Source organism: Gigantopelta aegis, chromosome 6 (genome assembly GCF_016097555.1).
Source record: "Gigantopelta aegis isolate Gae_Host chromosome 6, Gae_host_genome, whole genome shotgun sequence".
Lineage (NCBI taxonomy): Eukaryota > Metazoa > Mollusca > Gastropoda > Neomphalida > Peltospiridae > Gigantopelta > Gigantopelta aegis.
The window spans coordinates 74,196,631-74,268,719 of NC_054704.1; the positions used below are offsets into that span (position 1 = coordinate 74,196,631).

The 72,089-nt window shown below is 39.2% G+C and overlaps 3 protein-coding genes across 3 annotated transcripts; 2 read left to right on the forward strand and 1 right to left on the reverse strand.

The window, feature by feature from the left end:
* Window positions 1-21,840: 21,840 nt before the first annotated feature.
* On the reverse strand, window positions 21,841-41,674 carry LOC121375089 (BTB/POZ domain-containing protein 2-like). Its single transcript, XM_041502322.1, has 3 exons — window positions 41,587-41,674; window positions 28,189-28,476; window positions 21,841-23,067 (listed from the first exon to the last, which is right to left on the reverse strand). The coding sequence occupies exons 2-3, from the start codon at window positions 28,467-28,469 to the stop codon at window positions 22,692-22,694; spliced, it is 657 nt and encodes a 218-aa protein (XP_041358256.1). The 5' UTR covers window positions 28,470-28,476; window positions 41,587-41,674; the 3' UTR covers window positions 21,841-22,691.
* Window positions 41,675-51,781: 10,107 nt separating this feature from the next.
* On the forward strand, window positions 51,782-58,261 carry LOC121375088. The gene is made up of 4 exons (XM_041502321.1): window positions 51,782-51,862; window positions 53,524-53,584; window positions 54,117-55,396; window positions 57,013-58,261. The coding sequence occupies exons 2-4, from the start codon at window positions 53,527-53,529 to the stop codon at window positions 57,637-57,639; spliced, it is 1,965 nt and encodes a 654-aa protein (XP_041358255.1). The 5' UTR covers window positions 51,782-51,862; window positions 53,524-53,526; the 3' UTR covers window positions 57,640-58,261.
* A 6,124-nt stretch (window positions 58,262-64,385) lies between these two features.
* LOC121374718 (IgGFc-binding protein-like) lies at window positions 64,386-68,955 on the forward strand. The gene is made up of 3 exons (XM_041501826.1): window positions 64,386-65,624; window positions 66,505-66,812; window positions 68,904-68,955. The coding sequence occupies exons 1-3, from the start codon at window positions 64,386-64,388 to the stop codon at window positions 68,953-68,955; spliced, it is 1,599 nt and encodes a 532-aa protein (XP_041357760.1).
* The last annotated feature ends 3,134 nt before the right edge of the window (window positions 68,956-72,089 follow it).

A 72,089-nucleotide genomic window follows, 5' to 3' on the forward strand; every position in this document is an offset into this window, starting at 1 on the left:
GAAACCAAAAGCACCATCATATGTTTAATATGGTGGAAGTTATAGTGGAAGATATGAAATAGTGGCCATCATGGACGCCATATGGAAATTCTCACAACCTTCAATAATGACAGTGGTTTATCAGGCGGATTCTCAAAAGGAACACTACGGCTTACAAAATCAACGGGAAAATGTCCTTGTTCAGCTAGGATGCTATTAGACTAACAGTTGGAAGAATGTGACTAATTCCAGTTTCTCAAAATATCAAAACAGAATAACTGTTAAAATATAATAAGAATAATCTATGATATATACATGTTAGAAAGCTACCGAACACATATATTTTATAAATGGAAAAAGCTCATAACTCCCGAAATTAGAAACAAAAATCAGCTGGCTCGAGTAATAAATATAATTGCAATTCTGGCTTTACTCTGCTTCAGATATCAAAGACAATTTAGTGACTCAAAACAGCATACAAACTTTCAGTTACTTGACAAATTATATATACTCTTCAAAAGAAGAAACGCAAAACCACATTGTCGTAACATTTGGAGAATTGATATAATTATTGAATGGTGAGTCCGATAATTACCAAATGTTGCAGGATTGTTCACAATTCACTCTAGTCCATTGTGAGTAAGTGATAGGACACACCACCAAGGTCAAGGTCATCTGGAGTCAATACCGGGTGTGGCCTCCGCGTGTGTTGACAACTGCCTGGCACCGCCTGCCCATTGAAGCAACCAGAGTACGGATGACGTCCCGGGGGATGGTGGCCCACTCGGCCTGCAAGGCTGCTGCCAGCTCGGGCAGGGTCTGGGGCTGTGGTTGTCGCTGTCGGAGGCGTCGGTCCAACTCGTCCCATAGATCTCAATTGGGTTCAAATCCGGTGATATCGATGGCCAAGGAAGGACATTAATGTTGTTGTTCTGTAGGAAAGCCGTTGTGAGACGTGCTGTGTGAGGCCTGGCGTTGTCATGTTGGAACACTGCGTTGGCGTTGGCCATAACTGGAACGATGTGTGGCCGGAGGATCTGGTCAATCTAGCCCTGTGCATTCAGGTTGCCCTGCACGTGGACCAGGTCAGTTCTGCCAGTGTGTGAGATGGCTGCCCACACCATGACACTACCCCCGCCGAATCTGTCCACTTCCTGCACGCAGTTTGCCGCATAACGTTCACCACGACGCCTATACACGCGACATCTTCCATCATGACGTCGGAGCAGAAATCGGGACTCGTCACTGAACCACACCTGTCTCCATCGCAGTTGAGGCCATTGTGGATGAATCTGGCACCACTGCAGTCGGAGTCGACGGTGTTGTGGTGTTAAGATGACACCTCGAACTGGACGTCTAGCACGAATTCCTACCTCACGTAGGTGGTTCCGTACGGTCTGGTCGGATATCCTGCGCAAACCTGGTATTGCTGCGGCTGTGGAGGTGGCAGTAGTCAATCGTTCCCGAAGGTGGCGTACCCGGATGTAGCGGTCCTGCCCGGGGGTAGTGACCCGTGGTCGACCGGATCTAGGGAGGTCACGTGTTGATCCATGTTGCTGGTAACGGTCCCACAGTCTGGAGATGGTGCTTGGGGACACATGGAATGCCCTGGCAACGGCCGTTCTGGATTCGCCTGCGTCTAGTCGGCCGATGGCATTGTTTCTCTGCGGTTCACTGAGACGTGGCATGTCCTGGATTGTCAACTGTCGGCCAGATACAGAGGCCAGGCAAGCGAACACCCTTCACTTTTATACTGTCGGTGTTCATGTTGCACGTGCAGACAACGCACGTGCAGTGGTGACATGGTTTGCACGTGGCTGCGTTTTTGCGAATATTCACATTTTGGAACTTTATTGTACAGTAGCTGCGTTTTATCGAATGTAACCGTGGGAATGTGTTTGGGACATGCAATGACCTTATATTCACAAAGCATGAACCGGTAGGAAACATAAAATCGGAGTTATAACCCATTTGTACCCTTTTGCGTTTCTTTTTTTGAAGAGTATAACTTTGCATGACAAGGACCACAGAAAATTCAACAACTTGAAGTAGCATACTTTATCGCATAACAAGAGTACATCGTCATCAGAGAGTCAGGATGTTCGAGCATTGATTCTTATATAGACGTATGTGCAAATGTTCGTTCTTGCCTAACTGCACGTTAATTGGGAATCAGTGTTCAAACTTCCGACGTACACAAATCGACCCGACTCAAAGAGTGTTGACATTTCAAAGGGCAGAGCCGTCTCTACAGGGGAACCAAAGAAACATTTGAAATTAAAGCAGACACCTAGAAGGATTTAATACGAGTGCTTGGTAAATCTATTATGCTGTTGGTTATGTTATTGTGTTGTTCTACTACAATTACCACTCTGCTGAATTGATCTCATTGTTAAAATAGTGTATGTAAAAGTTTAAAGTTTGTTTTATTTAATGACACCATTAGGGCACATTAATTTGTTAATCATCGGCTACTGGATGTCAAACATTTGGTAATTCTGACATACCACGACCTTTGATATACCAGTCGTGGTGTATTGGCTTGAACGAGAAATAGCCCAATGGGCCCACCGGCAGGGATCGATCCTAGACCAAGCGCTTTAACACTGGGCTACGTCCAGTCTCGGTAGTGCACGTAATACGAATACTGGAAAAGGAAAGAAACAGAATAATTGTTAAACGATACTTCAAGGCACATTTTTAAATTACTGCTATTTCGTGCCTGGTATATGGTAATTACGGCTATTTCGTGCCTATCATATGGTAATTACGGCTATTTCGTGCCTGGTATATGGTAATTACGGCTATTTCGTGCCTGTCATATGGTAATTACGGCTATTTTGTGCCTGGCATTTTGTAATTACGGCTATTTCGTGCCTGGTATATGGTAATTACTGCTATTTCGTGCTTGTCATATGCTAATTTCGGCTATTGCGCGCCTGTCATGTGGTAATTATGGCTATTGCGTGTCTGTCATATGGTAATTTCGACATTTGGTATCCTGCTACTGCCAAATAGGCTACTCCTATCAAAAAAGCAAGCAAAACATATTTTATATGCACTTTCCCACAAACAGGACAGTACATACCACGACCTTTGAGGCCCCAGTCGTTTGACGCTGGTTGGGACTGGAAAAAGGGAGGACAATCGAACGAAGCTACAATCACTTGCACTTCATATGAGCCTTTTACCATCGAGTTACATCGCACTTGAACAGTGGAAAATGGCCAAACATAGAAAAACAAAGTCGAGTAATAAAATGCTCATGATTAAATGGCATCAAGAGTAACGTAAATCTGGGGCCTAATTCATAAAGGTCTCTTAGGCTTTGCTAGACAACAAAACATCCTCTTTGCAAGTCTTTTTGCATTGCACTGCGAGATCGCAAAGTTGCGAGAGTTTAGAGAATTAGGTCCCTGAACGTTAAAACAGTTACCATTTGCAAAAATCGTATCTCTGCTCAAAACTGAAAATTAATAATAATAATAATAATTGTATTTAAAGGCACTGTACTGAGTTTGCAGCCATTGTAAGATAGTTCAGACTGAGTCTTTCAGACAACTAAAATTACGTATTAAATACCAACAACAAGGTTTGTTTTGTTTAACGACACCACAAGAGCACATTCATTAATTAAATCGTCGACTACTGAATGTCAAACATTTGGTAATTCTGACTCGTACTTATTAGACGAAACCCGTTACATTTTTCCTAATGCAACAAGCGATCTTTTATATGCACTTTCCCACAGACAGGAACGCACATACCCGGGCCTTTGTCCAGTTATGGTGCACTGGTTGTAACGAGAAACAACCCAGTCAGTTGAATGGATCCACCGAGGTGGTTCCATCCTGCGACGCAAGCACCTCAGGCGAGCACTCAACCGACTGAGCTAAAATCCCGCCCCTATTAAATATTAATGTATATTCAATGTATTTGACGTCATGTGCTGTTTGTAGTAGTCACTTTTCATTTTATTTCGTCTTATATAGTTGGTGGAAATAGAAGGAAGGAAATATTTTATTTAAACGACGCGCTCAGCACATTTTATTTACGGTTATATGGCGTCAGACATATGGTTTAGGACCATAGAGATACTGAGAGAGGAAACCCGTTGTCGCCACTCCGTGGGCTACTCTTTTCGAATAGCAGAATGGGATCTTTTTTATGTACCTTCCCACAGACAGGATAGTACATACCACGGCCTTTGTCACACCAGTTGTGGAGCACTGGCTGGAACGAGAAATAGCCCAATGGGCCCGACATTAGGATGCGTTAGGCTTTGTAAATTCAGCCTTTGTTGTTTGTTTGTCTGTTTTTTGTTTTGTTTTTGTTTTGTTTGTTTTTGTTTGTTTTGTTTTTTTGTGTGTGTGTGTGTGTGTGTGTGTGTGTGTGTGTGTGTGTGTGTGTGTGTGTGTTATCTTTCTTTTCTCAACAACTTTTTCCTGTCTATTAACATTGATTTTTGTGTTTAAGAACAGTTCAAGAAGTCCATACGTATTGCCTATTCTGTATGCTCTCGATTAAACAAAAAATAAACATCTTAATAGGTTTGTAAGTATTTTGTTTTCCCAAAGACAACATCACTTGAACTCAACTTGAACTAAATTATGTAATCGGGACACGTAATATGAGGGTCCTTGTCTGTTTCGGCTTTAAATTCTAAACATTATTATAGCATTTACAAAACGACTACATGAAATTACTTTTGTTTAATAAGAATAGAAATCTTAAAGGTTGCTAGAGTCAGGTACTTGGATGTCTTTAATGTCGCTGTGAAACGACTCCTCTTTACTGATCATTCATTGGAAAGTGGATTAGTGTTTTGCATTAGAACTACTTAGTCTGGTATTTGAGAAAGGAACACTGTTATTTTCCAACATCTCCAAAAGCTATTCAAAGAGCTTATATAACAAATAATTTTAAAAGTTCAAGTTTATTTTGTTTAACGACACCACTAGAGCACAATTATGTATTAATCATTGGCTATTGGATATCAACCATCTGTGTAATTTTGACATAGTCTTAGAGAGGAAACCCGCTACATAATTTCATTAGTAGCAAAGGATTTTTTATGCACTATGCCACAGACAGGATAGCACATACCACTGGCTGGGACGAGAAATAGCCCAATGGGCTCAGAAACGTGGATCGATCCTAGACCGGCCGTCAGGCGAATGCTTTATTACTGGGCTACGTCCCGCTCTTGTACAGGAACGCGGGCCCTAGAGTTAATTCTGTTAGGCTGAACCACTTGTTATTTTCCAATATCTCCAAAAGCTGTTATCAAATGTTATTCAAAGAGCTTATACAACAAATATTTGCATTCAGTCGCATACTCATAAGGTGTTGCTCCTATTCGGTAAGATACCCGCTGACATAACAATCTGACGAGTGGTCAGCGATTCTGTCCTGTATGTGGTAACCAATCTGTTGAAGATGTAATTCTTGATTTATAAACTGTCCGTTATATGAGGATGCTCATTTTATTTTGTATCAACATGCTCAGTTATGTTGTAAAATGTTTGTCGTTGTAACCTGATTTAGAAACGCTGTGTGTTATAATGTCAGAAGCTGAAGCTGAAACTGTATTTACATGCTCACATACCACGAAGGTTTCAAACACATCCATCACGGGCTTAGCTTCTAACGTCGCCAGTGACTACGTCCGGGACAGGGAGAGGAGGTTAAGTTTCAGGTGGGCGGAATTTGGAATAAGAATTTAGTAGCTAGGTCAAAGACCTAAAGCCAGAATGGAGAGCTGAAACACATTCTACTCATGTCTGGGGAAAAAATTAAGTGAGTGATCGGCCGAAAAGGCTTACGGTGATTTCAGCAATTTAGACAGGGCTGTCAAAAGAAATTGAGTCTGACTATTTATAAACAAAATGGAGGTAGAGGTTGACGTTCTATGGCGATCCAGATGACGGCTTGAAGTTGTGGAGGTCCTTCGGCAAATCCGGAAAAGAATTCACAAAGTGTTGGTACTCGTTTTCCCTAAGCATAATACTTAGCATCTGGTGGATGGTGCGGTTTGTCATGGTGTTGGGAATTCATGCTTATCTGTAGACACCATCCTGCCGAGTCGTCATCAGGAATCCGCTTCATGCGGTTTCCTTACTGCGATAAGAATCCATGGTGTACTCTGCCCGCTTGAGTTCCTCAACGTTGTCGCAATCACCGAAGATGAATCGGTGATAGCGGAGCGAAAGTGTTGACTTGGTAACGTTCCAAGTCGGTGTTACCAGAGGGTGAGTCTTCACCAATGGATCCGCTGCCACAGGTCTCTGGCTTGATGTCGGCTCCTGTAGAAGGCCTCAGATTACAGTTATCTTCCCATTTGGTTGTCCAAAATCCAGAAATTTGACCGCGCAAGTAGTCTGCTGTTTGACTGTGATTATTTCATGGCAGACAGCTATGAAGTGGCAACTGTTTGACTGAAGTGACAGGGGATAGCATGTAGTTTGTAAACATGTGTAACTTGCTGACATTGAAGACTTGTTTGTGGTAATTCCGGCCCATGCAAAAGTAGTGCTTTTTGTGTAAAATGGGTGTACTCCGGCCTGGTTTAGAGGGTGTGTCTGTTTAAACCAATATGCTGGGAGAAAGAGCTGGACAACAGGGGTTGTCCTTTTCAGGGTATGTGTCTCCCATGCAGGCAAAGGTACATACAAAACTTCACGGGCCTGCTGATATTAATAAAAATGTTATAGCCACTAAGGCTATATAGAAACATATAGCGAAATTAATTGTGGTCTGAGGCCAGAAGAGGCGAGGTCACCTTCTTCTTGCGAGGAGTTGAGTTTGGCGATATCGAGGCTGTGGGGCTGGCCGGACGTTCCTCCATGGGCTCCACTAGGGGCGACTGAGTAGAAAGGACCGCCGCTGGCGGTTGAGCTGCCAGTTTTGGTCCCTCCCCTCTTAGTCGCCCCCGTAGGCGTGTCCGGTACCGGCGCAGCCCCTGTTGCCGCTCCTGACCAGTCGTCCCTTGCCGGGGGTGTCGACGCAAACAATATTATGATAGTTGGTACGGGCTTAAAACTTTATGATAAACTATATTACACGAGTGACCATTAGATACCATTTATCTTACAAGCTGTTTTATGAAGCATAAGCGATTTGGATACGTTTTTAAACGAGTTGTAAGATCATTTATGGTGTCTAACGCACACGAATGTAAGTATTCTGTTTGTTACATATCCATTCAAGAACCTGATATAAAACAAATTTAAATATATTTTCTAAGTAAAACTCATTTGGGGCGTTTGCGCTATGCGTCACAAAGTAACGAGTTTTAGGTTAACTTATACGTCACAAAATTATCAATTTGAAATTCCATTTGATTGAATGGTATGGTGCGACCGGATCATAACCTAGGAGTAGCCAATTATATGTCTTTCAGATCAATAATAAGAAATAGTGTTCGTCCGTCCGTCCATCCATCCAACCATAGATATGTATGTATTAGTCAAACCAGATAAACATTAAATATATAGATATTCATACCTCTAACGTGTGACCGCGTGGTTTGTAGGCCTAACGTATATCATCTGTCAACTAAACATTCTTTTTGGATTTGGTACCATAGGTTCGAGTCCCATCAACTGCATGAGAGACATTTTGTGAAGTAAAATTTGTTTTTATCCTGTGCATTAACATATATGAATGTACTAGAGTAGTGTCGAAAATAGAATAAAAATTATTGTCGTCGATTATTTCTTTCACATTAAACTGACAAGTAAATATTTTGTAAATATCTATTTGATGATACTCTACCTAATTTAGCATTTACTTGTTTAGGCTCTCACTGATGGATGTACAAGGTGATGTTTACTCTTGAAATTAAAAGAAAGATGTCGGTAAACAGGTTATGTGTGCACTTCATTGGAACAGACTATAACAAAGTTTGATCCACATAGGGTGGGGGTGGCATACAAGCGTTTTTGTTGTCTTTCTCTGCATAACAATTACGACTCAGTCTGATGAGACTTTTTCCAGTGGTTTGTTCTTCGATATTTTAATATTTGTAGAAGTTAAGTTTGTTTTGTTTAAGAACACCCTAGAGCACATTTATTTCTTTATTATCGACTATTGGATGTCAAACATTTGGTAATTTTTACATATAGTCTTAAAGAGGAAACTCGCTACAGTTTTCCATTAGTAACAAAGGATATTTTACAGGCTAGTACATACCACGGCCTTTGATATACCAATCGTGGTGCACTGGCTGGAATGAGAAATAGCCCAATGGGCCCACCGACGAGAATCGACCGACGGGAATCGACCCCAAACCTACTGCGCATCCAGCGAACGCTTCACCGCTCTATCTAGCAAAAGCGAGATGGATACGTTTCAAAACAACGAGGTGTACTGATACCAACTATCACGACGGAGTTGGCTAACTCAACGGTTACGACTTACGATGCGTGCGCTCAGATTAACAACTAATCAGTCGTAGGAGTTGTATACGACGAGAATCGAGTTGTAAGAGCTCTCAGACTAGCAAATGGACAGTCGTAGAAGTAAAGTTTGTTTTATTTAACGACGCCACTAGAGCACATTTATTTTTTAATCTTATCATCGGCTATTGGACGTCAAACACATGGTCATTCTGACAGTTTTTGTTTTTTAGAGGAAACCCGCTGTCGCCACAAAGGCTACTCTTTTACGACAGGCAGCAAGGGATCTTTTATTTGCGCTTCCCACAGGCAGGATAGCACAAACCATGGCCTTTGTTGAACCAGTTATGGATTACTGGTCGGTGCAAGTGGTTTACACCTACCCATTGAGCATTGCGGAGCATTCACTCAGGGTTTGGAGTCAGTATCTGGATTAAAGGATTTAAGTCACAGATTTAAGGACCGTATTTGTATAAAAATGGATAATAAATCAAAATTATATTAATTTTTGCAGACCAAATCTAGCTATTGCATCACTTTAACTATGCCATGCTGGAGTGAAATCCATGTCCACCTTCTCAGCATTGTTAGTTTTTGAATTATAGACCATTGCCATAATTCAATTATTTTTTACAAAATATCATTAATAAGTGGAGTATAGTGGTTGAATAAAATACATTTAGGGACAAATCAAATATATATATTTTCAGGTAATACTTTGCTAGGACATGTAATAGGTCAGTGGTCTGTGACAATATGCCTTTAAAAATCCCATGATCCGAACCCAGTACCCAGTACAGTCGTAGAAGTTGTGGAATCAGAGAGTTGGCCAACTACGCCTGTGCCTAGCATAAGGTAATTGGTATCTAACGGACACGAATATATCATTCTGCTTTTAACATATCCTTTAAAATAAAATAATTGTAAATGTTCTTTCCAACTAAAACTTATTTACGTCGCTTGCTTTTAACCCGCTACATTTTCCCATTGGTAGCAAAGGATATTCCACCATCCCACATACAGGATAGCACATACCATGGTCTTTGATATACCAGTCATGGTGCACTGGCTGGAACGAGAAATAGCCCAAAAGGGCCCACCGAAAGGGATCAAACGCCAAACGACTGCTTTACCATTGTGTTACGTCCCGCCCTTAAAGGGAGTGTAGGATGTGTTGTTCATAAACACCCGTTGGTGAAAACAAAATTCGTTATTTATAATAACACAGACTAGTAACACACTCTTGAGTACTATTATCGATTTAAAGATATACGACAGACTGCTCCTAGGTGACAACACGGTCGCTACAGACATGCCATCCAATGAAAACAGTACAATCAAAATCGATAGCTCTGTAGCATGTAAGGTAACCAAGAACTGATTATCCTACGACGCAATACGTTAGCTACATGCGCAAGGGATATAATGCGTTTTTGTTGGAAAAGATGTTTACTTTTTTCTTCTTCTTTTATTTTTTTATTTTCTTTTTGGGGAGGGGGGGGGGGTTAGGAGATGTAAGAAATAGAAAGAAAGAAAGAAGTGTTTTATTTAACGACGCACTCAACACATTTTATTTACGGTTATATGGCGTCAGACATATGGTTAAGGACCACACAGATTTGGAGAGGAAACCCGCTGTCGCCACTACATGGGCTACTCTTCCGATTAGCAGCAAGGGATCTTTTATTTGCGCTTCCCACAGGCAGGATAGCACAAACCATGGCCTTTGTTGAACCAGTTATGGATCACTGGTCGGTGCAAGTGGTTTACACCTACCCATTGAGCCTTGCGGAGCAATAAGAAATAGAATGCGCATGCGGGTTTGGGTGGGTTTTTTGTTGTTGTTGTTGTTGTTGTTGTTTGGGGGTTTTGGGGTTTTGTTTTGTTTTCTCTATATAATCAGACCTTTTCTATAGTTTTTTTCCTCCATATTATATACTCTTTAAAAAAAAGGTAGAGGAACTCGAATAAGAATTTACAATTGCCAAAATTGTAAGGTATATTAGCTGTGGGGAAATGGTTATATGATAATAGTGAATTAATTGGGCAAACATTACAACCGGTAGTTCAGTATTACAGTAGGTTTTATGATCACCAAAGATCGTGAAGGACGACTGGGATTAGAATTGAAATTTGAAAGTTGACGTTTTTTTATCAGTAAATTGCAAATTCAAACAATAAAAATTACTAAAAACAAAACAATAACAACTGTATGATCAACAGAATGAAAAAGATTGACAGAAATAATGTTCCACGGTGATTAATGGACCTTCCTGGAAATTTTCAAAATCGAGAATGACACCCCACGCACGTGTACGGGCAACTGCGTGATGCATGTGCAAAATATGGAATGTGTTTCGGTGTGTTGATAAACAGACCTGAACGTTCTTTACTAGGATGTCTGTGGTCAAAATGTATTTTCGGTCTAATAGTTGATATTAACATTAATATTTCAGGTTCCCCTACTCTTTTTGAAGAGTATATAAACGTTTTTGACAGCGGGATTGGACGGCGAGCGCTACAAGAGCTTGTTCTGGATGTCCCCGTAAAACCATACGACTGGGATTGGACCAGTCTTATGCTTGAAAATGTATTAACTATATTTAGGTCATCGTTTTCCAAATAAAATACTCCCATCCATTTACATTATAGGGGACAGTGTTATGTAACTTTATATGCCTGTACCTTTTAGAAATGTGAGGTTATATATTATAAACATAATGCATGCCTATTTTGATGATTTTGTTAAGTATACCCCCCTGTACATTAGCTCCGAAAGTTAATGGGGTGCGTTTTCACTAAGTTTTTAAGGTAAGTTTCCCACCCCACATTTGTTTCTTACTAAATACTTCATTATGAAGATATTATTAAGATGATTAATTATATAGGAAGAATATATTAAAACAATACGTCTGTTTTTAATTATTTCTATTTAATACCGTATGGTTTCAAAATAAAGCTCTATTTTTCGTCTTTATTTTGAAAGTTACAATTCACTCACCAATAAAAAGAAAAACACTTTCATCATCTCTAGTTGTAATTTTATCATTTGAAATCCCTATAGAGAGTTGAACATGTCTTGAAAAGTGGTTCCTTTTTTATTTTTATTTTGAGGTTTTACGGTATGGTCACTTCTGCACTAAAATAGTTTAAATCATTACACAATCAGAAATTGCTGAATATTTGTTTTGGCAGGTTTTATCATTTGTTTGCTGTAATCCCAGAAGCTAACATGTCGAGGGCAATATGAAAATCTTCCATTGTAGCACTTGCATTTGCTTGCACCTTATTAAGATAGACACACAGATTTGATACATAGTTTTGTATGGACAATGGCTTGTAGTTTTTCTTCAGTCGAAACAGATCACTTGACTTTGGCAGAGACAAGCAGCTATCACGACAGTGTCGAACTTCAAGGTAGAGTCTCCTGACTTGGTCATCATGTGATATTGATCTGTCCGCAATGTAAGTTTTAACATCACAGGAAGAGGTGAAAGGTCCCCCAAGGGATTTCAGCTTTTCTAAATCCACGTTTCATCTTATATCGATTTTGAGGTTTTCACACTCTTTTGCTGAACAGTTTTGTTTGACTAATTTATCCTGTTCATCTTTCCAAGCTTTAACAAACTGGTTGACCTTTTCTGCTGTTTTTCTGCAGTCTTGAAATGCACTTGCAGGTTTGAGTTCAATCAAATCAAAACTCTGCCCCTTTACAATTGATGAACTAGCAATGGGCAGTTCTTTTGATCCTCTTATTGACAACTCATAGTTAATCCTTCCAACCTGGCGCTCGGAGTCCATGTTACTGACTGGTGCCTTATTAAGTACGAACATGTTCTTCTTGGTACTGCAAGCTTCGGTAACATTAGACCAATTACTTGTGTCACTTCGGACCTGTGAGCAGAAATAGCAGTTTTCAATGAAACAATAATATCATTGTTCCATTTGCAAGATTCATACCTATCAGTGGATATGAATTTGAAAGCAGGTTTAGAGAGGTCAAGCAGAGTAGCTGGATCAGTTGTGGATAGATCTACATAAAGTTGTTGCATAGCAGGGATTAGTTTTTCATAGTTCACTGTACCATGGTATGTCAGACTCAAGAATGCTTCAATCAGTTGTTGACCAAGTATTGCCATGGCTAATATCATGACTTGGAGGCAATCAACTTCCTGGAATGCTCTTAAAATGCAAGCAAGAGAGTTGGTGACATGTTCATATTTATCAAGGAATTTGGTCAAATCTTCTCCATGGTGAATCACTATTGCACAAGCATACACAAATCTGTTAAAACGTTCTTTCTTCAGTTGTACAGCATAATTGTGTTTTGGAAAAATATGTTTGTCAAATTGGTCACTGTAATTCCATGTCTTATGGTCAAAGTCATGACTTATAAGACGCATTGCAACATCAATATATTGTTCACGTACTGTATCATGGCATGTAGTGAAAGTTATGAGAACTGCAGAATAAAGTTTGTCCTTTCCAATGCCATTTTCTATATCAGCACCTACGCCCACCGTCTCCTTATTAAACATAAGAGCAGGGTGGGTACTGCAAAGCAGTTCCTCCGGTATGTGATCCGGTAATTTTTAATTCAGTGCCAACTGTTTCCTTTAAGAGTTTGACAGAAAAAAACTAATATTTTTATTTTTAGTAGAAGTAACACTATGATAATTTATGTTTAAAAGAATTGTCTGATTGGTTTGCAGTGCATATGATATAAACAACTGTCTGGCTTTAAGAAAAGTATTGTTGTGACATGTGTCAAAACATCGTATTGTTGTGACTTGTGTCAAAACATGCAATGTACACAGTCAATCAATGTTGATTGTCATTAACCAAAACCCAAGGATATTGCAGCCTTTAAAAATATATTCAATAAAATAAAACTGCTTTAAAAATAAAATAAGCTACCATCATAATAAAGGTTTATTATGCTAAATATATTATAACAATCGATTCTACTTTGAATAGTAGAATTTGGTTGTGGTGGTGGTGGTGTGGGGTGGGATTGTATTTCCATAAACACCTATCTCCAATTATGGTTTTTGAAAAAGGCTTTTATCCTACATTTCTTAATACAGAATAAATCAACATGAAATTATCTTTGAAACAGGCTGATAATATTAACGTTTAGCAAATTCTGAATTTTTGGACACCAGGAGCCACTTGATATCTTTGGACCCCATGTACCGTTAGCATATAAAATATGGATAATTTTAAGTTGTTTCACAATTATAAAAGGTTACCCCATATTTTGAGATGGTACAGGCTATAAAAAGTATATTTTTTCATATTAACCCCTCCCCCTATTACAATCCTTAAAACCAACTTTTTGACATAAATTTCTGCACAGCACCAATACATGTGTAATACACACATCTCTAAAGTAGTATAACAGTGGCAAACATTTTTTTTGGGGGGGCGGGCCTTGCTTGCCACAACTAATGAATGTGCTATCACATAGTTGAGCAACGTGATGACAGTATTAAGAAGATGACTCGTAGTCATTTTCTTAATGCAGCAAGGGATCTATTATATCTATTATATATACAATTCCCACGGACATGAAAGCACCGGGCATTCAGTTGAATGGATCCACTGAGCTGGTTCGATCCTGCGAAGCAAGCACCTCAAGTGAGCACTCAACCGAAGGAGCTAAATCCCGACCCCTACTACATGAGTGGCCGTTAGATACTATTTATATTACACGAGTGGCCGTTAAATACTCTTATCTTACAAAGAGTTGTTTTAAAACATTTCTAATGGGGAGGGGGGAGGTTACAGTAATACCCTCATTGGCTGTTAGATACTATTTATATTACGAATCGTTTTAAAACGTATCTAACGGGGGGGGGGGGGGGGGGGTACAGTAATACAACTAGACGCATTTTAAATAGAATGAATGAATGAATGTTTAACGACACCCCAGCACGAAAAATACATTGGCTATTTGGGTGTCAAAATATTGTAATGCAAACAAATCCTTACTTGTTTGCATTACAATATTTTGACACCCAACTGCCGATGTATTTTTCGTGCTGGGGTGTTCAACATCAATATAAAAATTCAAGATTTAAATAAAAACAGTGTAAAGAACTGTGAAAAAATACAAATATCACATACAGATACTAATTTTTACTCAAAATTTCAATTTGTGCTGTATTGGCCATTTTCAAAGAGAATGTTACATCCTTGCACCACGGTGAGGTTACAGCACGCGCAGGGGCATTTTAAATAGAGAATACTACATGAGTGGCTGTTAGATCTTATTTATATTACAATAAGTTGTTTTAAAACATACCTAACGTGTGTGTCACTGTGCGCGCGTGTGTGTGTGTGTGTGTGTGTGTGTGTGTGTGTACAGTAATACTAGACACATTTTAAATAGTGGCCGTTAGATACTATTTATATTACACGAGTGGCCGTTAGATACTCTATTTTACAAAGAATTGTTTTAAAACCCTATTCCAACTAAAACCTATTTATAACCCTAGCGCTTGTGGTTAATGTATGCGTCAATTTCAGGTTAACGTGTTCTTCACAGAGTGATCGTTTTCGATCATGTTTTTTTACCATTGGATTGTATGGCATTGGTAATCTGACTATCACCTAGGTGCAGCCAGTCGAATGTTTTTAAATTTGTTTCACGTGTATTTGTTAATAGTATGTGCTATCACAAATAACAAACCAACGGCTGTATAATGAAGATGCCTTGTCACAAACTGATTAATATTATATTTGAACAGTCACACATCATCTGATCATTTAGTGTGAAAAGCAGAAATTGACGATCAAAAGAAAGTATACCAATTATGTTTTCAAAGTATTAAAAACAACACAAAACACAAGTTGATGCAAATGTTATATTTTGAAAGTATAATAATTTGGCGATAAATAAACACGAGTATACTCAATAAAACCCATAAAATTATAATATCACAGTGCACAACAGCACTAGGGGTGAAATGTGCGATTTCATAAAGGACCACTCATAACGAACGTGAATAAATTTGACCACAAAGAACATGTTTCAATAGCGTGTATGTCCACCATGTGCAAGTATGCAAGCATGGACCCGACGTCGGACAGAGTTTGTTAGCCGCCTAATGATGACATCAGGTATTGCCCTCCAATCTTGCCTCAGTGTCTGTACCAACTGATCCCTGTTCATTGGAGGGTTAGGACGATGTTGCACCACAGGAGCTGTGTGAGGTCTGGCATTGTCCTGTTGAAACAAGAGTCTAGGATGGTGTTGCAAGAACGGTAACAGGACGGGACGTAAAACCTGGTTGATGTAATGGTGTGCGTTAAGATTTCCGTCAATGACAATAAGGTTTGTCCGCTGTTGGCCACAAATACTGCCCCAAACCATCACAGATCCACCACCAAACGGTTCAGTCTCCTGAACACAGCACGGAGCTGTTCTCTCTCCTGCACGTCGGTATATCCGAGTCCTGCCATCAGCTCTGAATAAATGGAACCTGCTCTCATCAGAAAAGAGTACACGTTGCCAGTTCCGATGTTGCCAACGTTGAAACTGTCGTACTCAACGTAAACGTCGAAGTCGATGTTGCCTCGTCAATGTCATCCCTCTGAATGGTCGATAGGCCCTGATACCATGCTGTCATAGTCGACGACGTACAGTGTGACGACTGATGACATGTCCAAGGCCAGTCGCTGCAGATGACGTCACAGTGAGGAATCTGTTACGTAAGTGTAAGATGAGGAGATGGCGGTCCTCGTTGGCTGTTGTGACGCGGCGTCTTCCACTTCGTGGTCCGTCTGCAGTCCTGCCAGTCACCCTGTAACGCTGTATTAACCTGGTGATCGTCAATTTTGTGCAATTCAGGATTCTTGCCACATGGGCACAACTCGCACCCACCTGCACCATACCAATAGCTCTCTCTCTCTCTCTTTCTTCAGCAATTAGCCTTGCCATATTCTCTGGTGTTTTACTGTTGATTGAGGCATGTTCTGAGCAATGGCACTCTTTTTTATACCCTTATGTGCACGAGTATCGTTTCTCGTGCAGTATAAATTTGATGAATACTCTATTTTGCACGTTCGGCATCGCCCAAACGCAGCAATGTGCGACTATTCGTCATTGATTGCATTATAACGAACAATACTGGAACCTATCTAACCTTCCATGAACATGTATTGTGTTTATTTATAATAAAAATAATTGGTATACAGGGTTCTGACCAGGATTTCTTGAGTGGTGGCAAGTTTTTCCCCCAACTGGATTTGGCAGCAAAAGGCGGATGTGGCGGGGGTCTGGGTCAGGGGGCCAGGAACCTTTTTTAATGCAGACCCTCAGATGCGATCTGAGCAACACATAAGGCCCCTAATACAGTTTAAAATCTTGTGATTTTTTTCTGATTTTTGATGTAATTTTTTTTCTATTTTCCTCTGGTCCTTGTAATAACACCATATGTTATGATATATCAACCTGCTTATAAATAATATTTTGACGGAACATGCTCTTATCTTTTCGCCTGTGGCGATGTTAATTGTTTTAGAGGACCGTGGGCAGCTTGGTTACGTAATACCCCCGCGCGACGGTGATAGTCCTGCATTCCCAATATGCACCTAGGTCAGCTGTGGAGGCCATGTGGCCAGTAGTTACGTAATACCTCCGGGAGTTCTGTTTTACGACCGGGTATTGCTAGCGACCTGGCGACAGTATGTCTGGTCAACTAAGAAAAAATACCGTCTCTGGGAGTTGTGGCAATATCACATGATAGGTGAGGTACCGCGTTGTGCCCCCAGGCGATATTCGCTGTCTCTGAGATTTTGAATAAATAGGATTTTAGATATATCGGGCATTCCCGCTCCAGCTCTCAGCCGAAGATGTCCTTTGCCGCTAAGCAGCTCCAATTCGCGCCCTGCTCTGTCGATCTCCCTCCCCACTGTTGGGGTTGACGATCCAGAGTTTGGGCACGCTGAACTATAAGCTGTCACAGAAGAGCGGGAGGGCTTACGTTACACTAGTGTACGTAAGCCACCAACCCAAACCAGCGACCAGGAAGAGAAGACGCCAGCGACGGAAGAAGGTGACGCGCACGGAAGAAACGGTACAGGGGGGACCGAAGCCGGTGGCTACTCCGCCGGTAGAGGTTCCTTCGCCGCCGTTGACACCAAAGACGCCGTCACCGCCGCACCGCAGACCGATGAGACTACATCGGATCGAAGTGGACCCGCCGGCCAGCCCTGACGTCTGTACATCCCCGGTTCGACACCCCCCACCCGCCGGCCCTTTTAAGGGCCAATATTAAGGCGCCGCTGGAAGGGATCGAACCGGTGGTCGCACCAAACCGACCCAGCGCAGAGGGATACCGCCCAGCTGGAAAGCTGGGATCGGCCACATCCGCTGTTAGACGCTGGGTCAACCACATAGGGACGAAGCCGCTGGTCGTGTACGCCCCCAACACTGGAGCAGCTGCCTACAACACCGACCAGAGGAATATTCCCGCACCGGTACGACAGACAACGGGGCAGCTTCCACATCAACAGCGTGGAATCCCGCACCGGTGCACTGCGTACTATGCTGACGATGGAGCACGACAGCGTATACCAGCAGGCATACGTGGGGGAAGGCTCCACACACCGTCAGACACACGACATGCTGCCCAGGGTGTTCGCGCAGCACTACTGGGACATCGTCAGCAGGTACCAGATGGAGATGCATCACCTCCCCAACTTCCACAGTGACGCCTGAACACCGCACCAGCCCTCAAGGCTAACCTGATTCGTATAGGTCGGTACGTTTAGGCTTAAATTTCTAAAATCCGACACCCTTTAAATTTTTGGCCGAACCGTCTAAATTTGCGTTCAATCACCAGCAATATTTCGGACATAACGCAACAAATTACTTCAACTTTTTGGCTTTATTCTCCTGAGAAATTTCAAAATTATTACCGCCGCCTCTTCCGCCTCTGCCAGCCACAGCCGGTCTTCGGTGCTCCTTGTGCCAAGTCGTAAGCGAGAAGACAACCCCCCCCCCCCCCCCCCCCTCCGTCTTGGACGGAGAGCTTGCTTCGCAAGCACTTGCGCCCACGACAGGAGTGCGCTACAACTTGTTCTGAATGTGCACGTTAAACCCCATGACCTGACCTGACCTGATATATCGGGGAGAAACACTGGAAGGCTGCAGGGGAATGGACGTCGTCCACTGAACGACCTATATAAGTTCAGTCCGGACTTGGTAAATATATATTTCTGCTCTGTTGTATAACCTTGATGTGATTGATGTGACTTTAAATATTTTAATACTGTATTATACCAATATTATTTAGACAGTGTCTCCGGTAATCTGACGAAGTAAATTATAGGCTTCACTGTTCTAAAATATTAAAGCTTAGCCAGTCATCCTAGAGGACCTAGGTAAACTGTAGGTTATTGTCTTTATTTTGTTATGTACCAGTATTAATTCTGTATTATAAGGTTACTGAATGAGTAGTTAAGGGTTAATTAAAAATTAACCAGTTAGGAAGAGTTGTAATTCCTTTATTAATTAAGTTCCCCTGGCAGCGTTTCTCAATTATCACACGTGATATAATTTGTGATGCATTTGTTTATTTTGCTATAATAAGCCTATTGATAATCTATTCATAATTTCATTCCAAAGACAAGGGGACAATGTTGCAATGGCCAGCAAGGCAGGGAAATCACAATTCACAATGGATTTTCTGGATCCGCCACTGGTTAATATATATTTTAGCTGTCAATCCAGACACATAAAATTTTATTCAAAGTTTGAAACCATTAGTTAACTGTTTTATCAATCAAAAGTATTTAATGTAAGAATGATTCTGTTATTATGTAAATTATTTTTTCACCGGCATCGCCGTATTCTTTGCATGAAAACCTCCACCAATGTCTTTAAAGTACCGTAGCAAACGCGTTGATTAATTAAATTTACAAACTGCGCAATAACTCCTATTACGAGATATGCTCAACCAAATACATGTATTAAAACAATAAAGAAAAATAATTTTTAAAAAAACTAAAAAAAAACTAGATCTATAGATCGAACTAAAATCTCGTGGCTTGTTAACTATTATCTGATATTCGTATGCAGACCGCGGTTTCGACATTGTCGCGATGATCTAAATTTAGACAACAAACACGCTACATCAAACTGGTTTTTACACTAAGTTACATTAAACGTATTGATAAGGTTGGGAACCAGTTAAACCGCTTGGCTATTTTCGTTTTGAACTTTGTAATCGTTAGGTTTTTATGAATTAAAAAATTAATAATATAACATCGATTGACATCGGAAGTATTTTCCATCAACCATGACTCACAGATTTTATTTGGGAGTATTTTAGGTAAATATTGCGTCAAATACGCAGGATTCCTGTCATGTGGATGAAGCGCAGCAGTCGAGCAGACGACAGACGATAGGTCTCAATTCCAAGTAGGCCAGCTAGCTGTGAGATTTCAGCCTCATAAATTGAACAAAATGCCATTCATTTTAATCAAGAGACTACTTATATTCCCATGGGATTGTTCTCACCTAAAGAACTTGTCTAGCGGGCCTATGCCCGCTTGTTCATGAGATCGTTTCATGTCGTTTTATATCAGCTGGATCATGGCATGCGCATGGAATAGCAGGTGATTGCAGCGTCACTCGCAGCCGCCTGAGATACTATAGTAAATGTAACGCACGTGGCATAGCCGGTTATGACGCGTCTTTGTTTAAAGTTGCGGAAAGTACATCACAATTGTTTTAACTGTTTCATGGTGAAAATAAATAATTATTTAATGCCTGGTGATAAAACTAGTGGTGTTCGGAAAAAGCACTTCTTGAGCTTAGTGGTGGTATGGCATGTCCGAGTGCTGGCAAGGCCGACCAGTGTCGACCAGCGCGGGCAGAACGCTGGGTAGACTTTCTTTTGATAGTCTGTTTATATGTCAAGTTTGGTTGTGTCACGTGTTATGGTAGAACTTGTGATACAAACAGAATCAACATTTCTTTAAAATGTAGCTGGTGCAAATATACTAAAACGCAAAAGAAACGCAGGTTCTCATTAAATTGGATATAAAATATTTAAAAAACAAAACGAAATGAAGATTTCAACATTTATTTTGGAGCTACACCAATTCGGCACACATTGGTGTTGGAAATTTTTGATTGAATTCCTTTTTGGCTATTGTTTCATGTCATAAAGTAGGGTGGGGGTCCATGTTAAAAATGTGAAAGAGACGACCTGTAGCATTGTCAAAGTCAGTATCGCGTGTGACCACCCTGGGCATTCAAACAGGCAGTGCAACGTCTCCTCATTGAGTTGACAAGCCGTTGAAAGAATGCCTGAGGGAGTGAGTTCCATTCATGGACCAATGCTGCTTCCAGCGCCTGCATATTCTGAGGTTGTCCGCGAGCCTGAGGCGACGTCCGATTTCATCCCAGACGTGTTCGATAGGCGCCATGTCCGGTGATAAGGCTGGCCACGGCAACGTTGGGATGTTGTGCTGAGCCAGCAACGCCTGTGTTGCCCTGGCAGTGTGCGGCCTGGCATTGTCTTGCTGCAGCAAGCGCACACGTGGGTGAGCGGCAAAGAAGGGAACGACGTGATTGTTGATGACGTCATTTTGGTACACGGCGGCATTAACGCGTTGTCTGAACACATGAAGTTGTGTTCTGTGGTTGAATGAGAACCCACCCCACACCATCACACTACCCCCGCCCCATCGGTCGGCCTGCAGAACGCAGCAGTCGGAGTAACGTTCATGTCGACGTCGCCATACTCGGATTCGGCCATCAGCGTTGGAAACATTGTAACGGCTCTCATCAGTAAACAGAACTTGTTGCCACTGGCCACGTCGCCATCTTTGATGTTGTTGCGCCCACTGTTGACGTTGTTGGCGGTGCCGAGGGGTCAATATTGGTCCCACATAAGGACGGCGGTTACGGAGTCCTGCTGCCCTCAGACGGCGTCGGACGGTATCGGCGGACACTGGACCACGTGGACCACGCACCTGGTGAGCGGTGTTAGCTGCTGGCAGCATCCGATTCCTAAGGTGGGTCACCCGGATGTACCGGTCTAGGGCTGCGGTTGTCACCCTCGGGCGGCCGGTGCGTGGTCGATCGTTCAGATCCAGTGATTTGGTGACGTTGAGAAAGGCGTGCGATTGTCGAAACATGACATCCCAATTGTCTGGCTACAGCAGTACGGGTCTGTCCGGCTTGCAACATCCCGATGGCCATCCCTCGCTGGAGTTGCGTCAGTCGTGGCATTTTTAAAATGTGATTCTGTTGTCTGTCACTACTCAAATTGAATTTATGCGATTAAATCCAGGTGTGTAGGCTTTATAAGCATTTCAATGAGTGTGTTTGCACTGGATTCATGATACGGATGATCCAGCACGTGCAAACAACGTGTTTTGAGAATTCGTGACGTCACACAGGTAATGAAATTGACACGCAGGTGGGACTGCGGTGTGGGTGTGTGCCATGTCCTTTAACACAGTTGAGGTTCAATTCCACCAAAGATACTGCTTTACAAAGTGCAATTCTTTCGCATTTTCAGGACCTGCGTTTCTTTTGCGTTTTAGTATATTATGATGAGAGTAATCTCGGGGGTTTTGATATCAGAAATAATAAACCTGGAATCTGTCCTCCTTCAACATGTGTACGGCCGAGTCCTCTCTGTTTAGATTTGTGTGGGTTAAAAAACGAGCACGCAAAGGAGCCGTGTTGTACTGTAGATCTGCCTGACAACGCACATCGTGAGCCAGGTCCCTCAATGTTAACAACCAGATTGTATATCTCATATTTGGTCAGCTGTATGGGACGAGCAAACTCTACATCATATGGTGACGTCAAAACTACGACTGTCTTTGTTACTGATGACCCTTTGATTAGTTCACCTGTTGTCGCGTTGGTTAGGATGGCTCTGACGTCATATCTTGGAGGCGTACGGTTACTGACACCATATAGCTGAAATCCTCGCAGTGATGCGTTTTGGTTTACAAAGAACATGATTGCGTCGTCACGATCACCTGGACACGGCAAGGGGCACGACCCATACACTGTATTCTGTAATCTGTGTATTGTTACAGGTTGTGTGTGAATCTCTGTGGCTGTCTGTTCTCTCTGTATGACACCAGTCCGCGTGTTGGCGTTAAACGGGGAAACATTTTCATCTGGACACAGTGCATACCTTAAAATCTTATTTTGCTCACAACTGTTCAACAGTTTAGTAGCTACGACGTTTTTCACGAAATATTTCTGTTCCAGTAATGGATAGCGCATGTGTGTTATGACTTCTCCAAGTACTTCTCGTCTGGTTTCCGGACTTAAATCTTTGTTTTGTTTCCTGCACGCGCTCTCACTCCAGACCACAGCAGCTTCAAAGACGATTTTTCATCTGCTTTCAGGTTGTCCGCTTTTACGATCTGAACCAAGCATTCGTGGCAAAGAGAGGTAACTCCAGCTGACTTCAGAGCAGCATCACCATCTGATAAAATATAGTTGTACGCTTTCTGCATCAGGTGAATTTCGTTATAAAAATGGGCTTGCTCCATTACGGAGCAAGCGTTGTCTGCCGTCATTGATGACGACAAATACGTCAGACAGAGCTGTTCCAGGGTACTGATGTCATACTTCTTGGATACATACAGCAAACCGATTACATTGCCACCATTGATCATGATGGCATCTGTATACAGATACCTGTGAATTAAAAAACAGAACATAATATAATTTCTTTCAATAACTGACGTGTCTATTTAGTAACTATTAAGAATACAGTGGAAGAAGTATATAGTATACACAGTTGTCTTTTTGTTTCTGTTTTATTTTACAGTAAAATGGATTGAATTTAAAATGATACTGACAACATAACATTTAACATTATATAACAATAATGTAACATTTGACATTACATAACAATAACACTAACACTTAAGTTATTCTTCCAAACAAAACCGTATTTCACAATAAAAACATTGGATTTTTTTACATTTAACAAAAAACTACAAAATAAATAACATTGAGACAAATATTAAAATACTAGTACTAGAAAGATACCGACTAATATAGTAGTATTAGTATTAGTAGTAGTAGTAGTTGTAGTAAAAGTAGTAGTAGAAGTAGTAGTAGAAGTAGTAGTAGCAGTAGTGATGGTAATAGTAGAAGTAGGTGTAGCAGAAGTAGTGGTAGTAGATGTAGTAGTAGTAGTAGTAGTAGCGGTAGTGGTAGTAGTGGTAGTAATAGTAGAAGTAGTAGCGGTAGTGGTAGTAGTAGTAATAATAGCAGTAGTAGTAGTAGCATTAGTGGCTGTGGTATTAACAGTCATAGTAGTAGAAGTAGTGATAGTAGATGTAGTGGTAGTAGATGTAGTGGTAGTAGTAGTAGTGGTGGTGGTAGTATTAATAGATGTGGTAGTGGTGGTAGTAGTAGTAGTAGTAGTACTAGTAGAAGTAGTAGTAGAAGTATTAATAATAGTAGTATTAGTAGTAGTGGTAACAGCACAAGTAGTAGTAGTGGTGGTGGTAAAAGTAGTGGTAGTAGTAGTAGTGGTGGTAGTATTAATAGATGTGGTAGTGGTAGTAGTAGTAGAAGTAGTAGTGGTAGTTGTAGTGGTAATAGTGGTAGTAGTAGCCGTGCTAGTAATAATAATAATTGTAGTAGTAGTAGTAGTGGTAGTAGTAGAAGTAGTAGTAGATGCAGTGGTAGTCAGGGTTTCTGCCAGAGGGTAAAACGGGTATGGCGCCACACCCAAATGTTTTGGCATATTTTGTTTGTTGTTAACCTTTTGACAAAATCAATGACTCTTATTATTACTGTATGATTTTCTTAACCATAACCCTAAACGTTAGCCAGTTTCTTTCAGGGGGAGGCCCAACATACCCTCAGTTCACTGTGGTTGCATTCAATTCCATAGCGCCATACCCAAAAATGTCTTTCTGGCAGAAACACTGGTAGTGGTGGTAGTAGTAAGGGTATTGGTGGTGATAGTAGTAGTAATGACTAAGTCATTATAGTAGTAGTGGTGGTTGTAGTTGTAGTGGTGGTGGTAGTAGTAGTAGTAGTAGTAGTAGTTGTGGTGGTTGTAGTTGCAGTAGTAGTAGACTTGGTGGTAGTAATAGTAGTGGAGATGGTGGTAGTAGTAGTGGTGGTAGCAGTTGTAGTGGTGGTAGTAGTAGTGGTGGCAGTTGTTGTTGTAGTGGTGGTAGTAGTAGTAGTAGAAGTTGTAGTGGTAGTAGTAGTATAAATAGTAGTGGTATTAGTAGTAGTGGTAATAGTAGTAGTAGTAGTAGTAGTTGTAAAAGTAGTGGTAGTGGTAATAGTAGTAGTAGTAGTAGTAGAAGAAGTATTGGTGGTAGTAGAAGTAGTAGTGGTAGTTGTAGTGGTAGTAGTAGTAGAAAAGGCAGTAGTAGTAGATGTAAAAGTAGTGGTAGTAGTAGATGTAGTAGTAGTAGAAGAAGTATTGGTAGTAATAGTGGTGGTTGAAGTAGTAGTGGTAGTAGTAGTGGTGGTAGTAGTAGTAGTAGTAGTAAAAGTATTGGTGGCCATTGTAGTAGTGGTGGTAGTAGTAGTTGTAGTGGTAGTAGTAGTAGCTGTAGTGGTGGTGGTGATAGTAGTAGTAATAGTGGTGGTTGAAGTAGTAGTAGTGGTGGTGGTAGTAGTATTGATAATAGTAGTAGTGGTAGTTGTGGTAGTAGTAGTGATAATAGTAGTAGTGCTAGTTGTAGTAGTGGTGGTGGTGAAGGTAGTAGTAGTAGTAGTGGTGGTGGTGGTGGTGGTGGTGGTGGTGGTGGTGTTAGTAGTAGTTATATTAGTGGTAGTAGTAGTGGTGGTGGTGGTAGTAGTAGTAATAGTAGTAGCAATAATAGTAGTAGTGGTAGTAGTGGTGGTGGTGGTGGTGATGGTAGCAGTAGTAGTTGTGGTAGTAGTAGTGGTGTTAGTAGTAGTAGTAGTTATATTAGTGGTGGTAGCAGTAGTGGTTGTAGTAGTAGTAGTAGTAATAGTAATAGTAGTAGTGATAGTGGTAGTAGTATTAGTGGTGGCAGTAGTAGTAGTAGTTGTTGTTGTGGTAGCAGTAGTGATAATAGTAGTGCTAGTTGTAGTAGTGGTGGTGGTGAAGGTAGTAGTAGTAGTAGCTGTGGTAGTAGTAGCGATAATAGTAGTAGTGGTAGTAGTGGTGGTGGTGGTGATGGTAGCAGTAGTAGTTGTGGTAGTAGTAGTGGTGTTAGTAGTAGTAGTAGTTATATTAGTGGTGGTAGTAGTAGTGGTTGTAGTAGTTGTAGTAGTGATAGTAGTAGTAGTGATAGTAGTAGTAGTAGTGATTGTGGTAGTAGCATTAGTGGTGGTAGTAGTAGTAGTAGTAGTAGTAGTGATAGTAGTAGTGATTGTGGTAGTAGCATTAGTGGTGGTAGTAGTAGTAGTAGTAGTTGTTGTGGTAGCAATAGTGATAATAGTAGTAGTGGTAGTTGTAGTAGTGGTGGTGGTGAAGGTAGTAGTAGTAGTAGTAGTTGTGGTAGTAGTAGTGATAATAGTAGTGGTGCTAGTTGTAGTAGTGGTGGTGGTGAAGGCAGTAGTAGTAGTAGTAGTAGTAGTGGTGTTAGTAGTAGTAGTAGTTATATTAGTGGTGGTAGTAGTAGTGGTTGTAGTAGTAGTAGTGATAGTAGTAGTAGTAGTAGTAGTAGTGATTGTGGTAGTAGCATTAGTGGTGGTAGTAGTAGTAGTAGTGATAGTAGTAGTAGTAGTGATTGTGGTAGTAGCATTAGTGGTAGTAGTAGTAGTGATAGTAGTAGTAGTAGTAGTGATTGTGGTAGTAGCATTAGTGGTGGTAGTAGTAGTAGTAGTTGTTGTGGTAGCAGTAGTGATAATAGTAGTAGTGGTAGTTGTAGTAGTGGTGGTAGTAGTAGTGATAATAGTAGTGGTGCTATTTGTAGTAGTGGTGGTGGTGAAGGTAGTAGTAGTAGTAGTTGTGGTAGTAGTAGCGATAATAGTAGTAGTGGTAGTAGTAGTAGTAGTGGTGGTGATGGTAGCAGTAGTAGTTGTGGTAGTAGTAGTGGTGTTAGTAGTAGTAGTTATATTAGTGGTGGTAGTAGTAGTGATTGTAGTAGTAGTAGTAGTAGTAGTAGTAGTGATAGTAGTAGTAGTAGTAGTGATTGTGGTAGTAGTATTAGTGGTGGTAGTAGTAGTAGTAGTTGTTGTTGTGGTAGCAGTAGTGATAATAGTAGTAGTGGTAGTTGTAGTAGTAGTGGTGGTAGTAATAGTGATAGTGGTAGTAGTATTAGTGGTCGTAGTAGTTGTTGTTGTGGTGGTAGCAGTGGTGATAATAGTAGTAGTGGTAGTTGTAGTAGTGGTGGTGGTGATAGTAGCATTAGTAGTGGTGGTAGTTGCCGTGGTGGTGGTGGTGATGATAATAGTATTAGTACTGGTTCTAGTAGACGTGGTTGTAGTATTTTGGTTGAAATAGTAGTGGTGATAGTGGTAGTAGTGGTGGTAGTAGTAGTAGTATTGATAGTGGTAGTAGAATTAGTTGTGGTAGTAGTAGTAGTAGTAGTAGTGATAATAGTAGTAGTGGTAGTTGTGGTAGTGGTGGTGGTGAAGGTAGTAGTAGTAGTAGTTGAGGTTGTAGTAGTGATGGTCTTAGTAGCAGTAGTAGTTGTAGTAGCAGTAGTAGTAGTAGCAGTGATAGTGGTAGTAGTGGTAGTGATAATAGTAGTAGTGGTAGTTGTAGTAGTAGTGGTGTGGAAGGTAGTAGTAGTAGTAATTGTGGTAGTAGTAGTGGTGGTAGTAGTAGTAGTAGTAGTAGTAGTAGTAGTAGTAATGGTGGTAGTAGGAGTAGTGGTGGTAGTAGTAGTGGTGGTCATAGAATTAGTAGTGGTGGTAGTAGTAGTGGTGGTCATAGAATTAGTAGTAGTTGTAGTAGTAGTGGTAGTAGTAGTAGTAGTAGCAGCAACAACAGCAGAAGTATTAGTATTTTAGTAATAGTAGTAGTAGTAGTGGTAAAAGTAGTGGTAGAGGTAGCAGTGGTAGTAGTAGTTGTAGTAGTAGTAGAAGTAGTGGTAAAAGTAGTGGTAGTAGTAGTAGTAGTAGTAGTGAAGGTAATAGTAGTAGTAGTGGTGGTAATAGTGGTAGTAGTAGTAGTAGTCGTGCTAGTAGTAACAGTATTGGTGGTGATAGTAGTAGTGGTAATTTAGTAGTAATGACCAAGTCATTGTAGTAGTAGCAGTAGGTGTAGTGGTGGTGGTAGTAGTAGTGGTGGTAGTAGTAGTAATAGTAGTGGTGGTGGCTGTAGTAGTAGTTTTAGTAGTTGTAGTAGTGGCAGTAGTTGTAGTTGTGGTAGTAGCAGTAGTAGTATTAGTTGTGGTGGTAGTAGTTGTAGTGGTGGTAGTAGTGGTGCTATTAGTGGTAGTAATTATAGTAGTAGTAGTAGCTGTGGTGGTAGTAGTAGTCGTAGTAGTCATGGTAGTAGTAGTAGTGATATTAGTAGTTGTAGTGGTGATAACAGTAGTAGTAGTAGTAGTAGTAGTGGTGGTAGTAGTAGTAGTGGTGGTTCTAGTAGTGGTGGTAGTGGTGATAGTAGTAGTAGTGGTGGTTGTAGTAGTAGCGGTGGTGGTGGTATTAGTAGTAATTGTAGTATGGGTTTTTTCTGGTGACACACACACCCCATCCCCACCTTGTCCGTCCGATAATCTGTAGATTTTCTGTCAAGGACGGAAGAATTGATTGCTCCGAACGTGTACGTACCACCCATAAGTCAAGACATGGATTTTGTATTACTATTTCTTCTACAATCCATATAGTTGATGTTATATAAATTAACATTTTACTAACTTTAAAAACTCTTCAAATATCTCAGCTTCCACATCGGGTATGGCGATGTTATTTTGGTTAGCCATTGGTCCTTTCAGCATACTGTCAAAGACGCAGCTGCGCAGACTCAGTATGAGTGTGTGCGCCTGCACACTCTTTCGTGTCTGCCCCACTTGGAAAGTGACGTCAACGTGGACCTTTTGTTCAAATGAATGTTTCAGGCATTCGATGACTGACTTCCCTCTCTGCCAGTTATCTACGAAACCTGACTTAGTCTGGCGAGATGATGTCTTTGTGGCCATGTTGTCTCTGAAAATATACATTTTTATTTGTTTAGAATCTTTCAAATATGTCGAGAGTGTGTGTGTACGTGTGTATGTATGTGTGTGTGTGTGTATGTGTGTGTGTGAATGAGTGTGTGTGTGTGTGAATGAGTGTGTGTGTGTGTGTGTGTGTGAGTGTGTGCCATGTGTGTGTCTGTGTGTGTGTGAATGAGTGTCTGTGTGTGTGTGTGTGTGTGCCTGTGTGTGTCTGTGTGTCTGTGTGTGTCTGTGTGTGTGTGTCTGTGTGTGTGTGTGTGTGTGTCTGTGCATGTGAGTGTGTGTCTGTGCATGTGAGTGTGTGTCTGTGCATGTGTGTGTCTGTGTGTGTCTGTGTGTCTGTATGTGTGTGAATGAGTGTATGTGTGTGTGTGTATGAGTGTGCGTGTTTATGTATGTGTGTCTATATTTGTATGTTTGTGTGTGTGTGTGTGTGTGTGTGTGTGTGTATGTGTGAGTGTATGTGTGTGTGGTTTTTGTGTGTGGTTTTTGTGTGTGTGTGTGGTTTTTGTGTGTGTGTATGTGTTTTGTGTGTGCATGTTCGTGTGTGTGTGTATGTGTGCATGTATATGTGTCCATATTTGTGTGTGTGTTGTGTATGTGTGTGTTGTGTATGTGTGCGTGTTTATGTGTGTGTGCGTGTATGTGTGCATGTATGTGTCCATATTTGTGTGTGTGTGTGTGTGTGTGTGTGTGTGTGTGTGTTCGTGTAGATCCATGAATGAACAAGCATTTTGAAAGTACTGCTAAAGCTATACATGTCGCTAACAATTTTTTGTATCTTCTAAATTCAAGTGCCATAACTCAGCAAAGTGGGTAAATCACCATGAAAGTTAATCTTGATATTATGTAAAGGTATATACAAATGATAAAGGCTATATACAAATTTCATCTTGATATCTCCAGGAATTGCAAGACTGGAAAACTAATTTTCACACCTCCTAAGTTGAAGGGCCAGAACTCTTTTCAAAATGGGTAAATCGCCATGAAAATCATACTTGATTTGTAACAGTACATGATTAAGCTACACACAACATTTCTCAATATTCTGACGGACGGACAGACAAACGGAGATGAAACCTATTATAATCCCCTCTGGTTGGACCGGTAGGGGACTAATAAATACATAAACTCGCATCATGACCCACAACCGGCCTCAATGGTGCAGTTAAGCCATTGGACTACAGACTGGTAGGTACAGGGTTCGCAGCCCGGTACCGGCTCCAACCCAGAGCGAGTGTAAGGCCACTATACTCTTTACTCTCTCACTAACCACTAACCAACTAACCCACTGTCCTGGACAGATAGCTTAGGTGTGTGCCCAGGACAGCGTGTTTGAACCATTAATTGGATATAAGCACAAAAACACGTTGAAATGAATGAACGTGACCCACATACCCATGTTCGTTATCGGACTGTATTATACACAGTGCATATACTAGGTTCACAACAACCGAGGGAGGGTAGGGGGGACACATACCCATGTTCGTTATCAGGCTGTATTATATGTTTCTGACTAATAAAATATTTCTACGATTAAACTTACATATTAAATATTGTTTCTTGTTTCGAATATCAGTGTCTGTATATTCAATGTGTTTCTGGTCGTCTTAATATTTGTAAGAAGCCCAAACTGGATTTTGTCTTCAATAATTTTTTACGTACGAAAAAATGTACTTTAGGATATAAAATCAAATTTAACCATCTGAGTACTGCAGGCGAGATATCTCGCCCGACGTCACGTCAGTCGATATACTGTACACTGTATACAGTGCATTCCCCAATTCATATTTCCCGCCATTTTGCACACGACACTCACCGGAAACAGAAATATAATTAAAGAAGAAAGTTTTTTTTTCAAAATGGTGGCTTTTGTTTTGATTTTTTCAATTGAAAATACCTTGAAATTTTGAGTTCAAAAAGTGGTTTTCGGCAAGTATTTTCGCTTGACAACAATGGCGGCACATAGCGGTCATTTTCAGGGATCGATAGCTGATTGTGACAGCTAATTTGATAATAAATTTGATCATTTTACCAACAACGAAAATTACCGAATATTGCAATATGAATCGTAGTTCGGGTTTAAAAAAACATTCTGGTCAGAAAAGCACTGTTATCGGGAATAATGGACATAAATACTGGACAGCTGGCCACAAATGCCCATAAGTAAACGCAACTTTTCGATTTTTTGCCTAATTTTAATCACCATTAGCCGATCTAAAATAATAAAAATTACAAAAAAAAGACACGAAAATAATACTTACCGATTCATATATGAACTTTATTTCATGTATTTATAAAACATTCTAGTGAATATATGTGAGTAAAAATTATAAACTTGTACCCACTCAACATGGTTTTTGTTAAAAATTAATCCAGTAGTCTAAGGTTTCGAACACTCCTATCCCAAGTCTGGCTTCCGATAAGATCGGGGCTCTGACTCGGGACAGGAAGCACCTAACTAAGGGGCCAATTTATAAATTTTGAAACTTATAGCAAAAAATTAAAAAATTAAAAAATAAGCTCACAGAAAAGCTGATAATAGATTTTAATAAATAGAATTAGAAAATTTGTTTCTAATTTTCATTATTATTCATACTTACCTAGTGCTAGCACAACAAATATGCTATTCAACCTGAGTCATACCTACACACTGCAGAATTCTCTCCCTTGCCGGATATGCGCAATGCTATCCTTGCACGGGCTACCTGTAACTTCATTCTCGGTTCAAAGTCCACCCACCGAGGGAAAGCCTCATAGGGGTGGGTGGGAGGTATAGTTTGTTGTGCTAGCACTAGGTAAGTATGAATAATAATGAAAATTAGAAACAAATTTTCTAATAGTCTTATTCAACTTACTGTGCTAGCACAACAAATATGCTATAACGGACGTGCAATGACACCGTTAGAGCACGTGAATTCAACATTAATGGGAGGAGGTAAGAAAATAGAGGACTTACCCGTACCCAAAAAGCTCCTTTGAAGTAATGACATGGAGATAGGACGAACCACGACATACGGTAACAAGGAGTCAAAAAACTTTTGGGAATAAAAAGGGGCTTCCCAAAAGAAAAACTCATCCCCATGAAAAGGAGGAAAAAACATCTCCCCAGGAGAGGAAAACGGTAGACAACACTACAAAAAAAACCCATCCCTCAGAAAAGAGTGGAGTGTTAAACATGTCCGAAGTGTGAAACGATGGCAGTCGGACGGAAAAGAGGTCGACCCCTTTCCATTGCCCTGCGCACAGACACGACGTGTTGAGCCGCAATGACTGTCTGGATCCTACGCGTACCGTCAGGACCAACCGCCATATCCCGGAAATAGAAACGGTCAAAAGTGTGCCGTCCTTTCCAAACCCCTGCATTCATGACCTTTATAATATCTAAAGAGTCATGAAAATTCAGGGAAGCAGAAATGGCTCGGATCTCATGTGGTTTAACAGAGAAATTCCGTAACACATGATCACCCGCCATCTCATATGCTAGCTTGATGGTAGCTGCTATCCATCGAGACAAAGCATTTTTTGTGACATCACCCGGCCTAATGGTATAAGAAATAAAACAATCTCTTTTTACCCTGCCGCCGGTTTTTCGTACGCTGCAAATAATACTTCAATGCTCTCACCGGGCAAAGAAGTCTATCCGAGTTATCAGATGACAGTGTACGAGATAAACTGTGAATGACAGTAGGTGGAAACTCTTCCCCTGGAGACTGGTTTTTAGCAACAAAGATAGGGTCGGTACGTAAAGTGACAGACCCGTCCGAATTGTAATCAACCAAGTCATGCAAAAAAGCATGTATCTCACTGATCCGACGACAAGCTGCCAGTGAAACCAGAAACAGAGTCTTCCACGTCAAGGCACGAAGACTAGCAAACCTCAACGGCTCATAAGGCGCACCCTTAAGAGCATGCAACACCAGAAAGACATTCCATTTCGGAATAATGGAAGGTCGTTCAACCGTGGATTGTAATGATTTAAGTAAATCATGCAACACCAAGTTGGTAGAAAAGTCAGGACATCCACACTGTTTAAGAGTAGTGAAAATCGCAGCTCTGTGACTTTTCACTGTCATGACTAAGTTTCCTTTCTTGGACCAACGCCAGAAAGTACTCCGCTAAATCGTTGACAGTAGGCGATAAGGGATCGAAATCCCGTGCGTTCGCCCAACGAACCCACATACGCCAGTGACACTGATAAACCGACTCGGTAGATTTGCGCTTTGCTGAAGAGACGAGATGCGCAATTCTTGTGGAAAAACCTCTGCGTCGCAAGGAAGCCCTGATAACCTCCACGCGTGAAACCGGAAGACCTCCGGCTTCGGATGCCACACCGTCTGACTCAGTCGCTGGCTGAGTAGATCGGACAACACTGGTAATCGGAACGGGACTGCCACTAACAGTGACAGGAGCTGTGGAAACCAGGGCTGCGCCACCCACAGAGGAGCTATCAACGTCACGTGACAAGGTTCCTGGACCACTTTGGTCAACACCTTGCCGAGTAAGACAGGAGGAGGGAAGGCATAAAAATCCAGTCCCGTCCAATCCATACTTAACGCGTCGTACTCCAACGCCAAGTGCGGAACGGTCGGAGTTTGCGGCCACAGAGTACCCCCAACCGAGGGGTATCTGCGCGAACCTCGTCCTCTATCGAGTAAAGTCGAAGAGGTAGGGACCAAAGACGGTGCAAACTGTGAGGAGATGTCCGTTGCTACCGAAGTCACCGGACCCTTGGGGTAAACATATGCAAACGGAGGACCCAAACGGGATGAGTCCTCCACCCAACGGTAAACATCGGTCGGGATGCCATCAGAGACGGATCCCGGCATCGGAACAACTGGCTCAGTTCGAAGCAAACTGGCAGAACTCTCCTCGGGCCTTGAGAATGCTGAGGTGCCGAAGCGACTGTCAGCAATCGAAGGCAAAGTCGGGGCCACCTGCTCTGCGGACGAAGCAGTGGACCTATGCACAACGGAGTGCATGTGCTCGGTAACCGATGAAGTCGTCAAAACCGGTGCCGCGACGACTCCACCCTGCCCCCCTTCTGTTTGTAAAGGTAACCGTAACGACGATGGCGACGCCCGCGACGAAGCCACACAAACAGAGGAAGGCGCCGTCACTAACGAAGACGGCTCACGTACCACGGTCACAATAGGAGCCCGGGGGGGCGCTCCCGAAGTATCTGTAACTGTACTCGTAACACGGACCGAAGAAGAAACACCCTTGTGTTTCCCCCCTTTCCGGACACTTTTCGAAGTGTCTACAGACTTATGGGACCTACCCACTAAGTCCGACTTGCCGACTACTGCCGAAGCAGACGACAAGATTTTGCTGGTACCCGAAACCTGAGTCTGCGAACCGAACCGAACCCACTGGTCAGGAGACCACGTGGCGCAGATCTCACACTGACGGTCTTGAGAACAAGACCGACAGTCCGGACACAACACGTGTGTGTCTTTACGTCGTAAAAGAAATGGACAACCATCTCGCGCACAAACTTTCCGTGCGCTAGCTGTCAACGAACTCGCGTCGGACATGGTAAATTCAACACAGAATTCCCAACTACCAACCGTATGTCAAGTTCAACCAAAAAAACAAACACAAAATTACAAGTAAAGAAAACTTTTTGCCAAAGCTTAACAGGTGTTAACAGGTGGACTGCAGAATTGAGAATGAAGTTACAGGTAGCCCGTGCAAGGATAGCATTGCGCATATCCGGCAAGGGAGAGAATTCTGCAGTGTGTAGGTATGACTCAGGTTGAATAGCATATTTGTTGTGCTAGCACAGTAAGTTGAATAAGACTAATTACCAATCATATTTCGAAACATTGGTGTGACCCAATGGGGGCAGGGGGAGAGGGGAGGCCAGAACCTATACAAAATCCTAAGGCCAAACCACCTACGCCCTATGGCCCCAAAGAAACCCTATCCACTCTGTCCTACTGCAACTCGATCCAGTTATGGCAATTAATTTTTGAAAGATTATTAAGAGGTTAAGATATTTGTGTCACTAGAAGAGTGACACCTAAGGTAGGTATTTAGAAGCCCCGCCCGCCATAAAGAGCGAAACGCATCCTCCGACATACGAAGAAAGACCCAAGCCGGCCCCTCGGTCGACCCCTAAAACATCAAGATTGAACCAGTTGAAAACCATAAATAAAAAATAACTTTCCGATCTCTTACAAACATTAGCTATTTGCATTTTGATACATAATACAATATGCGGCATTTTTTTGGTCGCCAAGCAGGCGACCGTAAAGTGCACACCCTGATATAATAGGCTCGCAACAACCGAGGGGGGTTTGGGGGGGGGGGGGGGGGGGGGGGGGCGGCGACGACGACACACATATCCATGTTCGTTATCGGGCTGTATTATACACAGTGCATATACTAGGTTCACAACAACCGAGAGAGAGAGAAATAAAGCACGTTTTACCTGCCCTTATTAATACACGCCCTAGTTTCTACCACAAATGTCCACAATCAATAATCGCCAGGTGTAATAATCGAATCAAATCGAGTATCTATTTGTGTTTTGTATACCGTGCTGTTCTGTCGACATAGACCTACCTTTCTGTTTATCAAAATGAGACCAAAGTCCATTTTGGAAAGACTTCCAACCATAAACCCTAACCCTAACACTGAATCAGACCCTAAATTTGTAAGAACGATGGGTGGGCAACGGTTGGATATTTTACGCACTATACCTCAGCCTAAAACTGATCGTAACCTTAACCGTAGTAAAAACTGGTCCAAAAATATTTTTTTATTTATTTAATTGACAGATCCCAACACCAGCGCATGCACAAATTTGATAGAAAATAGATGGTGGTGTATAAAAAGGCAGTTACCAAGAACCCATACCCGAAGAGACAACTTTGATCTACACCTAGCGGAATACATGTATTGTTGCCTTCGAGGAAGCGAAAACTTGTTTGAGACCTTCTTGGCTGACTGTTCGCGCCTATACCAAGCTTAAGTAAAATAAAAGGTGAATGCTTAGATAGAAATATACTCTGTCAAAAAAGAAACGCACAGGCGAAATATTCATGGAATTATCTCTTTAATACAAAGTGGCATAATTTTGTTATTTATGATCGTATCACAATCAAATTTGGCATGAGTATGTGACAATGTTCTTACTATGGACCAACGGCAGTGGAGGCGTTTTCGTCACCAAACAGCGTCGCACAAGGGTGTTGAAATCAGTACCTTGTGTGGCCACCAGCAGCAGCAATCACTGCACGACATCTCCTTGGCATAGACTGAATGAGTCTTTGAATCCGGGCACGTGGAATCCTAGCCCATTCTTCCTGCAGTGCATATATGACAGTTTCGGAAGCGTCTGAGGCTCCAGGTCATGCTGGCGTACACGTCTGTCCAGTTCGTCCCATAGATGTTCAGTGGGGTTGAGATCTGGCGATCTTGATGGCCATGGCAGCACATTAATGTTCTCATTCTGTAGGAAATCCATTGTTACACGTGCCGTATGCGGCCTGGCATTGGCCTGCTGAAAGAGTTATCTCCGTCGATCCATAATGGGAAGCATGTGACGGCGAAGAATGTCATCCCGGTAGCGTATAGCTGTCAGGTTGCCGGTCTTCAGCTGATTGAAACTGCTGATACCTGTCCCAGAGACGTGAAATGGTGCTCTGATGGATGTTATGTGGCGTGTGCGACTGCTGGCTGCGATTCACCTAACTGGAGGCGGCCTATTGCAATGTTTCGATTCGGCAGGCTTAGTCTTGGCATCTTGTAACTCGTCTACGTCGAAATGGAAATGAGGCATCATTGCGAACATTGCAGCTTTAAATACCCATCACTACCCCAATCTTTTTCCAGTTTCACGTGCATTCGTCAAAATCTTACCATTTCACGCCGATTTCCTGCAATTGTCGCACAACGTGTGTTAAATTTGTTTTAGGGGACATTTGGGCATGCTGTCTCATTCCAGGAACATTAACATTTCTTTTTTGACTGAGTATATTTGTTATCACTTCCTCACTTCGGTGACCCCATGTTGTCACTTTGTTTACATTTATTCCCTGTATGTTACAGGGTACAACATTTCGAAATCTGAGGTAACCGGAAGTCGGTTCACGTGGTTTTTACCTAGGTAACCAATTGTTCGGTTACATGAATTATATTTGTGTAACCTGTGGATTACCTGATCGGTTACCTCAAAGTTACGTTGAAATTATGTTTTAAATACATACTTTTTAGCTCAAACATAAAGTTAAAATAAAATACAACAGAAAACGTTTTATAAAAGAGTTTCTTTAATGCTTGCAAATCGAAAGAAGTGACTTGTAGATGTTTCTTTTGTTTTCGTATGATCGTAGCGTTGTAGATTTATTATTGTTATTGTTATTATTATTAATAATTTATTGTTGTTATTGTTATTGTTATTATTATTATTCACCACTTGCCGTCGGGATCGCAAAAAGTAATTTTTAGTTGCACCGAATCTAAAAAAAAACACTGTCCTCGGGCATTGGGCCGCCGTATTCTAGAACCTCTGTACAGCTTGCTGTAGTTACTAGTAACACTATTAGCCCAGTACTGAAACAAAATAGATACATTTGGAGGAAAAATGTCCATTCCCTGGTTCCTCTGAAGTATAATGCAAAACACTCAGTTACTCACTGGTGCATGATTAGACTAATATTTTTTTAATATAAATAACAAATAAAGGCTAACATTTGTCACTAATAATATGTAAAATGTAGTAGGCCCTATACAGCAGATTTTAAAACCCCCCACCAAAAACCCAAACAACAAATGTCCAGTTCCTCTGAACTATAAAACAGGCTACTCACTGGTGCATGATTAATTTAATAAAAATAAATCTTATAATAACATAAAAAGAAAGACCACAATTTAACACTGATATTTTGCTGTGGCGATGCTATATTCACTTAGTCGCTGGTACTTCTATACTACTACAGTGACGTTCCAAATGTTTGTTATTTAAAGCGCATTATGCGATGTTAGTATTTTTTGCAACTTTTGTGACATTTTTGCATTTTTGTTTACGTTAAAACCGTTTTCAACCTTTGTAAAATTATAGGCAATCCAATATTTGTCTACATATATTCCTTTAGAAATAGAATAGCAGCAGATAATTTAGGCGCCTTAGCGGTCCGTGCACATTTCTTTAAAACTTTTGGCTTGACTCTATACTGAGCCTTCGGTCGCAAGTTACAACAGTTGCAATATACTGTTGTCTACTGATTTGCCGTGCATCAAGTACTAAAAATCAGTCTAAAACATTTGCCGGAATACTAGTAGTATGTCTGCATGAATACATTTCCTGTAATCGTGAGGTTTGCTAGTTTTAATTTCTGAACATCTACAGGTTATGGCGTAACCTATTTGCGGTTCGCGTAAATTTAATTTTGCGTAACCGACACGCAAACAGAACGGCAGTTCGCGTGAAATATTGTGCCCTGATGTTACAAACAAATACTGGATTATTTACATCTTCATGGAACATTTATTACATACCTGAATGTTACAAAACATATATTATTAAAACATAAGATATTGAACTTGAAAACAAATCGATATTAAAAGTGGAATGTTATCCCAATTTATATATCATGAATAATCAATGAGAATTCATGAATATTAATGATGCTGGAACGGTCAGAAGTTTTGCCTCCATTTTAATCAGGGGGGAAGGTAGCCAGAGTACTCTGACTGTAAGAGAGCTAGACGGACATTTGGACATAAATACGCTCTCATTACAGTCAGAGACCAAGCTATGTAAGTCAGCCTTATTGATATTAAGAATGTTAAAACCAGTCTAAAAACACCTTTCCGGCATTTTTAAAATTATAGTAAACGGTATTAAAAAAAAAATTGGTTATTTTTATTTAAAGGTACACACCCTAGTTACGGCTATTTGTTAACCATTATGGCATTGTTTTTCGCTATTAAACCCCATTTTTCACAATTAAAATTGCACTTTACTTACATTTTATTATTTAGATTACACATTTCCATTCACCTGAAGCGCTTTTTGGTAATCCTGATGTTTGTAAAACCATGAAATGCATTTTTTGCATTTTTTCACAAGACATGCTGTCGAGAAAAAACCGTCAAGCAAGTGAGGTCCAATCTATTTTTAGAGGGAATCTTCCTATGTAAACATCACAGATGTTGGTATACCACGTGACCACTATCATTTTGGTTCGGTTTGTATTCTCGTGCACGGTTCGCGCAATCAACATCCGATTTGTTGTTGTTCATTTGTGAGATTTTTCTTCACAGTTCGTGAACATTTTGAGTAATAATAAAGTTCAGACAAGTAAGTATCTCAATACAAAACGTTACAAACCCTTAAAACCAATAATTTTGCTAAGTCCTACGATATCTGGAGAGGGGATACAACCAGGACAGAACAGTTGGAACATGTCCAGGAGAGGTGAAAAGAACGCACCCCAAGTCTGTGAAATTTGTCGTGAAGTTGGCATTGTTGTGCTTCGAGCGACATCTACCGGTGACATCAGAATACAAACTTTCAAAATTATTTCAAGCAATTGGGACATGGGGATTCCCATGGTATTTATCGATATAAAACCTGCTTTTTCACTCCATTTGATAAAAACGTGATCTAAGTGTGTTACAGGTTTGTAGATTAACCAAATTATAATTTATTTTCGCTGGATGGAACTAGGGTGTGCGGCTTTAAACTGAAACGGAAAACACAGACAAATGCAAAGTAAACAAAACTTTTACACCTTAATTGGCAGTCATTCCAGTTCACAACTGTCACATTGTTATAAAAAAATAAAAGCGAAATAAGATCCACGTGTGTGCACAATCTACCCGAAAAAATCCATGAAGGCATTTTATTCTTAGCCATGCATGATAATGAACATGTAGGCCTATGCATCCGCAGTACTGTGCCATTCAAGAAAACGATTCCGAAACTATCACGAGATGGCTCATGTGTGTTTGTTCGTTTTCATAGTAATATTTTTAACAAGACAAAACAAGAGTACTAAAATAATTCTGGGACAATAGTGTAGCGTTTATGGGCTAAAAGTGAGGTTATGAGCGGTTTATAAATAGCGGGGTCAACGATCCACATCTACTGAGCCGAATCACCGGACATGCAAATCGTTTTGGATACAAATAACAAGGGGGTGTCTACATTTATGCACAATTTTAATAAAATGTTTATTTACTACACTGACATAAAACAATTTGTAGTGTATCTTAGATTATGCATTGCTTCATTGCCATTGGTAAGAGACACATTTTATTTAAGTATTTCACAGTGTTCACATAGAAAATGATTTTTGAATCCTTAGGTGCGCCGATACACCGGACAGCACTATTAATAATGTATATATACTACTCAAAAGAATTTAAGGGTCAAAAATTTATAACCAAATAAGTTTCAGAGTGTATTAGATTGATGATGTAAACTATACCAAATTTTTTATTTATTGTTCCATATTTACAAAAAAACCACAAATAAACGTCACTGTATACAAGAAAGTCACATGACATGCTGTCAAAGTTGAAGGTTGTCAAACATGGATTTTACACATTAGAACATTCGTTTAATAGTGTGTGAATCCACCCCTGGCGCGAATACACTCGACACATCGTTGCCTCATGCTGTTGATCAGACGTCTGAAGAACTCTTGGGGAATGGCCTGCCACTCTGCCATAAGAAGTTGACCCAGATCATGAAGGTTGGCCGGAGGGGCATGGTTATCCCAAACTCTCCTGCCTAATTCGTCCCAGGCGTGCTCTATTGGGGCCAAGTCAGGCGAATATGCTGGCCAATCCATCCTGGCGATACCTTGTTGTCTGAGAAAGTCCGTTACCACCCTGGCGCGGTGGGGTCTTGCATTGTCATCCTGCAGAACTGCCCCGCCGCCAATCTGCTGAAGGCCTGGGAGAACCAACGGCCGGATAATCTCATTCAGATAGCGGATTCCATTCAGATTGCCATCCACCACATAGAGGGGGATCCTGTGGTGGATAGAGATGCCGCCCGACACCATGATGCTGGCACCACCGAACCGGTGACGTTGTCTAACATTAACGTCAGCGAAGCACTCCCCAGGACGTCTGTAGACACGAACCCGACTGTCGTTGAACTGGAGACTAAACCTGGACTCATCAGTGAACATCACTCGACCCCACTGAACACGTTGCCACCGCAGATGAAGCGTGCACCAGTGACGTCTGGCCGTTCTGTGACGTGGTAGGAGTGGTGGTCGAACAGCCTGGCAATGGCAGCGTAGATTATTAGCTCTCAGACGATTGCGTATGGTTTGATCAGACACTCGAGTTCCAGTCGCAGTCTGCAGATTGTCATGTAATCAGCGTGCAGTGGTTGTGCGTTGACGTAGAGCCATATTGGTGATGTAGCGGTCCTTTGTAGTGCTTCGGGGTCTTCCCGAACGTGGACGATTTCGAACAGAATTCGTTGCTTGGTACCGTTGCCACAGTCGGCCAACGACACTCTGACTGACACCAAGTCTCAGAGCAACATTTCTTTGCGTATTGCCATCCTGAAGCCAAGCAATAGCCCTTCCTCGATCTTCGATAGTCAGATGACGTCGTACCATTGTCGAATTTGGAGTGTTCACCGTACACAAACGCAAGCTCCAATTATACGGAAATTCAGCATTGGGAACATGGAATACACATGCAAAGCGTGAAAATGATGCGCTTTGTGAAAAAGCAAGTTATGGGCACTTAGCAGACCTTTCGCTTTCGCCCTAATTTACGTGCAAATGTAAGCATGTTTTCGCCATTAGAACTAGTCGACAGTGTCAATGACAGTGGATTATAATTCATTTATGGGTTGCTTAGACCCACTTTCGTCAAAATGGAACAATACCATTCGTGACATTATGGTCTAGCTAATATAATTGACATTCAGAAAATAATGTCGAAAATTTCGTCTGACCCTTAAATTCTTTTGAGTAGTATACTATAATTCTCTGGCATTTGTCACGAAGCATTTTAGAATGCAGGAAATTACATTGCATGCTATCAATTTTTTTTAACATTTCCGATGGCGCACTACCCTTTAGTTGTATGTAAGAAAAATTTCGATGTCACCTACCTTCGATTTTATAACTACCTTGAAGGTTTCGTGTCTCCAAACAACAAAATGTCTGACCTTCTTGGTATGTGAGGCGTTTCGTTTCTTGGAAGAGAGAACTGATCAAAGAAAGACAACTCCATTTTAGTGTGTCGCCACCATCAGGTTCCAATGTACGAAATCAATTCGTAATTCCGATAAAGTTAACTAATAAAACTGCTGTAGGCAGCGTATCAACTCACCCAATAAAAAAGGGTCGATCCTCATATTTAATCTACCTGCAAGGCAAAAGGGTCGGGGTGAGGTTTTGGGATGGGCACATACTATTATAGGAATTTGATAAACTTTGGGGTGTTTTTTTTTAAATATTAACAAGTCTTATTTTTCTGAAAATCGAAGTTTCATTTTGAGGGATACCCTGCACTGGTTTCAACCGTTTGTCTATACTGCATAACAACTGTATAACAACAAAAAGGGTATTTATTTTTTGACAATCAATAACAGTAATTGTACAAATAATCAATGTCAGATATTACTACTATTCTTTACTCCGTAAATATGTTTATGGAATATTGACGCAGAACTTTCAAAGTGTGATGACATCAGATTATTTTGCAGGCCTGTAGGAACTAGGGGAGGGCGGGGGCCTGGGTTTTTTTTTTTTTTTACATATTAATGTTTGCCATTGTAACCAAAATCTGATATAGAGTTTGTACCCGATTCGTCAGTGCAAACTTCACGAGATGAGATAGAGATCATATTTGACAAAAAAAAAACCCATGAAATTTTCTATTTATTATATAATTTTCGGCAATTTACCTTTATTTTTAAAAAATGCTAGCAGCAAAATAGTTCCGTCTTTTTATAGTGAAGATAACACTTTCTACAGTAACGATAACACATTTTAGAGTGAAATAGTGAAATTTTTACTCTAAAATGTGTTATCGTCAATGAGTTACTGATAATACTTTTATTTCACTAATATTTTAAGATAGGTCACTAAATGTTACATAATAATAATATATATATATATATATATATATATATATATATATATATATATATATGTGTGTGTGTGTGTGTGTGTGTGTGTGTGTGTGTGTGTGTGTGCATATATATGTATGTATGTATATGTATGTATATGTCTATATGTGTATATATGTATATGTGTGTGTATATATATATATATATACATATCCTCCCATAATATGTTTTCGAACAGATAAGCAAATATTGCAAATTTCTGTAATGAATTCTGAATTAAAAGCTAAATATACTTTCTTATCTGTTCATTAGAATATAATCCACGAAACAGACAGAATTATAGATGTTAAACACAATACTGGTTGCAGCAGAAATGTTTTTCCGACATCGTGTCTGGATATACTGTGAGGAAATTACGTCATATGTTTTCGAACACGTGATAGTTTCTATAAATAAACCTTGTTCCGTAGCGGCACAACAAGGTGTATGTATGGTATGCCAATTTGAACACAGTCAACAGACGACAGATAACTTTCCAAAATCTCCGAACTTGAAATTTTTTTAAAACTAGTTAATTTCAACATAAACATATTTACAGGTGGTAACACAACGTTGTAAATTCATTTTTCATAACTGTCGTGACATGGGCACCAAAATTCAGCATGTGTTCGAACAACCTTCACAGGTGTGCAGTATTTTAAGTGAACCCAGTGCTGACATTGTGGATGTGTACACTGAGCCCAGGATACAAAGACCAATGATACACAGTTCCTGACTTCATCTGGGGTGAATACATGACACTGACAACATACTTCGTTGTCATTATCACTCTCTGAATCGGACTCGTTATTAGCAGTGACAGTGAGTCGTTTGGAAATGCCAGATGTGCTTGGCACAACACTGGATGTTCAGGCAGTTGTGGCTACAATGACTTTTTTTAAATGGGGTGTGTGATGTTTCATGGATCTTCATGTTTTCAAGAACATCATCATCTGTGATGGCTCGACCAGCTACTATAGTACTCATCATTTTCCTCTTCTTTGTTGATTTTGGATCACAAAAAATCCTGTCATCAATTTTTGAAAAGAAAGAGGATATATTTGCTGTTGGTGATATAGCAGACGAATCTGCTTCGGCACCCTTGTCACATGACCTCTTGCAAACCTGGGCTGGGGTAAACTTCACCACGTCAACAACATTTCTGTCAAATGGGTAAACGCCACATTTCCTAAAAGCAGACTGAAGATTTGCAGGTGTTAGAGCCGCTGCATATGCACGACAACCCAGGCGGCAAATGGAATGTCGGTCTACTCCTCGTGTAGCATGTTCGCGAATATATTTGTGTCGCATGTTGCAATAAATCTTTTCAAACGGCCCAAAACAAGCAACATCCATCGGCTGTAGGAAGTGAGAGGTGTGTGCTGGTAGCACAAACAAAATGATATGTCTCTCTTTTGCCCATTGTCCAAGAGATACAGACACGTGTGATTTGTGACCGTCGTACATAATCAGAATAGGTTTCTCAGCAGTGGGATTGATGCAGTACTTGACAAAGTGCTCTGAGAGGTACTTCTTAAAAATGGCACTGTTTGCACTGACGGTCCCAGCAGTACCGGGTAAACAACCCTCCAATAACTCTTCTCGCATACGTTGGCTCTTGAAAATGAAATACGGTTGGATGGTGTTACAGATAGCATTGTCGCATCCTATCACAGTCGTGGTACTGGATCTAGACAGCGTAACAGCAACTGGGACTTAACCAGTAGAGCCAACAACACAAGGTGATGTGTAGTTTTCCAGAGACCCTTTTCATCAAGGTTGTAAATTCGTTCTGGGCTGTTCTTCAAATTATACTGGTCCAATATTGCTTCTAGACGACTGTAGTAATTGGTGACAGTTTTTTCAGATGTAGCTTTGGCTCTCATAATGTCAAGTGACCGTGGTTTGTAAATTTTAATGCTGGCCATCTCTTCAAAAAACTGTAAAACCATTGAAGGGAAAATGGCTTATCATTTACCGATTTCTTTCCAAGATAACTTGCAAGATCGGTAGCAATGGTTGTAACATCCTCTCTTGTGTAGCCATATCCATATGCAGCCATGCCTTGGATGTGAGCAACAAGTTTAGCTTCTTCATCCTTAGATAACAAAGTTTGAGGTCCAGATGTGTTACATGACACGTCAATCCTCCCTCTACAGCGGTCATACAGAGTTGTAACCGGGACTGAAAACCTCTTGGCAGCCTTACGTATGTCTATTCGATCGTCTATTACAGTAGAATATGCCTTAGCCATATTTTCTAGGGTGTATTGCCGGTATCTGGATCTCTCAGTGCGAGAAGTAGTCTAAAAAAAAGAAAAAGGAACCCTTACCTTCAGAAAAGGAACATAGTAAAGTCTCGCAGACGTTAATAAGAATTGGTCTAAACAGGCTTCCATATTTTTCTAAAAGAATCAGATTTATTTCCCTTTACAATGAATGACGTTTTCAGTATGGATATAAACAAAGCAGACGGCACATCGAGTGCAGATATAGACGATGCAGTAAAGTGCTACGTTTGTATTTACATGATGGTATGTACCCAAAACTTGGACAGTGATTCATTAACATTATTTTTTAATAAATTAATTGCCATACTTACACAAGGAAGTTTATGCGCAACATTTTTGTGGTGAACGATGCACAACCTCTTCTTGTTAATCTGCGATGTTTGTTGACGTCACGCCTTCAGTATGCACGTGGAAAATCGCGTATAAATGAGCTGTTCGAAAACATATGATGTTCGAATTTATATGACGGTACGATATATATATATATATATATATATATATATATATCATATCATATCATATCATATCATATCTTACGTGTTCAGTGCAATCAAAGTATGTGATATTTTTCAGATCACATACTTTAAGAATTTGATAACTTTGCAAATTAGATGTAAATTAATCGAGGTCACGGCACTAGATTTATTGACATTTAAGCAAACGCACTAGGGTGACACTCCATTACTGACGTATGCATTCATAGTCATCAAATAAAAACATTTCAATAGGAAGTTTACACTGAAAGCTGTCCAGCGTTCAGAAAAAAAAGCCAACAACAAAAAAACCGTTAAGCATTCGAGTTTGACGTCATTTCCATTCAAAAAGACACCTTAAATCAAAATAAACTAGTGTATAACGTGTTTTTGTTTTCTGAACGCTGGACAGCTTTCAGTGTAAAATTGCTAGTGAAATGGGTTTTTATTATTATTTGATGACTATGAATGCATACGTCAATTATTACACCTTGAATAACGCACCCGTGTTTTACACTTTTTATATTTATGCTGTGAGAAAACAAAACGTTATTGCTTAAAACTCGTGTATTTTGGTTATAAGATAAGAGGGATCACTTAGCTAATAGTTGTAAAAAATTGCATGTCATTAGACTTTGTGTATACCGATCACAATTTCACATTTCTTCTTCTTTTTTTTGGTTCTTTTTTTTGGGGCTGTTTTATAATTTAGTGATTTCTTGAAAACGATTATAGTGACATGATTGACGGTTTGGCACATAGTTTACAGCAATAGTGGTTCTTTTACAGAACACCAAGATTTGTCCCTGGTTAAAGCAACTGGCGGTCATTTTGGATCTGATTGTTTTTCACGTAAAGCGTTTTTTCTCGAAATCTAATGTGCCGCCACGGTGACTTTTTAAGGGAAATATAACAGCGCTGTCGTGCCAAATAAAAAGTCAGCATGAGTGGTGTAGTCTTCTAAAAAAAGAAAAAAACAACAACATTGTCACACGTCTTTTTTAAATTAAGACGTCATAAATTTCAAAGTTCTTCAATTTTACTTATTTGTTCTGCTCATCAAGAATATGTGTTTCACATTAACAAGTGAAATTAAAATTCCAAATTTCAAATTTGTAAGTTCTGTTTTTCAAACGTAAAGCTAGTTTAGATATATTTCAGAAATCATTTTAAAATGTCCTCCCATATTTGAAGGCCTTTAATTCTGCTTCTGTTCAGGGTATGACGTTTGAAAAATTATTAATAAATTGCACAGTATATTGGGCATAAAACTTTGCATGCGGATATTTTTATTTTGTACCGAACTCAAGAATTTTTATTTTTTTGTCCACACCACATATTATATAAACAATTTTAGATTGTTTTTCTCCGTTTTTGAGGTCCGTCATTTATTGTTCTGTTGTACGTTACACGCTATACTGGACATAACACTCTGTATACCAATATTTTGTATTTTGCACCAATGTTAAGAAACAATCATTTGATTTTGCCTTCCCGCACCTCATATTATTTAAACTATTTTTAGATTTTCAGATCGCTTTCCCCCATCTTTGAGGGCTCTTGATTCTGCCTCTGTTCAGTATAATATACTGAACAGAGGCAGAATCAAGAGCCCTCAAAGATGGGGGAAAGCGATCTGAAAAGCGGTATATTATACCGGCCTCGGTGGCGTCGTGGTTAGGCCATCGGTCTACAGGCTGGTAGGTACTGGGTTCGGATCCCAGTCGAGGCATGGGATTTTTAATTCAGATACCGACTCCAAACCCTGAGTAGGGGCTCCGCAAGACTTAATGGGTCTGTGGGATGATGCAATAACAGATCCCTTGCTACTAATGAAAAAATCTACCGAATTTCCTCTCTATATATTAAAATTACCAAATAGTTTACATTCCCCGAAAAGTTTGTTTTGTTTAACGACACCACTAGAGCACATTGATTTATAAATCATCGGCTAATGGATGTCAAACATTTGGTAATAATTTATATGCACATTCCCACACAGGAAAGCACATACCACGACCTTTGACCAGTTGTGGGGCACTGGTTGAAACGAGGAAAAAAAACAATCAGAGAGAGAGAGAGAGAGAGAGAGAGAGAGAGAGAGAGAGAGAGAGAGAGAGAGAGAGAGAGAGAGAGAGAGAGAGAGAGAGAGAGAGAGAGAGAGAGAGACACACACACACACACACACACAGAGAGAGACACACACGCTTGTACCTTGTATAACAAAAGACAGAATAAAACGTGTCTTTATTCTGTAGATATACAGCATGCTTTGTCCAGACCCCCTCCCAGGTTTGATAAAAAAAAACCCACCTTCTTATCACGTGTTCATGTTGCCCATGAGGGTACACAAGTTTCCTACGTTTCGCCGGCATCCAGCTGTCTTCATCAGGGTACTGTAATTATGTTATATTAATTTTCCTAAACAAATGCGACAATTTTAATAAACATGCACGTTTTCGTTATCAGGTATTATCGTCAGCTGCCTTCGTGCAATATACCCCTGCGTGTGCTGTAACCTCACCGTTGTGCAGGGGTGTAACATTCTCTTTGAGAATGGCCAATACAGCACAAAATTTAAGTTTTTAGTAAAATTCAGTATCCGTAAAATTCTGTGATATTTGTGTTTTTGCACAGTTCTTTACACTGTTTTTGTTTAAGTCTTGAATTTTTATATTGATCTTGATCATCACTTTATTTATTTGCATTACCATAGTTTGACACCCAATAGCCGATGTATTTATAGTGCTGGGGTGTCGTTAAACATTCATTCATTCATTCATTCATTCATTCGTGCAATATATTGGGGGCTGCAGTACTCGCCTGAGTAGAAACCAAAAATAGTGCTATAAGTTTGTGCCTTGATTTAGTGTGGAGTGTTATTTTAGAAATGAAATTATGAAATGACCTTTCTATGCTGTAAAAATCATTCGATTTATCAAAGTCCTAATAGGTTTGGGATAACTGTATTCTTTAACGAATTGCATGCATCTGTAAAACTTAAATGCACTTGTACAACTTAAAATCACTGTAGAATATTTATACATGTATATGTAAACCATTCCCGATAATATCATAAGCGTACGAGATGGGGGAGGAATGTGGGGAAGTGTGTGTGTGGGGGGGGGGGGGGGGGGCAACTGCCTTCCTAATGTTTGAGAAAATCTTCAAATTCGGACAAAAATTACAGAGATATTCGAGAAAAAATTAGCTGGCCTGAAACCGTTTCACCGTACATTTCCATCATTCTACCCACAATATTAATTGTAACCTATGTAAAAAAAAAAAAAAAAAAACGTAGTGCTTTGTTTGCAACCCCATATAGATGTTTGACAATAATGCTAATATGAATAAATGTTGTTAAATCCAGATTCGGGAATTTTCGTTTAATTCTAGGAAATATGAGCCTGCACCCTACAAAAACTGAATCACTACGTACGTCTATGCTTGAACCTGCATTGGACGTAAGCATGTCTTAGTTGTTGAGACCATGGTGATGTGGGTTCGAATCCCGCTAAATGAAACTTTGTATTTTTAAATATCACTAGGCTTAATCAAACCTGTTCAAGAGAATAGGGTTTCTTCTTTTCTTCTAGACCGTGTCGGAATTACCAGGCATGGGCAAAACAATGTGCTGAGGTGTCGTTAAACATTCCTTTACAGAGTATATAAAATGACTTTTCTAAATGTGTGATTGATTAAAGTTTAGTTTGTTTAACGACACCACTTGGGCACATTGATTTATTATTCTTAGAGAAGAAACAGTCTTAGAGAAGAAACCCGTAAGTTTTTCCTTTCGTAGCAAGGAATCTTTTATATATATACATGATCCCACAGACAGGATAGCACATACCACCACCTTTAATATATCAGTCGTGGTACACTGCCTGGGTCGAGAAATAGCTAATAAATGGGTCCACCGATGGGGATCGATCCTAAACCGACTAGACTGTCAATTGAAGCCATTTCTAGGGGCTTACTCCCGTTTGGTCGAATTCCCAATTGGTCGAACTGCTAAAACAAAAATAGATATGGTTCAGTGGTCTTACTGACATGCATGTTGTTACCTCAGTCATTATAATGAACTGTTCCAGATTATTTGGAAACTGATTATTATTGTATAGATGGTATAGATATCGCTTAACGCATAAAGTATGCAAATATGACAACTATCGAAATAATCCATGTATTGAATGTAGTGAATGTCTGTAATTAATTTTAAAAGGTCTCGATCTAAAAATGTTTATTTCACAAAAAGCAAAAACAATTTTCAACATTTTAAAATATTCATATTTATTCACAAGAGGCCATGGAGAAACTATGAAAAACTGGAGAAAATATGTTCATGTACGGCAGCCCGTTTATGTACATTGGTAAATAAACCATTGTCCGTCTTTAATCAAAACTTGTACTAACACGAAGAGGCCATGTTCATTACATACACAGGTAATCAGGTAGTGGTTATATAACAGACGAGTACTTATTTTTCGACCAATTGGGAATTTGACCAAATGGGACGATACCCGCCCAGGTACTGCAGGGGTGTCTTGGTTCTGTCAGTGAGTTGCTGCTTGAGGCGACGGACTCTGTTATCGAGATCCCGTAGACTCTCTTCCTCGGTGGTGGTACAGCTCCAGCATTCGAGATCCCGGTAGACTCTCTTCCTCGGTGGGGGTGCATCTCCAGCATTCGAGATCCCGTAGATCTCTCTTCCTTGGTGGGGGTGCAGCTCCAGCTTTCAACTGCACCAGCTTTGCTCTTTCACATTTCTCTATCCCCTTGACCATGTTCATTACATACACAGGTAATCAGGTAGTTGTTATATAGCAGACGAGTACTTATCTTTCGACCAATTGGCATTTCGACCAATTGGGAATTCGAACAAATGGGACAACACCCCCTTCAGGAAGGAAGGAAATGTTTTATTTAACGACGCACTCAACACATCTATAATTACGGTTATATGGCGTCGGACATATGGTTAAGGACCGCACAGATATAGAAAGAGAAAACCCGCTGTCGCCACTTCATGGGCTACTCTTTTTGATTAGCAGCAAGGGATCTTTTATATGCACCATCCCACAGACAGGATAACACATACCACGGCCTTTGATATACCAGTCGTGGTGCACTGGCTGAAGCGAGAAATGGCCATATGGGCCCACTGACGGGGATCGATCCCAAACGGACCGCGCATCAAGCGAACGCTTTATCATTGGGCTACGTCCCGCCCACGCACTTTTCAGAGAAAACCTGGGACATATTTCAATTAGCAGCTGCAAGGGATCGTTTATATGTACTTTCGCATATATAGGCAATACAGCTCATACCACAAATTCTTGATATACTAGTCGTGAATCACTGGTTTGGACAGCAGGGGAGGGGGAGAAACTATGGATCTGCCGATAAGGTTCAACCCTATGACCTAAGTGAGCGCCTGGTCCCCTTGTGTAAAACAGGTCCAGAAGAAAGAAGGTTTTAAATGAAGAAACAGCGTGGCTACCCAGCAGGACACTAGTATAAAAACTGGCCTTTTTGAGCCGATAATTGGTTTCTACTATTCTGTCTTTAAAGGGACATTCCTGAGTTTGCTCCATTGTAAGACGTTTCCGACTAATAAACTATTTCTACGATTAAACTTACATATTAAATATATTTTCTTGTTTAGAATATCAGTGTCTGTATATTCAATGTGTTTCTGGTTGTCTTAATATTTGTAAGAAGCCCAAACTGGATTTTGCACGAATTTTTTTAACCCAATACAGATATTAGAACGATCAGAAACATATTCAATATACAGCCACTAATATTTTATGCAGAAAAATATACTTGATATGTAATTACAAACGTTGAAATGTCTCTGTTAATCGATAACATCTTTAAAATTGCAGAAAACTCAGAAATGTCCCTTTAACTGAAGAAAGTGGAATCTGTTGTGATTCATTTTCGATATAATGGGATGTTGTTGCAACACTGTTTTAAGTGTCGCACAACATTGTAGTACTCAGTGTTACAGGTAACCCCCTTCTCCCTCCCTCCCTCTCTCCCTCCCTCTCCCCCCCCCCCCCCCTCTCTCTCTCTCTCTCTCTCTCTCTCTCTCTCTCTCTCTCTCTCTCTCTCTCTCTCTCTCTCTCTCTCTCTCTCTCTCTCTCTCTTTTAAATGAGGTCCTCCCAAATCAATTTGGGAATCAATGAATCAAATGACATTCCCTGACATATTCGCCATGCACATTGTCTCAGTAACCAGGTATTCATTAAAACTCACTTTGCCGATTGCAGATTAATGAATGCGTTGTGCCGTCGGCGCCTGTCTGTAAATGGTTCCCTCTATTTGTTCTTGTAATTGGCACTTTTTCACGTTTATGGATCACTTGACAGAATCACTAAACTCAATACAAGATCCCAGTCCCTCATTTGTCAGACTCCAGGCTTTGTGTCAAGGTATCTGTAGAGGTATTCGTTAAACGGTTTTCAGTTGGTGTTCGTGTTCTGGGGTAGTACAGAGATAGAGGTAAGGCTTCTTTGTAGTGCGATAAAGTTAACATTGAAAATGTAGCATTTCTATAAATTATTGGGGGGTTTTCGGAATATTTAAAAAATAAAGCCGGTAATTTTGTTAACTTAAAGCCTTCTCTAAAAACTGGTTAATATTTGATCTTTTTTCCCCATAATTTAATGTTAGAATGTTATATTTGATTTTAGAGCATTTGTTCAATTTGTTCAATTTATTCTAGCTATGTTGTAGTGGGTATTTAAAAACGTATATATAATATTTAGAGTGTTCTTCGAAATATACACTAAAGTATTACTTATACGATTAAAAATATGTTGTTTCGTATACAATAATATAATATAAAAAATATTTTAATGTTCATTTGCATTTATTAAAGGCACAGTGAATTGAGAATCATATATGTGTGTATATATATATATATATATATATATATATATATGTGTGTGTGTGTGTGTGTGTGTTGTGTGTGTGTGTGTGTGTGTGCGTGTGTGTATATATGTGTATATATCTATATATATACATATATATATATATATATATATATATATATATATATATGTGTGTGTGTGTGTGTGTGTGTGTATGTGTGTGTGTTTGACCGATATGAGTTAATTATGCAAAACAATGTCGATTAATTTGTAATTACTTATCACAAATAAATTTGAAAACCCTCAGCGAAATATGACAATTGTAACTTTGAGAACGCACCTTTAAGCGGGGCGAACACCTACGTGAACACACCTATCGACAAGTCCGTCGCTTTAGGAATATGTATATGTGCTGGCAAGAAACCCGCGTCTAATTCTATTAGACACAAATTCTGTTTGTCCGTAATCCGTGTGCGTATTACGAAATCCACAATGCGTACAGTGATCTGATACGCACACGCGTAAGGAGGACGCGTAAAATGGAATCTACTCAACACGTTTACAAAGGTAGTAATTGATGCAGATTACGAATTACTGAATACGTATATGCATGTGGATTACGGATAAATGTAATTTGCGATTTAGAGCTTGCGTAACGCCAACAAGACTGTCGCGTCAGATGGTTGTCGACTTGACAGTTGAATCGGCGTTTAATCGGCAGGTGTGTGCTAAGCTTAACAACCTTAGTGAGCCAGTAATGGAAGGAAGGAAGGACATTTTTTATTTAACGACGCATTCAACACATTTTAATTACGGTTATATGGCGTCGGACATATGGTTAAGGACCATACAGATATTGAGAGAGGAAACCTGCTGTCGCCACTTCTTGGGCTACTCTTTTCGATTAGCAGCAAGGGATCTGTTATATGCACCATCCCAAAGACAGGATAGCACATACCACGGCCTTTGATGTACCAGTCGTGGTGCACTGGCTGGAGCGAGAAATATCGCAATGGGCCCACCGACGGGGATCGATCCCAAACCGACCGCGCATCAAGCGAGCGCTTTACTACTGGGCTACGCCTCGCCCATAAAGAGCCAGTAATGAGACAGTTTATAGGTTTTCTCGGAGGATAGCTGCACATTTTTTAATATTGAATGCAAAATGTTTAGCTCTCTGGTCAAGCAAATATGTCACTTCTTTTGGTTCTGCGTTATAATTTTGTTTCTTGTATTCCATTAAAGGTTTTGCATATTATATTGTAAAACATTGTTTATTTTTTGTTTCAGGCAATGGCATTTACGTCTCTAATATTTATTTTATGTGTCCTGAAGACGAGTTACATCGCTGGTATGTACAAAAACAAAAAAGAACAAACAGCAACAAACAAACAAACAAAACTATAATAATGATAATGATAATAATAATAATAATAATAATAATAAATATTAATAATAATAATAATAATAATAATAATAATAATATGTTGATGCACTGGCTCACAAAGCAGAACTGGCCATTTTCAAGGTCGTGTCGTTTAGAACAACCAGTTTTAACATTTTTTAAAAAAACCTGAAAAGAAGTGATTTTATTTATTCAAATTATATTGCTTTGTATCACTCTTATTACACGGTTTACTAATACTAAATATATAAATGTAATATTTTAATTGAGAACCTCCTTTTTGCCTATCACCGACGCTAAAACAAAATCATTAAATGGGGTGGTTGGAAAGATGGTTACCTTTTCTGTCTTGAGAGAGGAAAAACAGTAATCAAGCATCCGTTTTCTTGAATAATAGTTTACTAATGAGTAATAGTTTGCGTCTGTGTAATGGTCCAAAAATCAAGTTTAATGTGTTTCCATTCCTTTGTTGCTTCAGCTGCGTCAACAAACGTTGGAAGAGAATACATCATTGTTTTCATGGAGCATATTGTTAATTCTAGCCAACTCACCGTTTATATCACAACACGTCATCAGACAGCAGTGGAAGTCCAACTATCAGCACCTCTGGCTCCATCTTCTCAATATCCACTGAACATAACGGTAACTAACAGTGTTGTGTCTCGTGTCACGCTGAACAAAGACCTCGCTCTAAAGTTTACTGGACGATTTGACAATGGAGTTTTGATTTCTAGCGATGGCGATATCACTGTCCAGTGCTTTAGTTCCAGTATATCTGCAAAGTACCCATATAGTATTGGTGGATATCTCGCTTTACCGACAAATGTTCTGGGAACGGAGTACATGATAGCTACGTTCCGCGAACGAAACAGCTGCCTGTTCGCAGTTGTTGGTATAGCAGATGATACTCTCGTGGTCATATCTTTCAAACTACCACCGATGAAACAGGTGATGTTCGAAGACAAGACGTACAGAAATGGAGACACCGTCAACATCACCATCAACAGATATGAAGCTGTACATATGTCGTCACTGGGTTCCCTGACCGGCACCTTTATAAGAGCCACTGCAAAGGTTGCTGTGTTTGTCGGTGCAGACTACACATCCGCTAATGGACTCTCCATGGATCACATGGTGGAACAACTCCCTCCATTAGACTCGTGGGGAATGGATTACATGCTGATTCCTTTTCCAGATCGATCGTCATTTGACTTGGTCGTGGTTGTGGCCCAGTTTGAGCGAACAACTGTTGTGTATGACAACGCTAAGTACGTCATAGATGGAGCTGGAGAGAACATCACATTAAAGCTTATGTCTGACACACCAACAAGACTCTGGTCAGACAAAAGAATTGAAGTGATGCAGGTTTCCACTAGTTTCAATACTTACGCAGTCTACACCGACCCAGCAATGCTTCTTATTCCTCCAGTGGAACAGTGGGTTTCGACATATCTCTTTGCGTCTCCGAATATAGAACGCCGAGCTAAGCCTGTTGTACTAGCTCTTGCTGCAGATAGCAACTGTACTCGTCTGTTTAAATTGATGGCAGGAGCAACGCAGGTTTCTCTGACGTGGACTAAAATAGCTGGAACCAAAAGCAGCGTGTCATATACAACCCTTGCTCGAGAAGGCCCTTATACAGTGGACAGTCTGAACGATCCAAGCACGTGCTCAGCATTCGGTGGCTACCTCTACGGACCAGGATTTCACTCGGCCTGGGCAATGCCAATCGGACAGTCTGTAAAATCATTACCAGATGTAAGTGTTTCACCTTTTTCATATTCTTTTTAACATACATGTAGTTTATACGCACAATGGCCTCAGCAGTGAAATTGTGTGAGATGCATAACTTATTCAGAGAAACCATAGAGCTGGACGTTTTCAAAATGTATTATAGATTATGTGTCATTAAATAACAGTAATCGTGAGTTAAGTATTTTTGTATCACATTAAAGTGACGCTATTGAATCAAAAAGGAATCTTAATTAGAAGGGCTATGTCGTCACTGAAATATCATGAACAAATTCCAACTGGTTTATGGTATAAACATTTACACATTGTAATCTTCTACAGATAGGAAAATCGAAGTCGAAATTCAATTTACTTTTACAAAACAAATTTTAGAAAAAAAAGTTCACAAACAACCAATTGTACTGAAAGCTAATTATTCCTTTTCAGGAATATTATATTCAAATGAAACAGTGGTTTGAATTACAGGGTGTATACCACCAAATTAAATAAAATAGACGATCATATTAGCATGTGTTTCAATCAACATACACATCATGAATATAAGTACCACTACCCCTCACCCTTAAAGTGGCATTCCTGAGTTTGCTACATTGTAAGATGTTTCCGACTAATAAAATATTTCTATGATTAAGTTTACATATTAAATATATTTTTTTGTTTAGAATTCAATGTCTGTATATTCAATGTGTTTATGGTCGTCTTAATATTTGTAAGAAGCCCAAACTGGATTTTCTCTTCAAATAATTTCGTACGTAAGAAAAACATTATTTTAGGAAATAAAATGAAATTTAACCTAGTATAAATATTAGAACGCTTAAACACGATTAAACACGATTAAACACGTTTAATATACAGCCACTAATATATTATGCAGAAAAAAATATTTGATATGTACTTACAATCGTTAATAAGTCTCTGTTAGTCGATAACATCTTAAAAATTGTAGCAAACTCAGAAATGTCCCTTTAAAGTAACTACTACCCTAGTTTCACACAAAAACTGCTATCCTATGTCTAGTAGGACCCCACATATGTTTCTAGCACAATTGTTGCTACTTCAAATTATATTACAGGGAATTATTAGCTAGTTGAAATAACATTTTATTACAACAAACCCTGTCACAATTATCGCCAATGATAGCGTTAACTATGGAATCAAACGTTAGAACCACCTAAACTTTTGACCCGCTTAGATACTATTTCATTTCATTTCACTTCATTTCAACTTATTTTAGTGTTTATATCCAATTAAGGTTCAAGCACACTGTCCTGGGTACGCATCTCGGCTATCTGGGCTGTCTGGCCAGGACAGTGGGTTAGTTGTTAGTTGGTTAGTGGTTAGTGAGAGAGAAGAGCCTTAGACCTACCCATTGAGCACTTAAAAACTCGCTCTGGGTTGGAGCCGGTACCGGACTGCGAACCCTGTACCTACCAGCCTGTAGTCCGATGGCCTAACCACGACACCACCGAGGCCGGTTAGATGTCATTTGGTGTACTGCTACCTAAACACATTGATTATGCTTTGTCATTTATGCTAACATTACTAATGACTTTGGGGGACAAAAAAAAAAGAGTAAACAACGGTTATGATTCTTGATTCATATTTGGTTCATTTGATTTCAGAAAAGGGACGAGGTGGTATCAAGTTCTGCAGAATTGGGCGAATCGTCTTCCTTACAAATCATGTCTTCTTCTCCTCAAATAGAAGCCAGTACCCGGTTCGAATCGCCGTCACTTGAATCATCATCAGATGAATCATCATCACCGGTTATAAGACCATCGTCAACGTACTTGTCTTTGACGACCACTTACGAAGAGTCGAGTGTAAATGCAGAAATTTCTGAACATAGTATCTGCAGCAGCAATGACGCATTAGAGGTGTCTCTCACGACATCAACGAGTATGGAAAAGAGTTCGTCATTGCAGCCTTCGACCACCAGTATCAGCTCTACTCGTCCGCCATTGTGCACGTGCTCGTGCAAGGTCACAAGAACAGTGACTGACGTCAGCTCGAAGATTGTCGAAATGCAGAAGAATCTGACAGTAGAGAAGAAGAATCTGTCGTCCACAAGACGAAAACAGCAGAGTGCAGTTGACCCCAGGTCATCGTCGCTTACCATCGGTCTGTTTGGGATAGCATTTGTATCTCTGACTCTCATGTTGGTTACCGTGCCGGACATCATCCAAGGGATCAGTTACCTATTATCTGCTTTTCACGCAGAACATTCTTTTGAACGGTCCAAAAAGTAAAATATCTGGCCTGGTGCTTGTATAACACGTTTAGAGTCTAGACTCGAGCCTCTAATAAAGTCTGAGACACTAATGTCGTGACAACGCCATACAAACTGCATACGTGTGACGTCATTGGAGATTGAGTCTGGACTCTAAAGGTGTTATAAGCACGGGCCCTGGTCTTGACTTTTGATTATTTGAGAACGTGAAGAGCAATGCAGATGATGGATTACGATATTACTAGTTATGATATTAACCATACATTTGTATGTTCCTAAGTTAACAAAATATTTAATGTTTATAGGTCCATGTATACAATATAATACTATAATATAATATATTATGTTGCAGTAGTGTTTAGAACTATATGAAATATACACTTCTGTAAAACTGACACTAGATTATCATAAAATAATTATTATGAGAATCAAACACAGCATGTACATTTTACAGTAACGTAACTATGAAACATGAAAAGATAATTTGTGACTGGTTATTTATTTCAGTTGTCAATTATTACATCAAAGACAGCGTAATTACAAACAAGATATTATTTCGATATATTTGAATTTCAAACGTGCGCTTTTCTACAAGATTTACATTATTCTAGGTATTTTTTAGAAAATGACAAAAATGTATGATTGGCTGGATAATAAAAAGTCGATATAACGGTCGTTTTGGGTTTACCCCCCCCCCCCCCCCACACACACACACACACACACACACAAACACCACCCTCTCCCCAAACCTAACCAATTCCTCCGCTCTAAGCGTATGCATATGTAACTGCATTTGCCAGGATCAATTTTAGTTGTAGAATGCAGGATATTGCTTTTTTTTACATTTATTTTCAAAATGTTTTCAGCAGGAGCATACCCCACAGCCTCCCCCTTCCCCCTTCCCCCTCCCCCCACCCCAGAACCCATCAGAATTGACGTTATCAAGGTAGACGAACCACTTTAGAGAAGAGATTTAGTTTTCACAATTTTACTTACGACCTCAATCTCATCCCGTCAGTTTAAACACCCTCTGCAAACTGTCCTACATACGCGCCTGTGTTAACAAAGATGTAGTCCTTTATTGACGGAGAAATAAATTTAGAAACGCCTGCCATTAGGTAGAGAAGCTGGACAAATTATGTTAGTGAAATCATCACATCGCATGCGTGCGTCAGAATATGTCCATTTTTCGCGAACACCTTTTATCATCTTCATTTTGACAATGTTCCATGAGAGCTAACCAAAGCGACTTTGTTGAAACCTCCCATTGATTCTGTCTTGCGCATTGGTTTGATCATGTTAACTCGTTTGTCATTCAGATTGCAGTAGTTATATACCAGACATGTTTTCAAACACCTAAAGGCTTGTTTAAAATAAAATAACTATAATATGGGGTTATTTATACGGTTTAAAACAATTCCACTCTATTTTTATGACACGCATAATATATTTATATAGAATGAAGTTTTATTTTGGCTATAACAGACATTAAATACGTTTATTATATACTCTTCAAAAAAAGTAGGAGAACTCTAATAAGAATTTACAATTGCCAAAATTGTAAGGTATATTGGCTGTGAGGAATGGTGAAATGATAATAGTGAATTAATTGGGCAAACATTACAACCGGTAGTTCAGTATTACAGTAGGTACTATGACCACCAAAGATCTTGAAGGACGATTGGGGTCAGAAGTGAAATTTGAAAGTTGACGTTATCAGTAAATCGCAAACTGAAACCATAAAAATGACTAAAAACAAAACAATAACAACTGTATGATCAACAGAATGAAAACGATTGACAGAAATAATGTTCCACAGTGATTAATGGACCTTCCTGGAAATGGTCAAAATCGAGAATGACACCCTATGCATGTGTACGGGGCAACTGCGTGATGCATGTGCAAACTATGGAATGTGTTTCGGTGTGTTGATAAACAGACCTGAACGTTCTGTACCAGGATGTCTGTGGTCAAAACGTATGTTCGGTCTAATAGTTGATATTAACATTAATATTTCAGGTCCCCCTACCTTTTTTGAAGAGTATATATTGTCGCATTTGTTTTTACATTCTGGGAAAATCATAACAATTTAAATGGTATACACATTTCTTTTTATAAGGTGATCGATTGATCTCGTCTATCGATACGCTCTGAACTTGAAATTAGGAATGTTTAAAATGACAAACTTTTTAAAATAACACCATCACTGTACGCAACCTTAACAGTCTCCTGACTAATTTACAAAAATAATTTATCACTTCTACCTGGGTTTTTTTGAACGACCCTGCAAAGATATAAAATGTATATGGATTTACAGCAACAGATATTCAAAACGGATAGTCAGAAGGGAATTAAATAACGTAAAACAAAAAAGACGTAAATAAACAGATCAAACGAATGAGAGTTGGTATCTTGATGGTTTGCTACACGTATTGAGGTAAGCATATATTTTATGTATTGAATACAGTTAATTGTCCCGTCTTTATAAAAATCGGTTTCAAAATTAACTTGCAACACTGCATAACTGGCTTTTATGAACGCTGGCTACTGAATTCAGATAAAAGCTTCTGTTAATTTTTTTATTACATGTAATCAAATATTTGCATAAAATTGAGGGTTTAAACATGTATCATGATGTTTTGATTTTGATATGACATATATTTATATAATATTTTATTTAATAGTATTAAACACCTTAGTAAACGTCATACAATATACAATTTACTTATAGTGTTAGATCTAACATTTAACCATCTATTGTATTTTTTTTTAAAACAATGCATACGTTTCGTGTGGAGAATATTGTAAAAGAGATTTAGAATCCTCATTTCACCAAAGATATGGCTATGATTAAACTATAGGTTTCCTTTTATCTCTATTGATTACTGTTATCACTTTTAAGCCATTAACTATATTAATATTATGTCATTAGTGTGCACGGATGTTCAAAACAAAACATATCGATCATGGTTAAGCTGAAAATATACACATTAATGCATATTCAAGACATCAAAATCAAGTTTAAAAGTATCCAAAAGTATGTATCATTGTTAAAGCACACCAGTGTGTGTAACGGTTTTTAGCACCAACAATGGACACGCGTGTGTATGAAAAGACTTACGACGAACACTATACACGTGCATCATGTTGTTTTTTCTGATGTATTAAGTTCTTGTGAATTTGTTTTAAATTTAGTCATTGATTCTTACACTTTTAGAATGTTTGAATATTTTGAAACTTCATTCCACGTTCTTGGACGCCATTGTGGATGTTATGTGGATGAAGTGATCAACAAGGTAAAGTGGTTTGTGTGGTGTTGTGATCTACAGATCTGAGTTGAGCCAGCAAACTGAGCACTTCATCTGAATGACAAAATAACCGTATTCCATTATCAAAATCGTATCAATGCACAAGGCAGAGTCGAATGGATATTTAGGCAAAGTTGTGATTGCTTCTAGGATTAACCACCAAATGTTCGTCCTTAGGAGGACCCCCACTCCACTAGGAGATCCGTAACAGACTATTATATGCGCTTCTCAATGACCACATCGGTAACCAGTAAAATAGCTCGTGAACGTTAACCTTGCTAGCTGCCGCTGAACACGGCCCGCTTGGACAGATATTATTCGTTTAGACGGTGGTGAAGATCCTGATCTGAAACAGCGCACACCGGTCATACATACTTGATCCATTCATTTATCTTGAAGAGGGATCCTCCACCTCAGTGTGAACACTGTCAGTGTACTCTAACGGTACGCTCCATTTCGGTGGAATGCCATCATTTCAAAGAAACTAGAAAATATATATTTGGTCAAAGATATGTGATGGAATCCTTTTTTGAATTTTAATTGTATCTATCTATGATATTTGTATTTTTTGCACAGTTACTTGCACTGTGTTTTAATGTAACTGTTTTTATATTGATGTGGTTCATCATTTAATGATTACATTTACCATAGTTTCACACCCAATAACCGATGCAGTTTTCGTGCTGGTGTGTCATTAAACATCTATTCTGTTCTATTCTATTCTGTTGATCTGGAATCTAGTTAGCAGTACAAGGTGTGAACAATGATATAACAGACACAATTATTCACAGACAGCAAGCTAAGTATCAAGTTAAAGGAACTAGAAAATATTGATATCATTTCTTTTCATTTAATTTATTTTCGTGCACGCTGTCCTGGGCACACATCTCAGCTATCTGGGCTGTCTGTCCAGGACAGTGGGTTAGTTGTTAATTGTTAGTGGTTAGTAAGAGAAGAGGATATAGTGGCCTTACACCTACCCACGGAGTCGTTAAAGGCATACTGTCACATATTTAAGGACTTTATTTCTCTAAAAATGGATAATAAATAAAAATTGCATTAATTGTTGGAAAGCACATCTAGCTATCGCATCACCTTCACTGAACCATGATGGAGTGAAATCCATGTCATCCCTCTCGGCAATTTTGGTTTTTGAATTATGGACCATTGCCATAATTCAATTATTATTTTTAAAATGTCATTAATAAATGGAGTGTGGTGGTTATGAAGATGGTTGAATAAAGTACATTTAGGGACAAATCAAATTATATTTGTTCAGGTAATACTTTGTTAGCCATTAAATAGGTCATTGGTCTGTGACAATATGCCTTTAAAACTCGCTCTGGTTGGGAGCCGGTACCGGGCTGGGAACCCTGTACCAGCCTTATGTCCGATGGCTCGACCACCACGCCACTGAGGCCGGTCATTGATTATTATGTTTTAGAACTGATACTACAGTTTTGGGGGCATTATCTAACTCAGTGGGTAGAGCGCTCGCCTGAAGTGCGTTTTGTCGTAAGATCGAACACCTTTGGTTGACTCCTCTGATTGTGATTTCCCCATTCTAACCTATACTTCATGGCTGGTATATACTGTAGTGAAATGCATGTGAAAGATGACTTGCTGCCAACATACATAAAAGGTAGCGAGTTTCTTCTAAGACATGATGAATTAGTCAAGGTACTCCAATGGTGTCGTTATACAAAAAAAAAACCGATAACTTTCTTACAACAGTTTTAGGACGTGTAAGGGAGAGAAGCGTAGAACAAGTGCATCATATATTGTTTGAGGTTGTTTGAGACAAATCTATTGATATCCTGTCTAAAATACTATATCAGTAATGTTGTCACTAGTTCGATATCATCCTAATGGTATTACAACATTTACAATATTTTTGCAATAGTAAAACTCATATTGATATTCATCCTCAGTCAAATATATACCTTAGCTATATTTATACCATAGTTAATGACACAGCAATGTAGTAAATACGAAAATATAGCTCAATTTTACTAAGTTTTGGAGGTGAAGCGTTGAAAGACGGAATTAAGATGATTTATTTGTTTTTCAGAAAATGGCAGTTGCATATTTGATATTCTTCTTATGTACACTGGAAATCAGTTTACTCTCTGGTATGTACGATACATTATTATTTTATAATCGGTTTACTCTCTGGTGTGTACAATCCATTATCACTTTATACTCGGTTTACTATCTGGTATGTATGATACATCATCACTTTATACTCGGTTTACTCTCTGGTATGTAACATACATCATCACTTTATAAATTAGTTTACTCTCTGGTATGTACGATACATTATCACTTTATAAATCAGTTTACTCTCTGGTGTGTATGATATTTTATCACTTAATACTCGGTTTACTCTCTGGTATGTATGATACATTATCGCTTTATAAATCAGTTTACTCTCTGGTGTGTATGATACATTATCACTTTATAAATCAGTTTACTCTCTGGTGTGTATGATACATTATCACTTAATAATCGGTTTACTCTATGGTGTGTATGATACATTATCACTTTATAAATCAGTTTACTCTCTGGTGTGTATGATACATTATCACTTTATAAATCGGTTTACTCTCTGGTGTGTAAGATACATTATCACTTTATAATCGATTTATGCTCTGGTATGCACGATATATTATAAATTGATAAATCAGTTTTCTCTCTGGTATATATGATACATTATCACTTTATAAATTCGTTTACTCTCTGGTATGTACGATGCATTATCACTTTATACATTTGTTCTACAGTCTTTGACTTTCAATACTTATGAGTCACAATACGTTTATTACGATCATGATTACTGTCAGTACAAAGATGATGACTTACCAGATAGAATCCTTTATGCACTTAACATTCTAGTAAAAAACAAATCCATTTAATTGCTTCTAATAGGCATATTTATGCATGGCATAGTCAGATAATGTCGGTGGATCCATCCAACTGATTGGTTTTTTCTCGTTCAAGCCAGTGCACCACAACTGGTCAAAGGCTTGTGGTATGTGATTTCCTGTCTGTGGGAAAGTACATATAAAAGATCTCTTGCTACTAATGGAAACATGTAGCGGGTTCTCACTGATGACTACATGTTAGAACTGCCAAATCTTTGACATCCAATAGCCAAAGATTAATAAATCAATGTGTTCTAGTGGTGTCGTTTAACAAAACAAACTTTGTCTTGTATATCTGATGCTATATTCCACACTATCTAATTATAAGAATGGATGCATGAATTGCATAAACACTACACTAAATCCTGTAATTAATTTGTTATAGCATATTAATGTTTTAAAATTGTCCTTAATTATTCCTTTTTGTTCTTCTATTTTTCTTCACCATTGATGCTGCAGCAACATCAACACATGTTGGCACAGAATTTATCCTTGCCTTTTTGGAGCACATTGTTGACTATTCCAAACTAAAGATGTATGTTACAACTGTTGAGTCAACAACTGTTAACGTCAGAATATCAGCACCCCGAATTCCATCCACTCAGCCTCCGTTGGACATTAGTGTCACGAGGGGTGCTCCGGCTAACGTTACACTGAGTTCAAACATCAGTCTCATTGGTACTGGAAGACAGGACAAAGGCATTTTCATTTCAAGTGACGGTGATATTACTGTCCAGTGCTTTAGTTTCATCGGATATGAGCGTAGCAGTGGTGCCTATCTTGCTTTACCAACAAATGTACTATCGAAGAAATACATGATAGCTACTTTCTGTGAAATAAATAGCTGCATGTTTGCTGTTGTTGGTACAGAAAATGACACCAGTGTGACAATCTCGATCAAACTACCGCCTAATGAAACGGTACAGTTTGAAGGTACGACATACAGTAATGGCGATATCATTACACTGACCATCAACAGGTACGAAGCTGTCCAAATATCTTCTTCAGGTTCGTTCACTGGTACCTTAATAAGAGCCACTGCCGATATCGCTGTGTTTGTCGGTGCAGACTACACATCGGTAAGAGGACGCTCTGGGGATCACCTGGTGGAACAACTCCAGCCATTGGATTCATGGGGAATGGATTACATGCTGATTCCCTTTCCAGATCGATTGTCATTTGACTTGGTGATGGTTACTGCACAATTTGAGCAAACAACTGTTATGTATAACAACTCTCAGTACGTCATAGATGAAGCTGGAGAGAATATCATCCTTAAGCTCATGTCAGATACACCGTCAAGACTCAGCTCAGACAAAAGGGTTTTAGTAATGCAGTTGTCTACTAGTGTCAGCTCTGACTTTGATGACATTTATGACAACGACTATGGTGACTACTCTGACCCAGTTTATTATGACCCATGTATGCTTCTAGTTACACCCATGGAACAATGGATTTCTCGATATTTTTTCGTATCACCCATTTTGCTATCTCAATCAAAGCCCGTTGTGCTGGCACTTGCTGCAAATAGCGACTGTACTCCTCTGTTTAAATTGATGGCAATAGATACACAGATTTCTCTGACGTGGATTGAAATATCTGGAACGAACATCAGCGTGTCATATACAACCCTTGAACAGGAAGGTCCTTACACCGTGAAGAGTGTGGACAATCAATCCACTTGCTCACCTCTCGGTGGATACATCTACGGACCAGTACAGCATTCTGCGTGGACGATGCCAATTGGACAGTCTTTGAAAGGACTACCAGATGTAAGTTCTTCACGCATATATTTATATTTGTTTAAACATTATTGGCACATCAAATGACCAATGTCTTAATTGGGGGAGGGTATGAAATTCTTTAGTATTTTGAAACCGCTTTCTTGCACATTTCTAACAGACGTAGGTTGGGGAAAGTAACCTTTTGACAAGGTTATGACAGCTCACGTTAATGTGTGATGTATTTTATCTATATGGGAACTTGCATTATCTAGGATGAAAGTTAAAGTTTGTTTTGTTTAAAAATACCACTAGAGCACATTGATTTATTAATTATCGGCTATTAGATGTCAAACGTTTCGTTATTTTGACTCTATTCTTAGAGAGGAAACCCGATACATGTTTTCATTAGTAGCAACGGATGGACAGGATAGCACATGCCACGGCCTTTGATATACCAGTTGTAGCGCACTGGCTGAAGCGAGGAATAGCCCAATGAGCTTTACCACTGGACTACATCCCACACCTCACTAGGATTAGGTATTTTGTATACGGTGTATATGAATATATATACATGGATGGATGGATGGATGGATGGATGGACAGACAGATAGATGTCCAGTGTATAACAAAAATGCATGATGTCAAAAGTCAACACATAGAATTTTCAAAATTGGCTGTTGATAATTTTATTTCATATCTATAGCAATTTCATGGACACGTTTCAAATTACAATAAATACATTTTTGTTGCACCACACCTACAAATAACAAAAAATAGTCGAAATGCATAATATTACTTTTAAAACAACATTCCAACAGCATTATTCCACACAACAAAAATCGTGTTAATCTAAAAATACTCATAAAATATTGAATTCACTGCTTAGGCTGCTGTTATATGACTCAAAGTTATAAAATTTCGTTTTCAGAAACGTGACAAATTTGTTTTTAGCTCCACAGAATTTCCAATGTCTGTTCGGAGTACTAGTATTTCTACTAGTTCTGACTCGCTGGGGGTTACCTTCACGAAGTTAGCGAGTGTGGAAAGATCATCTCTGCAATCCTTGGTCACTGGTGTCAGCCCTACACGCTATTCAGTATGCACATGCTTGTGCAAGGTCACAAGAACTCTGACTGACGACAGTTCGACGATGGGGGAACTGCAGAAGAATCTGACAGTGGAGAAAAGAACCTTGTCGTCCAGAAGACGAAAAAAGCAGAGTGCAGTTGACCCTAGGTTATCATCGATGACTATTGGTCTGTTTGGAATAATATTTCTATCTCTCACGTTCATTTTGATTACAGCAAGTGATATTGTACAGGTAATTAATTGCTTGATATCTGCGTTGAGGGCAAAAAAATCTGCCAAAGGGTCGAACAATTAAATTTATCTCTTTCGACCACAATTTGAAGATTTTATAATTGTAATAACGGCAACAGTAACCTGTTTTGTTCAACTATGTATAATGTAATTGTCGCACAAATTAACAATCCTGGCGAAATGTGTGAAACATGAATATATTCACGGTAACTATATATATGAAATGGATATTTATAACATGAACGTGATAATGTTTACGTTCATGCAGATATCAACCATAGAACTGCTTTACACACTGTATGGACGTCGTATATACAACCCTGTTTCTGCCTAATTATAATTATGTTCGTCAGTGTGGTTTATTATTCCTTTTCGTTGTGTGCATTGTGTTCTCGCTAATTATATTTATACTGTCGTTGTATATGTAGTCACCTTGTTTTCATTAAATTTGTCATAATATAATTTTCCAACATATAACTTGTTAGTTTTACACATGAGGCGCCATATCCAACATATCTTATTCAGCATCATGTTGATGAGGTGTTGGTGATGATTTTAATGCCGATCATAATTACATTATAATGATGATTACCCCTATTGTTGTGACGATGGTGATAATGTTGATGATGATGAAGACAACGATCATGATGATAATGATGATGATATATTATATTCACGCTTATGTTTAATTTAGGTCTAGAGTTGGTTGTCTAGAGATGGCAATAATGGGTTAGTAGAAACCTACAATCGCCACGTGGTTCACCATGGGATCTGAAGCACCTCCTCTCCTCCTGCACAACAATTTCGTGTTCAACATTTCAGATTTCAGTTTAGTTTTGAAATTCCTCCACGGCCCATTTTCTGGATCCTAGGCATAAGGATCCACCATTAGAAGGACCTGTGTACCTTCGGCGCTTGACATTGACATTGCATTAACATGCTTACATATGACATCCCCTAGCGAAGTGGTTTATTTTTCTCCCCACTAAATACAGTGATGTGGTTTACCTGTCTGCTAACTAACTCTAGGAGAGAGGTTTACCACACTTTTTAATCATATTTTCAAACATGTATAAATGTTATGGAAAAGATATAAAAAGCATAAAGATGCACAACAGCAGGAAGATTCATAAAGGATATAGGATTTATGGTCAGAAGGAACCTAAAATGACGAGAGACGGAGAACAAAATTAAACATAAGACAAAGAAAGAAGAGTTTGTATCCGGATGTTTATTGCAACTGTTATGGTAAGCATACTCGTTTTATTTAATGATTCAAATTTGTTTGTGTCAGATTTTGTCACATGCCATTCAATGCGGGTACGGTGAACGTTTCTTTCTTGTTACATTCAAATATCTGCAGAATGACAATGATTAATCTTTGAAAGCCATTATAATCATTTATATATCCTTTATTTTGTAATTGTGTTTATTTAATGCATTTAAGCATGATTGCATTTAATTGTTTGAAACACCTTTATCTAGGTTCGAACTGGTAATGCAGGAATTAAATGTATGATAATCTCATTTTCTTGTGCAGATTAATAGAAACCATTACTAGTATAACACAAAATTTAAATTCTACTATGACTAAGATAAAATATGATTAAAGTCTTCCATATCCCATTTATTTTTATTGATAATTTGCATCATTTATAAGACATTAATTCAACTATTATGCTTGCATAATGTCATTAATCTGTGTGAATGTGAAAATTGATAAATAAGACTATTTAAGACTTGTTTAGCTATTTACAAAAGACCAGTAGTATAACCAGGATTCACACTAACAATGGGCATTTCGTGAAGGCGTGCGTGGAAGATTTGGAGGTATTAAATTATTATGAATATAATTTATATTTTCTCATTGATTCATACATCCTTAGAACGATGCAAAATCCGCTTTTGAACAAAACAGATTCTTATCATTCTAGGTGGTATTCTGTGTGTTGTTGGCTCCGATGAAATGGTTGACAAGATAAAGTAATTTTTGGTTGTAATTTTCAGGTCTGTGTCTAAAGACATGAATGATTTATGGAGTGTTGAATCCGAGCAGTAAAGTTGTGTTTTGTTAACCTCTGATCTAGTCACTGACCAAGTTATATTATAAAAGTCCAGAATCAAGAAAGTGTGAACTTCTGTTCCAAGTCAAATGATATAAAGTTTGTCTGACAATATAACAAAAAGAAAATATTTACAGACTGCAAGCAACATGTCAAATTAGAAATCATTTAATAACATACCTACAGTTTTAAAATGTGTAGCGTCAGAGGAGAGACCGGGTAATAATAATAATAATAATAATAATAATAATAATATATAGTACCAGGTTTCTACGTTTTGATATTGTGGTTAGTTGGCGAGTTTTTGATAACGGTGTAACAGACGATTATATACCTCGATTTTATTTCAAAGTCTGTTGTATCACAACATTACTCTTTTTATACTTGTTTTTGTAAAACTAAACTCAAGTTTATGTATGACCTGAAGAAGATCTATATCCCTGAGGGTGGACAATTAAATATGTTGAGAACGTAAACCTAATGCATTTTAAAGATATTTACCAATATTACATAATTCTAAATAGTTCGTGAACGTTAACCTTGCTAGCTGCCGCTGAACACGGTCCACTTATTCGTTTAGACGGTTGTGAAGATCCTGATCCAACTTTTACTGCAATTTCTACGTGATACTGACTTCTATTCCGAATTTTATTTTATCTATCTGTGATATTTCTATTTTTGCACAGTTATTTGCACTGTGTTTTAAATTAACTGTCGCACTTTTTATATTGATGTGGTTCATCATTTAATGTTTACATTTACCATAGTTTGACACCTAATAGCCGATTATTTTTCTTGCTGAGCAGTCGCTTAACATCTATTCTCTTCTACTCTATTCTGTTCTATTCTATTCTATTCTACTCTATTCTACTCTATTCTATTCTATTGATCTGAACCTGTATCAACCCTGGAATCTAGTTAGCAGTATAAGGTGTGAGCAATGATTTAACAACGACAAAAGTATTCACAGACTGCAAGCAAAGTGTCAAGTTAAACGAATCGTGCTTATATCCTGTTCAAGAACGCTGTCCTGGGCACACACCTCAGCTGTCTGGGCTGTCTGTCCAAGACAGTGGGTTAGTTGTTAATTGTTAGTGGTTAGTGAGAGAAGAGGGTGTAGTACCCTTACACCTACCCACTGGGTCATTAAAACTCGCTGTGGGTGGGAGCCGGTACCGGGCTGCGAACCCTGTACCTACCAGCCTTATGTCCGATGGCTTAACCACGACGTCACGTCCGGTCATTGGTCGTTATTTTTTGGGAACTGACACTTCAGTTTTGGGGGCGTGATCTAGCTCAGTGGGTAGAGCGCTCGCCTGCACTTCTCGTGTTGTAAGATCGAACACTTTCGGTGGACTCCTCTGATTATGTTTTTCGCCATTCCAGCCTATGCCTCATGGCTGGTATATTAAAGCCGGGGTATATGCTGGGTTGAAGTGCATATGAAAGATACCTTGCTGCCATTGTACACAAAAGGTAGCGAGTTTCTTCTAAGACATGATGAATTAGTAAAAGTACTCCAGTGGTCTCATTATACAAAAAAAAAGAATAACTTTCTTACTACAATTTTAGAACGTGTAAGTTCAGGGAAGAGAAGGGTAAAACAAATGTGATTGTATATTGTTTGAGGTTGTTTGAGAGAAATATGCTGATATGCTGACGAAAATATAGCTGATATGCTGTCTAAAATACTGTATCAGTAATGTTGTCACTAGTTCGATATCATCCCAATGGTATTTCGATATTTACAATACTTTTGCAATAGTAAAACTCATCCCATGTCAAATATATACCTTAACAATATTTATACCATATTTAATGACACAGCCATGTAGTAAATACGAAAATATAGCGCAATTTCACTAAGTCTTGGAGGTGAAACAATGAAAGACGGAATTATGAAGATTTATTTGTTTTTCAGAAAACTGCAGTTGCATATTTTTTATTCTTCATATGTACACTGGAAAACAGTGTACTCTCTGGTATGTACGATACATTATCATTTTATAATCGGTTTACTCTCTTGTATGTACGATACATTATCATTTTATAATCGGTTTACTCTCTAGTATCTACGATACATTATCATTTTATAAGCGGTTTACTCTCTGGTATGTATGATACATTATCACTTTATAATCGGTTTACTCTCTGGTATCTATGATACATTATCATTTTATAATCGGTTTACTCTCTGGTATGTACGATACATTATCACTTTATAATCGGTTTACTCTCTGGTATCTATGATACATTATCATTTTATACTCAATTTATTCTTTGGTATGTACGATACATTATCATTTTATAATCAGTTTACTCTCTGGTATGCACGATACATTATCATTTTATAATCAGTTTACTCTCTGATATGTACGATACATTATCATTTTATACTCAATTTACTCTTTGGTATGTACGATACATTATCATTTTATAATCGGTTTACTCTTTGTTATGTACAATGCATTATCATTTTATAATCGGTTTACTCACTGGTATGTACGATGCATTATCACTTTAAAATCGGTTTACTCTCTGGTATGTACAATACATTATCACCTTATAATCGGTTTACTCTCTGGTATGTATGATACATTATCACTTTATAATCGGTTTACTCTCTGGTATCTATGATACATTATCACTTTATAATCGGTTTACTCTCTGGTGTGTACGATACATTATCACTTTATAAATCAGTTTACTCTTTGGTGTGTATCATATATTATCACTTTATAAATCAGTTTTCTCTCTGGTATGTATGATACATTATCACTTTATAAATTGGTTTACTCTCTGGTATGTATGATACATTATCACTTTATAATCNTTATCAGGTTTACTCTCTGGTATGTATGATACATTATCACTTTATAATCGGTTTACTGGTATGTACAATACTCTCGGTATCTATGATACATTATCACTTTATAATCGGTTTACTCTCTGGTATCTATGATACATTATCACTTTATAATCGGTTTACTCTCTGGTGTGTATGATACATTATCACTTTATAAATCGGTTTACTCTCTGGTGTGTATGATACATTATCACTTTATAAATCAGTTTACTCTTTGGTGTGTATCATATATTATCACGTTATAAATCAGTTTTCTCTCTGGTA

Coding starts and splice junctions, on each gene's coding strand:
- LOC121375088 (XM_041502321.1), top strand. CDS start 53,527: ATGGCATTTACGTCTCTAATATTTATTTTATGTGTCCTGAAGACGAGT. Junction 53,585..54,116: donor GAAGACGAGTTACATCGCTG/GTATGTACAAAA, acceptor TTGTTGCTTCAG/CTGCGTCAACAAACGTTGGA. Junction 55,397..57,012: donor CTGTAAAATCATTACCAGAT/GTAAGTGTTTCA, acceptor ATTTGATTTCAG/AAAAGGGACGAGGTGGTATC.
- LOC121374718 (XM_041501826.1), top strand. CDS start 64,386: ATGTATGTTACAACTGTTGAGTCAACAACTGTTAACGTCAGAATATCA. Junction 65,625..66,504: donor CTTTGAAAGGACTACCAGAT/GTAAGTTCTTCA, acceptor TTTCGTTTTCAG/AAACGTGACAAATTTGTTTT. Junction 66,813..68,903: donor CAGAGTGCAGTTGACCCTAG/GTTATCATCGAT, acceptor TGTAATTTTCAG/GTCTGTGTCTAAAGACATGA.
- LOC121375089 (XM_041502322.1), bottom strand. CDS start 28,469: ATGGCCACAAAGACATCATCTCGCCAGACTAAGTCAGGTTTCGTAGAT. Junction 23,068..28,188: donor ATATTTGAAGAGTTTTTAAA/GTTAGTAAAATG, acceptor TTTAATTCACAG/GTATCTGTATACAGATGCCA.